At 34.4% G+C, this 72,089-nt stretch overlaps 4 protein-coding genes across 4 annotated transcripts in view; all 4 read right to left on the minus strand.

The window, feature by feature from the left end:
• The window catches only part of LOC128546411 (glucose dehydrogenase [FAD, quinone]-like), a 1,788-nt gene extending 1,391 nt beyond the window's left edge, over positions 1 to 397 (minus strand). The window contains exon 1 of the mRNA XM_053516928.1: positions 1 to 397. This exon is cut by the window's left edge and continues 1,391 nt beyond it. Coding sequence (XP_053372903.1) covers positions 1 to 397 — 397 coding nt within the window.
• Positions 398 to 34,044: 33,647 nt separating this feature from the next.
• Positions 34,045 to 34,671, minus strand: LOC128546451 (glucose dehydrogenase [FAD, quinone]-like). Its single transcript, XM_053516992.1, has one exon. It carries the CDS (start codon positions 34,669 to 34,671, stop codon positions 34,045 to 34,047), a length of 627 nt encoding a protein of 208 aa, XP_053372967.1.
• A 26-nt stretch (positions 34,672 to 34,697) lies between these two features.
• Positions 34,698 to 35,828, minus strand: LOC128546486 (oxygen-dependent choline dehydrogenase-like). The gene has a single exon (XM_053517055.1). The coding sequence runs from the start codon at positions 35,826 to 35,828 to the stop codon at positions 34,698 to 34,700; it is 1,131 nt and encodes a 376-aa protein (XP_053373030.1).
• A 19,162-nt stretch (positions 35,829 to 54,990) lies between these two features.
• On the minus strand, positions 54,991 to 56,778 carry LOC123565403 (L-sorbose 1-dehydrogenase-like). Its single transcript, XM_045359274.2, has one exon. The coding sequence runs from the start codon at positions 56,776 to 56,778 to the stop codon at positions 54,991 to 54,993; it is 1,788 nt and encodes a 595-aa protein (XP_045215209.2).
• Positions 56,779 to 72,089: the final 15,311 nt, after the last annotated feature.

The following is a 72,089-nucleotide window of genomic DNA, read 5'->3' on the forward strand; positions in this document are numbered from 1 at the left end:
TTGTACTTGATCCTCCGAGAATTTTCCCTTTATTCAGCAAAGATCTTTTTTCTTTCAATCCTAGAAATATTCCTTTTTCTGTTTCGCTTTTATAATTCCATGCAAAATTTGACTGTAAAAAGTTTAAAGCCATCCAGGGTATATGAATATTTTGGTCATAATCAAAGTGGTCCCCAGCTTCTAGAAGAAGAACACTTTTGTTAGCGTCCTCCGCTAATCTTGACGCGAGAATGGAACCAGCAGATCCGGCACCGACTATGACGTAATCGTATTCGTCACTAATTTTATCCGATACAATAGATTCACCGAGACTTGGTTTGTTCTTATATCTGAAGAATACCGCATATCCTACAGCGAAAACAACAACAACAAGGGCAGTCAGTCTTGTAAATTCCATTTTCTGTTATATGAATGTAAAACATAAATATCAACTTAAACCAATTACGAAGCAAAATACTTTAAGTCGATCATTCAACAGCCATGAAACTATCTTTAGACCTCAAAATAAAAGGTACGTCTGTTCACTGTTTTGCATAAATTATCACCAAAAAAGTAACGAATGTAAAATCACTATATAATCTGTTTGATATTATCTTATTGAAGTTAGCTAGCGCGGAACGCATGCTTATGTCATTACATTTCAATATTATGATAATGTAGGGTGTACTAATTGCGGACTGATCACATAGCGGTTGTAGATCTAAAACACACTTTTTCAGAAAATCACTTCTTTACATTTTTAAGTTCACTTTAACAAGTTACATAAGACCCAGAAATATTAAGAACATATTATGAAAATTATTGCTGAGTTCGATCCCCGGGCGGGGTGTATGTTCTCCGTGACGATTTAATAAAAGACATTGTGTCTGAAATCATTCGTCCTCCACCTCTGATAATTCATGTGGGAAAGTTGGCAGTTACTTGCGGAGAACAGGTTTGTACTGGTACAGAATCCAGGAACACTGGTTAGGTTAATTGCCCGCCGTTACATGACTGAAATACTGTTAAAAAACGGCGTTAAACCCAAAACAAACAAACGAAAAAAGATATTTGTCAAAAGGTTGTCAGGCGCGTAGCTGGAGTGATTTGATCATTACGCAGATCGATGCTGTAAGGTATTGATACTCGGCGTAAGCCGAGGTGGGATTGGGTGCAGCCCTCTCCCGCAAATGGGGTTTCGGAGGCTTCCCCCGAGTTTTTTGTTTTATTTTACTCGTTAACATAGAGCCTGTTAAACGCATTTTGAGACAAAAGTTTCCGTGATGACAATTTTAAACATTTTCTTTTTTTCTCAATCTTCTAATTTTAATGTGATTAGATGTGTGTATTAGACATGTATTAAATTTCTTCCCAGTAGGTTACTTTCGTTTAAAATATCAATAATAACTGATCACTGAGATGTTTACAACCGTTCAAACTCCACATACTACAAGTAGTACTACTTGCTGATAAAAATATGACAGTTCTTACGTTCTTTGACGATTATTATGTAATATATTGGAACACAATTTTTTTTACATTTCTGTGGAGTTTAACATTGTTTTCAAAGTTAATTCTTGTTTATTTGTTTTATAGCAAGCAGTGTATGTTATGAACTACGCAACATGCTGTCAAGCAATTAAACTAAGTTAAGTAACTCGATCGGAACGTCGAAAACTGTGCCCCAAAGTACGTATAACATATAATACAACTACGGTCAAAGTATACAATGAATTCCACAGACACTTGTTGACATAGAAATCTCACTCACAACTGTCAGTAGATCAACATGGTCTTATTGTACTTCTTGCCAAAGTTATTATCAAATCAGGAATAAATACATGTGACAAATGCCATTTGAGGTCGGAATACACAATAATGGAGTTAAAATTCAGCATTTTTAAAATACCCCATTTTCTATAAAATACCTATATAGGCTTGATAGAACATGGGGTATTTTAAAATTTGAATTTTGACCCCGTAATAGTGTAGCCCGACCTCAAATGGCATTTGTCACATGAACGTATGGCTGTTTTGATGATATCTTGGGCAAGGAGTACACTGGGGCCATGTTTAACTACTGTAGTACTGAAAGATGGAAGGGGTGGGTCTATGTTAACAAGTGTCTGTGATGAAATCTGATTAGAAAATTTCAGAAATCATAGTCAATTACATGTTCGTAGGCAGAGTTTAAACTGTGAACAAGAAAGTTAATCACCGGTCTTTCTTTGGAGCAAACTCGTCAAATACTTGTCCGAGATCAATTATATCCATCAAAACCAAGCCAGACATACGTTCAGTTGTCATTGTGGCTCGTAAATATATCTTGATGCGGTGCCTTGTTCGAATTTTGTCGCCATGTTTAGGCCAATATATATACGTTGTATGTACACTGATGAGCCGATAGGCGAAACTAGTTTGTATTTTTATTGTTAAATACTGTTGGAAAGGCATGTAAAGTCATTTTATTTATTTGATATATATATCTTTTTTTTTAGAAAACCCTTGTATACCAATACATACCACTTGCAGGATAGATGAAACAATGGTTTTGTAGTGTTAAGGGACATTCTAAGTAGTCCAGACCTTTAAGAAAACAGTGTGGGCTCTGATCAGACAGCACAATAGGACAGGTTTATCAGGGCCCATATTGGTCGCAAAATCCCAAAGGTACCTATTTTCATGTTAATGCTTAAAACTGGCAAATGAATATAGTACATGTACATGTACAGAAATAATTATTTAGTATTTTAATGAATGCCTAAGTCTAATGAATATAACCATAACCAACACATGGCTATCATATACATGTAAATATATAAAATATGTTGGTGGATAAGACATTTTCTTTGATAAAGGTCTAACTGGCAGAAAAAGTAGAAGCAAGTGACCTTGTTTTGCTTTTTGTATAAAATTCCCTGCAGAATGTTTAATATCAATACATACATTGTTTGTTAAATTCTAAATTTTTAAACCACCTGTTACATTTCTATGTTTAATGAATCTACATGGCAAGTGCCTGGTATTTAAACTTAGGAAGTGTTCAGGGGTACAATGCTACAAACAATAAAACTTCAATGTTTCATTGAAATATTATAAGGATTTTTAAGATACTTAGATTTTAGTTTTAAGTTTCAGACTTTACACAAAGAGTCTACGATAAAGTCAGAGTAAAATGCAATCAACACATGTTTTACTGAAGTGAAATAAGTATCATTCCGCAATTTGTCAGACAGGTTAAAATTATGAATAGGTGCATATGTCTTGTCATGCTGTAATTTTTTTTTCAATTGATTTTTTTTTCTGCCTATTTTCAAATCTAATTCATTCAAAGGTTCGATACGCTAGTTAATCGTTTAACAACAGTTTCTTTTATAGAGTTAATTGGCATGGAACATTGTCCCTCAATCATTTAGGTTTCAGAAGAAAATGTTAACAATCGGATAAACTCTGGTATCTGTAAATCTTAATAGACCCAAGGTGTAGGTGAATAATGATTAAGGCTTGTGTGATATTTCATTTTCAACAAGATCTCAGCTAAATTTAACCTTAGATCTCGAGAAAAAGGAGGTCCGTACCCCAAGGCAACCCCTAACAATCATGTCCAGAGGTATGGACCTGTACTTCTAGAATCAGATTCTAGAGGTACAAGTTAAGGATAGGTTTAACACCTCCAGACCACACTGCAATCTGAATCACTGCACTTGCTGTTCCCTTTATTTCAAACAATCCAAGAAATAGCTTCAACGTAGGATTTAACTACTTTCACATAAAATAACAGAATCACAGACACACGTTTGAACAACAGTAAATCAGGAAAAAGTTAATTGTTATCATTTTTACCTCTCCCCCTGTTCCTACGGGGCTGTCGTATAAAACATTGAAATGCTATGAAATAAAATAAAGTTAACTGTGAGGACTACAGTACAGTGCACCTTAAAAATGTACATATAGGTAAAATCAATTAGTCTGGTTGTATTACGACTGAAATTGATTGCATATCACTTCTTTTATTAGGCTTTTGTAGCTTGAAATTTTAAAACAATCTTGATTATGCTGTAATAAATCAATTCCTACATCCCAACTCCGAAATTGTTTTTGAGTTACATCTACTTTTTAATGCCCAAAGTCTGACGAAGCACAATTGAAGCTGAAATATTTTTCATTGATTTTATAGTTCGGTTTTAATGATCTTTACACTCGAAGTTAATTTTTATATTTATAAGTAATTTTTATATTTTACTTTTGTCTCATGCTACCATAGAGATTCGGTAAAAGACCCTATTGAGCGCTGTCGAATGAAACGTGAGTCAATGGTTTTGTACAAGTGCAACTGTCGAATGAAGCGTTCTCTGTATATGCCTCGGCAACCTTCGAAATAAGAAATAAAAACGTGCGTCCTGTATTTGTACAGCTGCAGCTGCTGAGTGCTGTGTGAAACGAGCGGCCTTTGTTTGCTTGCAGCTGCCGAAGGAAACGTGTGCCCTCTGGTTTGTGTAACTTCACATTTAGCTGTAGGAAAAAACGTTTGCCCTCTGGCTGGTTGGTATAGCTGCACCTGCATCTGTCGAAAGAAACATGCATCATCTGGTTTATGCAACTACACCTGCAGCTGTCGAAAGAAGCGTATGTCCTCTAGTTGTTGCAGCTACACTGCAGCTTTAGAAAAACACATGCTTCCTCTAGTTTGTGCTAAAGCTGCTTTAGGAACAGGCGTCCTTTGTATTTGCTGCGGAGCTGTCGAAAGATACGAGCGTCCTTTTGTTCCTGAGTTTCTCCTCAATCCACGAGTCACCCATCCCCGAAGAAAGATTACACATAATAGTTACTTTCCCAGTCCTCGTTCAGTTTACTGTGTTTCTTTTACCCTCCCCCCCCCCGCGACACCGCGGACACCGCCTCCGTTCTCATATAAGTTTTACACGCTTCTTTCTTATTAGCTCACCTGTCACGTAGTGACAAGGTAAGCTTTTGTGATCGCTCTTCATCCATCCAACAATTTCTTGTGAACATGATAGAGACCACATTTTGATATTTTAATCAAACAAGCACACAGCTTGTGTTGGTATAATATCTTAGTTTCTTTCGAAAACTGGCCAGATCCCGTCATGGGTTCTAGAGTTATGGCCCCTTAAATGGCCAAATTTTGCTATTTTGGCTTTTTAGAGACTTCATTTATGGCGTGATTTGATATAAAATGGCAAAATAAATTAACAACAATAGATCTTGGATTAGATGATAAATCGTGGGTTACTGAGTTACGGCACCTGATTGACCCACCAAAGAGCTAATATTTGTTAATTTATTCCTTGTGAACACGATAGAAGTGACATTTTATATTTGCTTTTAACCACACTTACAACATACAATTTAAGTCACAATAATATCTCGGTTCCTGTCGAAAACCGGCTAGAGTCCATCATGGGTTCTAGAGTTACTGAAACGTTTCTATTTTTGCCCTTTCAGCCATATTAACGTTTCATTTATGCCTTGATTTGATACAAACTTGCATAAAATGTTTGTCTTGGCCAGGTTCAAAACTTGGTTATGTGGGGTCAAAAACTAGGTCACCAGGTCAAATCAAAGGAAAGGCTTGTTAACACCCTAGGATAACATTTATGACAATATCTTCTTGAAACATGGTCAGAATGTTTATCTTGATTATTCCTATGCCAGGTTCAAAACTGGGTCATGTATGGGTCATTCAAATTAAAGGAAAAACTTGTTAACACTGTAGAGGCCAAATTTCTCACCCTATCTGCATGAAACTTGGTTAGAATGTTGATCTTGATGATTCCTAGGCCAAGTTGTAAACTGGGTCATGTGGGGTCAATAGAAAAGTCAAGCGCTCAAATCAAAGGAAAAGCTTGTTAACACTCTAGAGGCCATATTTTTACCTATCTTCACGAAACTTGGTAAAAATGTGTTCTTGATGATTCCTAAGTCAAGTTCTAAAGTAGATCATGCGGGATGAAAAACTAGGCTACCACTCAAATCAAAGGAAATGCTTGTTACAACTGTAGAGGCCATATTTATGACCCTATCTTCATGAAACTTGGTCAGAATGTTTATCTTGATTATTTCAAGGCCAAGTTAAACAAGTGAGTGATATAGGGTCATCACGACTTGTTTCTTGTTTTTCTTGTGTTCCACCATATTGATTTTAGTATTCATCCTTCCCATCCCTGTTCTGATTGCATCCGAACCCACCTATTTTGTGTAAATGTTTCTTCTTCTTTCACAGTCTTGTGTTTCCAAGAAGTAGCACCCCTCCTTCTCTGCCCCGCTCACATATAATTTTAATATTGTAAAAATGCTGGTTGATATTGATCTAAAAGGGAATAGGATGGGTGTCTATGCCTATGTGCTGTCCTTCAACTTTTAACATTTAGAGAAAAGCTTTATTTTCTGCTGACAACTTTATTTTGGAAACACGCCGTTAAGTGGATGAGCTGTCAACGAATCGATGCAGTTCGCTTTTATATTTTTTTAAGATTATTGGTTTAAAAGAGATTCACACTAACGTCTTATTGTGCTGAAGCCCAAACTGGTTTGCAAATACAATAGAGAATAAAAGTGTGCTATGTGACGGCTTGGGAGTTTGTAATGGTTTCAGATGTAAGTAATTGTTTCGCTTGAATATCATGCTTATTGTTAGTAAGACTCACTTGTCATCTGTATATGTTGTCTCACAAATAACTTCATATATTGTCTCTTACCCAAACACTTCTATAAAGCTTAATTTGAATTTGTTTTTAACAAAGTTTTTTTTACGAGTTGACATATGAATTAATACTGGCAAGTAAATACATCATGCATAATATGATGTGGAAGCATAGTATGAAACCAAGTAAAATAATTAGTCGGTTTGAATCTGTGTTTATAATTAGAGATAACGAAATGTGGAAACGTGATACATCTCTCACGCCCACTAGTACCGGATACTGGATCAGTCGGGCACTGTTATACATAATAGAGGGCCTCCGTGGCCGAGTGCTTAAGATCGCTGACTTCGAATAACTTTCCCTTTACCAAACTTTTGATATAGAAATCTTACAAGGAAACCATTCAGCTGGCTAATGGATGATTGGTGTGTCCACAAAGTGCACGTCCATACTGAAACAATGCCCAAAGGTGTACCTGCGTCTTCCTGCACCACAAAAAGCTGGAAAGTCACCTTATCACATAAGTGGTGCCGATGTGACTCTAAACCAAAAATTGTTGTACATGCGGACTCTATCGAGAAAATATAACAACACTTCGGGTCTAAAACATCATTCAAAAACTATAATAGTAACTGTCTAAAGGAATAACCTAAATAAAGTTACAGAGGCTAGTATTGCGTGCAGCTACCTTGAAAACGCGAAAGTTTGCAGTTTTTATTGGTATTTAGCGGCAAAGCTTCTCCCAGATATACGCATGTGTGTATAATTACTTCATTTAGATGTAACAGTTACATACTTGTTAAATAAATCTCATAAGGTTTTGATAAATAAATAACAGTAGCAGTAGTTAATTTTGATTGACAGGTGAAAACGACGACATATGTTCAAGTAGCTATCGGAAAGTCGGTCTGGTTTTGAATTTCTTGCCCGAAGGGAATATACAACATTTGAAAAACAAATCTATTTAGACAGAGCTTGATAAAACAATAAAACTGGTTAAAAAGAAATATAATAGAAAAACAAAGAAAATCAGATTAGAAGCAAACTGTATGGCGATCGTAATGTTCTGTAGTAGGATCATGGTGTTTTGTGCAATGTCAACACATAATGTTCTGTGCTGTGTCGAGACATGATGTTCTGTGCTGTTTCTAGATTTGATACTCTGTGCTGTATCCGGAAATAAAATGTTGTGCTGTCCAGAGATGATGTTTCGTGCAATGTCTAGACAGATTGCTCTGTGTTGTGTCCAGACATGATGTTCTATGATATGTGCATACATCATGTTCTCTGTGCTATGTCCAGATGTTATGTTCTGTGTTATCACCAGACATGCTGTTCTTTGCTGTGTCCAGACATTTTGTTTTGGCATCAGTGTTATCCGCTGTTTCAAAGTCTGACGAAATTGAGGACCTTCGTTCCTATGTATCTTGTCATGGACGAGATAGTCTCAATTGGCGACCATCTGATTGGGAAAACAAAGAATTATTTCCAATGTTTTACCTGATGTGCATGACATGATGCATATCTTTAATCAATAGGATGCTTGAAATTAGAAGCATTTTTTCATGAGTGAAGACTACATATGTAACCACGAGTGAAATTATATAACCTTTACAGGTAAATCAAGTATAGTTTCGTTTTTTTTTTCAGTTGAAGATTCTTTTCAATATAATGAACAAAATTTTACCCACCGTACAAGCGCAATCCAACATTAAAACTTCACAGCGGGGTCTCCTTAACCGGGTGGTTAAGGTCGTTGACTTCATATCACTTACTCCTGACTTACGTGGGTTCGAGCCTCGCCTGGAACGTAGAATTCGTCATTTAAGGAAGCCCTGCAGCTGGCTTACGAAAGGTCGATGTTTCTTCCCAGATACGCGTCGGTGATAACAAGAAATGCTCGGCGGGGCACCTGGGGTCTTCCTTCACCAGGAAAAGCTGAAAAGCCACCATACGACCTAATTGTGACAGTTAACGTTAAACCAAAAAACAAAGAGTTCACAATCTAAGTGTGTGAAATTCGTTCATGGTCATAGCTATTATTCAAATGGAAACATTTTATCTCTGTTAGAGATCTTCTATAAAGATGTAATCTTGCCGAGTTTTGAAACATGTCCAGTTCAAGAAAATGTTATCTTGTAAGTTGTTCGTAGCACATGACCATTATGTCATAAATATGTTTTGTTTATCTATTTATGTTCATACATCATTCCGGAGAAGACATAATCAGACAATTATCTGCCTTAAACATATTCAAACGGTATTTAGGAAAAATACAATTATAAAAAAATCAAAAGTATTTGAAAATATTTACCTTTTTGTTGATGAATCGTCATATATTACGTGAAATGAATGTAATATCCTAAAAGAAAACAGGTGCGACTGTCCGTAGATAGATAGATTTATTTCGGCAAAGGATAACATTTACATAATTAACAAACACAATATAGAATAAAACAATTAACATCATTAAATACTATATTATGCTAAAGAAAACCATGGCATGCTCCCAATACCAAGGATAACACAAAGCAAGCTCTTATTTCCATTGTGGTCCTTAGCATTAGTGGCATGTCATAAAGAGGTAATTATTAAAACATATTATTTAAATGAAAAATTACATCTTTATCACAAATTGAAATTATCACAGTCAGACTATCACAAATTTTATCACACTGTTACTAATAGTATAAAAATACCTGATCATATATCTTTGATAATCCATCAAACGAAACGAAACTGTTAAAACGTTTCTGATAAATGTGTAAAAGAAAGAGCATGTCATGGCAAAATAAATGACTATATAAGATGAAAAAATGAAAAAAAATCCTGAGCCGAAACTTATACATTAAACAATAAAAATGCATTAAAACACATTTGACAATCACTGAATATTTTGTATTAAATGACTTTTTATAGCTACCTTAAATGAGCAAAAGTAGCAGTAAAGTTATAATTTCCGACTTTTGTTAAGCATTAAAACACGTTAAAAAGAAAACATTTGACAATCATTGAATGCTTTGCATTAAATGACTTTTGATAGCTACCTTAAATGAGCAGAAGCAGAAGTAAAATTATAATTTTGTTAAGGTTTAACAGTTGCAAACTGCACGTCAATATAATTGTCTGAAATCCTTAATGATTCAAATACTAGTAGTCCGCTAGAAACAAACAAATACCATACATTTAATATTCTACAGGGGACTGAGTAATTTTGAAAATTTCAAAAATCTTGAGTAGTATTAACGAAACTCTGACCCTAAGGGTCTAATTTCATTATAAATGTTGGTGTAAAATCCATTGTTTGCTGCATTGAATTTGAATGCATTTGAATTATTTACAGTAATTGTGTTTGCATACAAGTTATTAACTTGGCAAACCAATTTTTGGACAAAGTTTTAAATAGGAATACTCCGATGAAGACTGGTTTTAAACCATTAAGTTTAACTAAGATTACAGTGACATATTCAAAACTGTGTTTAGGCTTTACTTGATTATAACATAATCAAGAACTTGTAATAAAACCCTGTTACAGTGTTGAAAACTGTAAGACTCGTTTCAATTTAATGAGCGATTTTTATTTCTGCAATTCTTTGTTTGTTTGTTTTGGTTTTAACGCCGTTTTTCAACAGTATTTCAGTCATGTAACGGCGGGCAGTTAACCTAACCAGTGTTCCTGGATCCTGTACCAGTACAAACCTGTTCTCCGCAAGTAACTGCCAACTTCCCCACATGAATCAGAGGTGGAGGACTAATGATTTCAGACACAATGTCGTTTATCAAATAGTAACGTAACTTGTAATTTATTCAAATGATTGCTTTCTGTCCTTGAAGAATTTAGTGAAGACACAATAATAAATTTTAGTGACTTCATTAATATTTCACTCCATACTATCATTTCTGATATTGAATATCTTTTTGATCGTCTGTTTGATTAATTACTTCTGTGTTTGTACTTTTTCGAAAAATTCAAAACCATGTTATGAAAATTGATAACAACACCAGCATTTTCTCAGACAACCCTTTAAATTTTATAGACGTCAAAACTTAAAATGAACTTGTTCTTATGCAGAGGAAAAAGAATCCTTCAAGCATCAGTAGAAAAAAGAATGTTTCAGTGCTCAATTAACCCTTAGCCTGCTGGCGGCAAGTGATTCGAATCTGCCATTGCGACCAGAACAGACTAAGATCAGCCTGCACATCCGTGCAGTCTGATCATGGTCTGCACTGTTCGCCATTCAGTCAGTATCTTTTTATAGTTAATGGTAATGTCCAAATTGAAAGATGGACAAGTTCATTATAGAAATTTAGCAGGGTAAGGGTAATTTGGCCGGTCTCTAAACTTCAGCATACAACTGTTTGTATCCGAGCAGAAATTTGAAATATACCAAAGCTGCATTCTGAGAATGGTGAGGCTATAGGGTAACTGCATGTGTATGGAAACAATGTCCGTCGTAATTTCCACCCGTTATCACAAATATACCGGCATATCTTAATAAAATGTTAATATATCGGTATACTAGAATACATAAGAAAAGACAACAATGTTAGAAGAGTGAATGTAACGGCTGTGCCAGAAAAAAATGAACTGAAATTTTTATTAATAATCTTGACTGCAACAGAATTATGGTCATCGTATACGTTTCTTAACTAATACTTTGTCTGATACGTATAACTTAATGTAGGGGAAATGACACAATATTTTTGAATGTCTTTGTTACTACAGGCGGGTTGCCTGGAGACTTTTGTCAAAAGTTTTATGTTTGCTAATAACATGGATAAGCAGAACAACGCGCAGAAATGTCAGACAGATAAATGAGTCTTTATAAGTTCATTCACTAGTTAAATAAAGTAATTTCGTGTTCAATTTTCTTGAAGCTCATAGACAGATTAAAAGAAATGTACTATCAAAAGTCTTGTAGCGGTGGTGCTCGCAATTTCGATTTTAAAGTGCAATGTCCTTTCTTTTAATTTCACAGAGGTTAGTAAACTAAACTAACTTTAAAAAAAATGAGAAAAAGAAAGTAAATAAATAAAACTAAAATTTATTTATTTTATTTTATTGGGTTTAAAGTCGCACCGACACAATTATAGGTCATATGGCGACTTTCCAGCATTGATTGTGGAGGAAGAATCCAGGTGCCCCTCCGTGCATTATTTCATCGCGAGCGGACACCTGGGTAAAACCAACGACCTTTCGTAAGCCAGCTGGATGGCTTCCTCACATGAAGAATTCAACGCCCCGAGTGCGGCTCGAACCCACATCGATGAGGGAAAACTAAAAAGGAAATAAAATAAAGAGGACAACGTATTTGTGTATTCGAGTATATTGTTAGTCAAGTTTGTCTGGTGTGATACGTGGAAGCATACATATCAATATTTAAAGCTAAAATTGTCAGTAACTATATTATCTGCTCTAAGTATAGTTATATAGTTGTGCGTATTTATCAAAATTGATAAAATTGCAACGAAGGAAGGAGTCCGTCGAGTTTACATTCCTATGCTGAGAATAAAATTAAAGATAAAGTCCAGACTGAAAATTGAAAACAATACAAAAAAAAAAATCAACTTTTTACGACTTCTTCTCATATATTGCTTGACAGATATTCAAAAACGCGTGTTTGGTTTGCGAAAATAAAAAACTCTCCGAAAAATAAAAAGTGAACGTCCCACTTGGAATCAGTGTAATTATATTGTCTTGTCCTTTTAAATCATGGACTACTTTCAATATATCTCTATGATAGAGGCTCACTTAAGACAGGGGGTGTTGTACATTTCATTACTTCTCGTGAACAAATTCAATCAAAATATGTTGTTCTTTTACTTGATGCATTTTGTGCATCCAAAGGATCTTTCTGTAGATTTTATTGCATGTAAGCTATTTTAAATGATCTTTCTGTAGATTTTATTGCATGTAAGCTATTTTAAGGGATCTTTCTGTAGATTTTATTGCATGTAAGCTATTTTAAATGATCTTTCTGTAGATATTGCATATAAGCTATTTTAAATGATCTTTCTGTAGATATTGCATATAAGCTATTTTAAAGGATCTATCTATAGATGCTATTGCATATAAGCTATTTAAATGAAGAATTGTTTCCTTACAAACTTTTGTAAATCAGTTCCATGACACCAAATTTGGACCTCCACAGGGGCCAGTGTTTTGACATAGGTTTTAATATGGTACACTTTATATGAAACAGTTTCTTATGTTCCACTGCCAATATTGTCCTTGGCGGGTTGATCTAAGTATTGGACCGCTATAGGGGTTCATGGCTTTACAAAGAGTACCATTTTTAGATTTTTAAAAGTCATTAAATTTAAAGTGCAAGATAAATTGAATTGTTTTAATGATAAGGAGATTAAATACGCATGTTAGGCACTGAGGAACAAAGTTTAGTTAATTAAAATGATATAAATATACAGATGTTTCCTAATTAAGCCATTATACTAAAAACGCTGCTTTATTTTGATTTTATGTCAGAATATCTGAATGAAACGCGATGCTTCTGATAGAAATGTAACTTGGATTACCTGGTTGAAAATCAATGTGATAATATTCTTTGATGATAGAGAAGAGAAATGTTTGTACAATCCTTTTTTGATGGAACATTGTGCTTGTCATATAGAACTATCACATAGTTAATGACCGAAATTTTCTCCGAACAAGAAGTGTCATGATACTTAAAGATAAAAAGAAAGTCATGGTTTTCATATCAAGTGAAAACATATGAAACATCTTAATGAATATAAACAGGAATTCTCAAAATTGCTGTAAATGTTTAAAAAGTATTCAAAATAAGCAATCTAAATAAATAGTTATCGACTAATGAAATCACATTTTAGATCAACTGTCCACTTTTATTGAATGACGATTTTGAAGAATTTCTTTCCAGGTATTAAACTTATTTTAGACAAATTTGATACGCTTGAAAACATTTTTCCAAACACAGCTTGCAAGCAAAAGATATGTCGCAAATTAATTCCCTCCAAAGAATACATTTTCTGTATACAAGATTCTTTCAGACAGTACGGAAAGTAAGTTGTTCAACCATAGCTGTCAGTAAATATTGCAAAACTTTTCAAGCCGATCATTTATTCCAAATACATGAACAAAATAACAAACAAATCTAATGTAAAATCGCTATCAATCATAGTTCTTTTTCAAATGAAATATTTTATCTGAATAAATAATCCCCTCTCATGACGTAATCTTGCAAAGTTGTGATATATGTCCTCTTCAAAAAATAGTGTTATCTTGTAATATGTTTTTCATGTAGCCGTTCTGTTGTCAATAGCTGGCACTTATCTGCTGGGTTCCATAGATCATTCCATTGATGATATATCCAGACAATTATCAGTCTGACAAATATCCAAAAGTATAAAGGAAAGAAGCACCATAAGACTTAAATATATTTTCTAACCTAAGAAAAAGTAATGCTTCACTTTCCATAGTCAAAACAATATTGCATTACTTCAGTTTAGAGAGAATCTGATTCTGATGTCAAATTTTTATTTTCGCTCTTTTTTTGTTTTCAAATGTAACGATCAATGTACGAAACATATTTGTCATAATATAATTATTCAGATCAAGCATTGTAAAATGATTATCATATCGCAAAAAAATTGAAGTAAACTTAATCTAACTGTGCAGATCTTTGAAGCAAAAATGGTTGGAACTGAAGTGTGCTGTGCGACCGTGAGAGTAGTTTTAGTGAACTGCGAGTGAAAGAAGATAGTAATTCGACAAAATAATTTCTTTGTTTTAAAAATATGAACGTTCTACATGTCAGCTAGTTATTGTTTAACAGAGCTCTGTGTAACAGTTATAGCTTTCATGTCTTGTTTACTACTAAACGCCTTTGTTAGTTTCAGATTCACTCGAAGCAAGTGGCCAAAGACCACTGTTAATTTTGCTTTTGTACGTAATATTCCACATAGACACTGTGCAATATTGCAAAGTTCCTTGCATTACACCCACACGCACACCCCCTCCCCCCGTCCAAAAGAAAAGAAAGAAAAAGAAAAACTGCACCAATCAGCCACATTAAACATCGGGTTGGCCGGCTCTGTTTTCCAAATCACATAACGAAGGGTCTCTTATCGGCCGTAAACAGGCAAAACTGGCCCATGAACATTTCAGGTCATACATATTCTGACAAACTGTACATGTAACAACTAGTCCATATCTCCTCTATTAAATTATGCTGTTTGTTTGCAAGTTTTTCATTCAAAACTTTATCAATGTTTATAATCAAACAGAGGAACTATTTTCCGCGTAACCGTTTCCTTATTTTAGTCAACCAAGGGCAAGTAAATGTGGTTTTGTGCCTATTTATTTTGCGTAAATCAAGGTTCAATGATTCACTTAAACGCAGTTTGACATAATAATTTATCAGTTATATTTGACCGGTAATATCGTCAAGTTTATTATACATTAAAACCTTATCATACACAGTGTTAATTATTTGTTTGTCATAAAATAACCTTAATAAAGTTGCAATAACTCGTTTCATATTGCTGCCAATCTCTAACTGACATCTGCTTACGTAGATCCGTCTTATCAAAGCGGAACTATTGTGACCATATTACTTTTATTAGCTGTTCTAAGAGCCCCCGTGTACTTGATATTAACCAGAAATGTACGATTGTCATTAGACAAACAAGTTGACTGGAGTAAGGGTGATCGACGATAATAGAATTACTTCGTATAATAATATTTAGCTACTTTATAAAAATAAAGCAATAACATTATCGGTCATTTGTAAGGTGTAACAGTGCAAAGCTTTTAACTGACTCCACGCATGGTTTTGAGGTTATTTCAAGAATTTTAAAAATATCACATTTCCGAGAAAACACCGTGAATCTCTAGATTTTAATAAAATATTCGCCATGTGAATTGCGAACAGCAACATGTTAAAACAAAATGTGCTCTGGAAGAGACTGAATTCGGGACTAGTGTATATAGCCAATTTGATTGGTTTCTTGTGGTAATTCAAAATATGGAAAAAAAGACTGCAAACAAAGTATAAAATAAGAAATCTTATAAAAACTAAGGGGAAGGGGGATTTATTTTGCTATAATGATGAAATCTAACTTTTCATTTTACCGGTAACCAGCTGTTCATTTTATGCAGGATATTTCAAGAAAATGGGGAAACCAATCTTGTATTACAAATATAACATTCGATAATTTTATATACATTCGTATTGTTTTCTTTCCGGAAGGGAAAGTATCTATGGTGCTAGCTTTCTTAGGAAAGATGAGAAAGTTTTAAACAACGATTCATACAACTGATAATATCTTTTTTTATGTATTATACATAAGATATTTTTATGTAAAACTGATCCAGAATCTATATTTATATGAGGTCAAACTTACGAACTGATAGTCTTATTAACCTTTTACAATGCACGTACTCGTGCTTCGTTAAAACGGCTTCACATTCGGCTGCATGACATCAAATTTTGATATGCCGCTCCAAATCACACAACACGGTTTCAGTATGCATAAGACGGCGCCAAACTTTAATGAATCCTTTCATTTTATACTGCACGAACTCATGTTGCGCTAAACGTCTTCACATTGGACTGCATGGTATCAAGTTTTTATACACCGCTCTTAATTACACAAACAGTTTCAATGTGCATTAGACGGCGTCAAGTTGTAATAAACCATTTCATTTTACACTGCATGTACTTATGTTGTGTTAAACGGCTTCACATTGAGCTGCATGGTATCATGTTTTGTTGGATGATTGCATGCATTACGGTGAATCGCAACAAGTTTTTCAATGCATCGTTCCATGTTTAAATGGATGGAATTAAGTTTTGTATTAAATGGTTTCAAAATACAATGCGTTGACTGCAAATATATTGGACAGGGTAGTGTTTTAGACTAGACGACGTTGAAATGCACTGCACTTACTGACTTGTTTATGAATGGATTGTATATTTACTAATTTTGGCGGTTACCGCCGCCCATAGAGATTTTAAAAAGGTCCTTTTTCATGTTGACTTAAAGTGTAAGTAGCTGCCCCAGATGTAAGATTTTTCAGTACTTGATAGCTGTGGACCTAGACATTTCAGAAATATTTCATGGAATATTTTCAAAATGAATCTCGTGAAATAAATGTTGATTCTATGGAAGCGTGAAAGGCCATCAGACGTTAATACGTTTTATTACGCTACAGTCTCTGTGGAAAGGATATACAGATTTCCTAAAATGCATTTTTATAGCTATTTTGTCTCAAACATCTGTTTCAGTTGAAAAAAAGTATCATTTTTAGAAAAAAAACAATGATTTTCCTAATATACAGATTTCCAAAAAATGCAGTTTTTATAGCTATTCTGTTTTCCTACAAACGTGAATCTTGAAAAAGCATCTGATTCAGTTTTAGAAAAAAGACGATTTTCTTAATATTCTTAGGACGGTCGACACATTTTTATACAATCTTGCCAGGCATACGTATGCTTTGACCAGTGATGCTTGAACTGCGCGATAAGCAGCCATGAACTTAGGGAGTTTGAGTGTCTCACGAACGTCATTTTAAGCAGATTCATTCTAATTATTTGGTTATTCTTAGAATCTGAGCCAAATAAAAAAAGATAATAATATTCTAAAAAGGAATTAACGACATCTTTTTAGAAGGATACAAGTTATAACCTATGAAATAAACATGTTTCAAGTTCATACTTAGGAGAGAACTTAGTATGAAACGTACTCTAACTTTTGTAAAACGGGGCCTTGTGTATAGATATAACATAAATATTTAACATACAGAAATGTTACTCCTGTATTTTAAATAATTTAGATAAAATGTATTTTGATAATATTCTTTCAAAAGGGCGTACGTATGTGTTAAATCACTCCATATTTTTTTATTATAAGCACCTTGAGCACATAATGTTTACCCATCCATAGCCTCCGGTCATGGCATTAATCCATGGTGTAAGAACTCCTTGGCCAATCACTCTATTATAATATCTAAAAACAACAACAACACAACTGAATGTAACTTTTATGACAAAATGAATTGTTTAAAAGAATTAATATTCTCTCGTATAACATAATCTTCCTATGTTTCTATATATAGACCTCCATTACCTCTTCAAAAATGTGTTATCATCCATTAATGTGCTAGTATTACACGACCACCCTATTAACCCGTTAACACACAACATGTTTTTTTTCCAAACAATACGGTCTTTTAAATGACTGTGCAGAAGCCAAAACATGGTTGGAAACTAAGAGTGAGAACTGAAGTTCACTGCATGACGATGAGAGAAGGTTATGTCGTGGCACCAGATAACAATTGACAAAGATGTTTCTTTGTTTTAAAATAATTGCTTTTTATCTTCAAATGTTTTGGCACAGAAATCGAATTCATTGTCATCTCCATTAACAATTTTCTCTGTAGCTTAAATGTGAATGAAAATCCTCTCTAAAGAAAAACAGATTAACAAGGTTATCAGTTATCCTCGATCTTTGCTTGGTAAGGAAACGAACATTAAAATTGTATTATAAATAAGCGGGATGTTTATAGTAACTGACTACAGCACATAACCATAATTAGATTATAGACGTTCTGGCATTGTTTCTGGCAATCTCTAATTTCAATCCGTCTCCCGATATTAACTGTCAGAAAGCTGAACAATCTTGATGATAAAAACAATGTAAATCTGGTTTAACAGTTTAGCCGAAATACATCCCGTCTATTTCATACGACATTTTATATTTTGACAAACATAATTACAATTTGACAAAGTGTAAATCTATACGTGAGATTTGTAGAAAATAACTATGTAACTAAAACAATTATGTCAATTGTAGCTGTTATGTAATGCCAAATTATAAATTATTATCAAATTTCCAAGGAAACGGCAAACACCTTTGTCTTTGTCCTATAAATGGCAGATAAAACGTATTAGTACACATAGGTCTTCGTTCTTTGATGACGAGTAAGTAGGAAACCCATTTTTCAAAGCTGAAAAAGAAAGTGAACAAGTCTGATACTCGCATCTGACTGTTCAGCACTGCGCATGCGCTTCATTCAGTTATTTGATATAATAGAAATAAACGAAGATGAGTACAAAGACATTGTTTATGAAGACATTATTATAATACAAAGCAAATATATTTTGTTGTAGTACCAGAGCAACTGTTATAAAACCTGACTCTTGTTTCACATTTGTTTTAGGACTAATCTGAAAATCATAAAAAGTGATAATATGCATATTTTTGGAAGGAAAAATGTTATTCCGCAATAGAAAAATCATTCTATTTTGAACTTTAATTTGTGTAACGGAGGATCTGTTCTGGTTGTAATATCGAATTATCAAACATTTCCCCTGAAACAGAGAATGGTCTGGAATGAAACAAATCAGAAAAAATGAGCGCCTTTTTTCGTAATGTTTCATCTGAAATAAATTGCCAACAAAAAATCATTCCCCTTGCGGCTTCCATGCAACATGAGGACTTCTATGTCTGTCTTGTTAAATAGAATCTTATATTGAAGAGTGATGAGAATACTGTCAACATCCACTCGTAAAATACGGAAAACTATTACTGTAATGATAAATTAGCTCTAATATAAATGAGAACAGAACAAATGCCACGTGCACAATTAGGAGTCTTATTACGTCCACTACCGTCCATGAACAGGCTCAATCAAACCGAGCCTGCAACATTTTCGTTTATGTCGTGTTGAGCGACCTGTCGAGTTTCCACTTTTTCTATTTTATTATCACAGCAGCGTTGTTTGTGCCGTGTGGCTGCTGTAAAAAGTCTCCCCGTACATTCAATCAGGGCTGTTATATTTCAATCTTCTCAGATCGTTCAGCACGACTTTTATGTCGTGTTATTGGTACTGTTTAGTTTCTCAGCTTGAACATTTCGGCCTGGGTGGTTCCAATACTCCCGCTTTCATAGCTTTGAGTATTGTATAAACACCCCTTGGATATGGTGCCTGCTTTTTAATTTTGTATTTTGGCAGTTCCTGTGATACGCAGGCTCCATAACCTCGTATCTCCTTTCTAAATTCCAGTTTGTTTAGTTCTGCTCATTGTTTTCTCGTTAAGGGCAAACCCATTATTTTAACTAGGGACCATACGCCGCTTTTCATGGAATTAAATGCAAGTGTATCATTGAAGGTTCCATGTGCACCGCCGTATGAACACATCTGCGGATGTCTCTTAAATTATTTTCGTACTTTTAGCATGTGTAAATGTTGAGTTCTGCTAGAGGGCGTGGACGGCAGCATGCATTTCCACTGTCGTCCATGAACAGGCTCAATCAAACCCAGCCTGCAACATTTGCATTTTTGTCGTGTTGAGCGACCTGTGGAGTTCCCACTTTTTCTATTGAGTTATTTTCTTTCCGATAAACCTATTCTTGAAAACTATTTAAGTTTGTTTTCAAAAGTTGACAATTATTAGAACTTAATCCAGGGATTATTTCAGATCTACGTCCAGAAAAGTGAAACCGTTTATTTTATAGGCTTGTGCATTGTTTTCGTGTACTAAACATTTAGGGACACCACATTGCAACGGTCAGTATTATATGTAAATTTGATGAACATCAGATAGAAAAACGGAAATAACGTTATATTGTCTCAATCTAATTGCCATTAATTGAGCTCCCATTAATGTGGCGTACTTCTTCTTGTTCAAACATAAGGTCGAAAGGTTTGCTAGACTATTCTAAAAGTAAAAATATTGCTGGAGAGCCATGATATGTGAACTACTCAAACGTAACTCACATTCGGAATATTATGAAAATTACGGAAATGTACCTCACGTATTTGACATATTTTAGACATTAAAATGTTTGGATGAAATTCTTCCTTGAGTAGCTAGCTATCTTTTGGGTTTTTTTTTAAGTAATTAAGTTATTCCATTCTAAAATTTTTATAAAGTATAGGCATGTTGCAGGCATAATAAATTATTAAGCCACTACTGCCAGACATGCTGTTACGATCAATCATTTCAAATATATGAAAATCGAATGCAATATCGTTAATAATGATAACTCTAGTTAAGATAAAATGTAGCCGTATTATTCATTCCTTTTGATGTCACAACGACATTATCTTGCAAAGTTTTGATATATTTCCTCTCCAGAAATATGTTATCTAGAAATATGTTCGTAACACATGACCATTCTGTCATCAATATACGCCAGTTATCTGTTCATTGTCGTACATCATTCCGTAGAAGACATAATCGGACATCAATCTGTCTGCAAACATATTTGAAAGTATTGCAAAAATAAAGAACTTGATAGATACGGTACGGGTTTTGCTTCCAAAGCGTAAAAAGAATGACAAGCAATTAATAGACAAACAAGTGAACACTTTTGAAGGAAATCGATTGAGTGTACCTGATTTACGTGTAACGGTTTTCAAAAGCATAATAAATTAAAGGCAAACGGGTGCATTTATTTACATATATAACTTAACTGCGTAGTTATTTTATTCCCTTGACCTTTTATATTATAAATGTTGTAAGTCAGCATGAAAATAACAATGTATTTTAACTTTAGTCGAATAATTGTTGAATAATTAAACAATATAGGAAGGCTTCTTTATTATCTTTAATTCTCTATAACTTCGTCAAATTTCATCGTCGGACCGGTTAGTTAATGACCTTTTTTTCAGAAGTGGAACCATAGCACTAGTTAAGGTAAAGGTTTCTTTCATACTGAACCTGTGTTGAAGAGTGTTATTAAATGTAACTTGGACGGTGTATATTAGTGCAATATATCAAGGTCAGACGCAGTCTTTGGCTCGCAAATGTCGAGTGTGGTTCCCGAGGATATTAAATTTTAAACACAACTTGGTCTTAATTTGAGACTAAAAAGTTCTTTAGATATCAGTTAATTCATCTTTCATTATGTGTTCTCTGTTTTGAATATCATACACGGTGAGTTAACACATAGGACATAAGGTGAGATCACAATTAGGACAAATGCTGCGATATCTATTTCGTAAATTTGCATCACAGTTACCGGTTGATCGCATCGTTTGTTTTGGACTCTACACATGCTTATATAGCCTTTAGTTCGCAGAAAAGATGGTACGAAATCATATTGTACGGTGAGAAAAACGACGGACATGAAAAGCCCTAGTATCGTTCTCGCGCGCCTCCGCCTCGCCGTTGTATCTCGTTTAATATTAGGCATTTGTGATTTCACCATTATTAGTCTGCATGCCAAGGTGGCAAAGAAGATTGGGCTAACGGAATGCAGCGGTTATAGTTAATAATACCGAAATGGATTGAGTGTGCAGTAAATTAAAACCCTTCATCGTATTTTTATTGATTTGTTTGGGGTATCGGCGTATGAATAAAAATACTGCTTTATCAAAATTCAAAATTAAACTAAATGTGTAATAGAGTTCCGCTTAAGCCGGTGCTAGAGGGCGTGAGAGGTGTTGCACATTTCATTACCTCTCATGAACAGACTCAATCAAACTGAGTCTGCTATTTTTGTTCTTGGTTGCATTCTATGTCTCTAAAGGATCCTTTTACAGATTTTATTATTTAACATAGTCTACTGATATTTCTGCAACTTATGTTAAAACGCTTTAGGAAGTAATGTAAAAGTCATATACAATGACTCACAGAGCAGTTGCGCATGTAATGTTACCCCGGTTGACAGGTAGATGTATTATTTGCTACAGTCATTATTACTGGAGTGACATCCATCATTTCCATCATTTTATTCGTCTAATATACTTTATGGAAGATTACGATAAACGTTGAACAATGTAGTAATTGCAAAGTAAAATTACATTAATTTAGTCAAGCATTAAAATCTTCAAAGGCTGTGTAGTGGACAATATTTGAACCTATTAACTCATTATATTTCCTTATTCTTCCATGATTATTGTCATAAACGTTATTCAATTTAGAGCGTGTATGTGCAGAAGCTGAATAGCTTGACGGAGGGAAAAGATTAATTAGTGGCAAAAATGGAAGTTTGACTATTCAGTAATTTCTTAATTTAAAAATTCCAGACTTGTTCCTTTGTGTTTAAAAACTTTTTGTTTTCAACGGTGTTTGTTCATGTTGATTTAACGTCACGTCGCCGTAATTATAGGTCATATGGTGACTTTCCTTCTAGCTTTTGTTGGTAGATGAAGACCCTAGTTGCCACCTTTCATGCATATTTTCTTCACGGAAGGGTAACTGGATTCCCTTAGTCAGCTGAAATGCTTCTTCACATGATAGAATTCTACACCTCAGTTGATATTTCGAACTCACGGCGGGTGAGGGAAAGTAATTTGAAATCAGCGGCCTTATCCATTCTGCCACGGCGGTTCCCTGTCTACATTAGTGTGTCATGGCGGTTATAGCTTTAAACGTCTACCAAAAGGCTTTTGTCAGTTTTGCAACAGCTCCAGATGCACTTCATGCAAGCTGCATTAATCTAAATAGAAATATACTGATTTCGAAAAAGTTTCTGACGAGATGAAACATGTTTAAGAAATGTGGGTTAACAAGGTTAAAGCGGAAAAACATATGAAGCAATATCATACAATAAGATACACTGTTAGTTACTGTCTACAGAATAACTTTAATGATAATGTAATTGCTCATACTTTCCGATTAATGTAGCAAACGTTGGCCTGTCTCCTGGAATTTCCTGTCAGCAAAGCAGAACTATCCGATTGATAAAAACGATATTAATTTAGTATAATATTGTAGCAGAAAGAACTCCCGTCTGTTTTCATCTTTCTTATTGACCGTGAATTTCCTGTCAGCAAAGCAGAACTGTCCATTTGATAAAGACAATATTAACTCAGTTTAATGTGTATCCGAAAGACTTCCCCTCTATTTTTATCTTTCTTATTGACATAGACGTTTACTAATACAAATGTTTTGCTCAGGTGGAATAAATATCTAGCAAAGTAGATGATCAATAAATAATAAAATCATCTGAATTAAAATATTCCTTTGGAACATTTGATTCAACACATCACACTATTTAACTCTCAATGAACGTATAAAAAATGTGCACCTACCAATGAAACCACATATAACTTTTAAATTATGTTAAGAACATAAATAATAATTATCACATATCCGAAGAATTTGTAAACATTTATCCCCATGTACATTACAAAGAAAACTTACTGCTTTCGTGATACGTTTTATAAGCGTGATAAATATACAGGCATATCCAAACCCGATGGGAATGTTATTAACAAACTGCATTCTTGGTATTGGTAGGTTTCTAATTTTTATTAGAAAAAGTCTAAAGTTTAATATATAGAAGTTATGACCAGAGATTTTCGAGTCAGAACAGGGTAAAAGACAATGACGAACAGATATATCACTTTAAATAATCTGCTTTGATATTTGTTTTCTGTCCTGCTTCACCTAATTCATAATGTCGTTTCAAGTGGGCAGGGATTATTTTTAACTTGTACCGTATGTTATCTTCATGCGCCAGTTTCACAGTTAGAATATATAGCTGTTCTTATCCAAATCTGTTAAAAAGACTAAAATATCACTGCTTATGGGACATCATCATAGAGAAGATTGACTATAAACGTAAATGTTGAACGTGTAGTTTGGGCATGTATATAAACAGCATCTGAAAGGAACTTGATTTGTATACTGGTACTGATGATAAACCCGAACAGAAAATGAGGTTTTTTACCTGTAACTTTTTTATTTCTGCAATTAGTAATCAATGGTTGGTATCAAAATAAAGCTTAACATTTGCTGAAAACTTTGCATAATTCAAATTTATATTTAGTTAGCAAACTCACACGAAGTGAGGCCCTGAAAGGGGTTAGTAAAATGGGGACTGTATGAACGTTGACTGATGATAAATTCGAACACTTTGTCGTTTACAAAATTTTCTTGGTATTATTATATTGAAACTTTCCCCAAAAAGCTGCAACACTCATTCCTGATCAAGTAATGAAAAGTTACCCAATGTCAGGCCTTCAAGTGGCGACAGAGAGCATGCGCAAAAAAAACACCCTCTTCCCCAGTAATTTTGGGTAAATATTTTTTATACAGATAAATGTAAGTCATTTATTTATACAGAATATTTACCAATTTTGTTTTTATTTACACTAGTTGGTGTTGTAAATGGAAACTATTAGATGGTGTGTTCAATTTTTTAAATAACTGATTGCAATCAAATATTTCAAAGGTGGTCGACTTTATCATCTGTCCGGGTTTATCATCAGTACCAGTATTGGATGTGTTGTGGACTGTGCATGTTTGGCTATACCACTCTCTAATTGGCCTGTTATCTTGTTATGGCGTAGGTTTGTCTTTATAGATACTTTGAATATCTATCTAGTTTAATAATGTTTTATTTGCCATTTCAAACATATACAATACAAATAAACACAACAGACGAAGAGGGAAAAACGCAGAAAAGCGTAGAAAATGTGATAATATGTAAGCTTGTTGTCGTGGAAGATTATAGTTCACATTTCGCTCCATTCTGATTAGTCTTTGTGTCGTGCATGAAGTGTTTTGCTTGTCGTGTTTAATTATTGCAAATCTGATGAAAATGATATATAGTTTCTCCGAATTACAGGATGGTTTGAAGTAAATTTAATCAGAAATGGGAGCGGCGTCACTACGTTTCATATGCAGTAGGAAAAAATCGACATACGAAACAAATTTCTCTTGGAGGTTTCCACTCAAGCAGCAGACCTCTACGTCATTATTGATAATTAAAGTGAAGTGTTATGCAGGACTTTTGAGGAATGATGTGAAATCTGCCAAGCACAACGGTTATAACAAGGTATTATAGTATTTTGCTTAAAAATTTCAAGGATATAAACGGAAATAGAACAAATGTCGCATTTGGGGTAAAAGGGTTTTGAGAATTATCTTTCTGGTTCATTTATTCAAGAAACATGCCTCTTAAATAATTAGATATGCTCTTAATGAAAGCGCGCACTCATTCACAATTGTGGCTCGCCAACAGTAAAGATTTTCTGTTTCTTACAAAAACCCGACTTCTCGAATCGAAGGCAGCAATTGTAACTTTGGTTCTAGAAGTTTCGAAAGCCTGTGCAGATGGTATTTGTATCCATTCCTCATTTACGATGTGAAAATGTTCAATGTTCATATGATATAAAACTAACAGCTTCACCAGTATATTAAAAAGTCTTGAGATATCTTACTTTCGTAGGAAAAGACTTTGACTCGTATCTAAACTGTGTGGTTTCTTTGGACATTTTTTTACACATGGGTGGTTGCCTGGGTATAGCCATGAACAGAAACCAAGCCATACATCTGAGCCAGCACAGTACTCAAAATAATGTTAATAGTTAAATACATGACAATCTTTAAAATGCCATTACTTTATTCTATCAACATAAACCTAAAATGTAGAAACAATTTTTGTGTTTTTCCAAACTGATTCCAAAGAAATGAAATTCTCAATATTTTGGTGTTACTGTTTGAAATGTCAACGAAGTATTGGTCCAAGTCAAAAATGTAACCATCATCTGAAAACGGAGCTGACCTTGATACGAAGTAAAGGAGAAATATGTCAGATATTGCAATGTTCATCGCGCATAATATTTGCACATTTTAGAAACCAATACCGTAACATTCCTCTAAAGGACAGCCTGCAAGCTATAGCTCTATGCATCCAAGAATGTTTTAGAAGAACTCCTTTCGAGAAAATTTTATGTTTTTTGTATTAATGGCATATTTCACATAAAGGGATTTTAACACAACGTCTCGTATGTATCAGGTTGTAGGACATCTAAGCCTATCACTCATTTCAAATGAATTAAACCAGAAACGAAAATAAAATAATCTCACTTTATCTTGTATAAATGAACTGCAATCATGCAATTCAAGATTAATTCCTCTGATACTAGTAACTAACAACTGTTTGTTTTTTCTACCGTTCAGGAATGTGTTATCTTGTAATTTGTTTGTAACATATGATGATCATGTCATTTATCTGTTGATTTCAATACATCATTCCGTGGAAGACATAATCTTACTAATATCTATCTAAAACAATATCTGAAAGTGTGTAAATCTTATTTAAAAATATAAAGAAATCCTGTTAGTTTAATAATCAAATCTGTAAGAAGATCATTCCGGAATCTTAGTGCGCAACCAAGCAGACTCACAAGAAACCATGAAAAATCTATTTTGCATGTTGCCGTTGCTGGATAGCATTATATCAAACTTTAATCATAGTTAAATTTTGAAATATCATCTATAGCCTTATTTGTATGAAATGATGGCAAGGTAATTCTATTACAGACAGGTGATATACCTCGAAAATGTTATAGATCACTGCCAATCTACATTTGATAACAAGAAACATTTACATATCTTTTAGCAACTATATATGCCTGCTTTGTTTGCTTATGTAAGGTCACTTCAGTTTACTACATTCCATTTTATTCGGTGTTGAGATGGGGTTGAAGAAGGCCAAGAGGCAAATTCCATTTCCTCCCTGAAACCATTTTTTAAAACTGAAAGAATGACCATACTGCTTGGCTGCATTTTACATTTCCAACGAATGTAATCAAAAATTCATTCTAACACTTTTAAGGTTTTCTTTTGTACAAACAAAGAAGGATTTTACCGTGTATTGTCTTGTCGATTAAAACGCGTTTCGAAAAATGACCTACTTTTGCCTGTTCCCCCTAAAATGATTCCAGATTAGTATCCCTCCCTGGTGTAATTCGATCAGGTGCGTCTTAATTAGGCCTTCAGCCTTCGTGATCATATTACTACGCATCTGAAATCTAAACCGTGTATTATTTACCAACAAAGCACGCGCAACTAAAATTGATTTCCCAAATTTAGAGACGACATAAGGTCAAGACCTTACAAATGCATCTTTTGAAATAATTTGCTACTAGAAGTATAACAGTGATTCTAAACGAAGCCTAAAATAGCTCGAGACAAATTGGTTGTGTCATTTCCATATATAGCCACTGTCTATTTTCTCTTTCTTTGCATATTACAATAATTACATTTCTATGCTTTGGAGAGAATTTGCAATGAAAATGTCAGTCCTAAATAGAATTTCATTCCGGCGTTTCTATTCTGATATCCAGAAGCTGTCACTAGCCAAGTACTTCAAACTAGTAGAGGGCCATTGCTATAATCATATTGGGCGATATGCTTCACAATAGGGCCAAGTTTATTGTCATCTTCCTGTGTAGCACTCAGTTCAGACTTATTTTAATATTTAAATTAACGAGATTTGATGCTTAACTGGACTACTGAAATGTGGTTTGACATTATTTACGTCATGACGTTTTTATGATATTTTATACGCCTTGGATTCAACACAGATAGTTCATGTGTGCGGATCTTTAGTAAGTACATACAACCGGGGTATTCATATTTACGTGATATATTTGACAAATGTTTACCAAGAGTAAATATGTGCGGGTGCTTTTTCAGAAATTGTGCATCTCAGTAACACTAATAGATATTGCTTGAAAATACATTCAACGTTTGCATATATATTAGTAAATTATTTCGATTCTAATATGTCTTTTTTTGTTAGATTTTGATCAAATATGATAGAACTGTTTCTTTGCGCAAATATGGTGCCAATGGCAGTTCGTTACGCTTCTTGTTTATACACGCCAGGACAGGAAATCGTAAGACGTCTTGCAGGTGAGTTTCATTAGGGCGTAAATGATGGCGAATTATTTCTGCAAAGCGAATAACCCACTCAATGTGTGGTAAATTAATCAAGACAGTTGTGCTACTTTACATTTCGTTTTAAACATGCTATTAAGTAAAATACTTGATCAAATTTGAAAGCGCTATTTCTAGATGCATACCTTGCGCTAAATATCACGTCAACAAAATATCGTTGTTATGATTTAAGCATTGCTAGTAATGTTTGAATAAATGATAACTTATGTTGTTCTAGAAGAAGCAAAAAGGTACGAAAATGTTTTGCGTTAAGATATCGAGATTTTCGACAAGGTAGCTCGAAATGTTAAGGTCGTTTTGTATAACAAAACTTATTGAAATTCTGACAATTTTCTGCTTTAAATTCAACAAATTTATAAATAAATGCAAATATTCTTAAATTTGTATGAAGTTATTCCACTAATGATAGTATTTTGTACAGAAATAAATATTTCATCTGATTTTAAGATTCATTATAATGACATAATCTTTCTCCAAATGGTGATTAATTTCTTGTTCAAGACGTGTATATCTGACATATTACACTTTCATCAATATAGTTAACGTTAGAAAATTGTGCGATGTTCGCCTATTTTATGCAGTAGATAACATAAGCTTTTAAAAATAATTAAATGATAGTGTGTAAATTGGTATACATCTGAGTAAGTCCTGACAGTACAAATTATTTAATCAGCACTCAGTGAAACATGTATTTATGCTATATGCAAGCAAAAAGCTTCCTTACATAGTCTCCATTTACATTTGATAATGCTAATGCAGGTATCTATAAATGATAGACAGGAATTTATATTCCCACATATTGAAAGAAAAAAGGCACGTTACTTTTTACGTCATAAGCAATACCACACTAAATAGTCTTTTGTCTCTGGCAAATAACAAAATACTTCGTAGGTTTATTTTTGAAATGATTTTGTAATGATTTGCAAAGACCCAAAACAATATATAACAAACATAACCACATTACCCTACCCCAAATTGTGGTAACAGCTTTAAGCTTATTTGAACCACTCTCGAATCGACTTTGGAAACCTAGAAAAACCAGTACTTGTGTAATATTCGAATGTGTGGTCGTGGCCCCGATGGGGCCGTCTCCCTTAACCACCGTTGAACGCTCCCTATTTTTAAAAATTCACAAAATCAGAAAAAGTACTCTTATTGTTAACAAAGAAATATTTTCCTTATAACACGGAAGTCATAAAGCGTACAAAACATCATTCTTTCACAGTCAAAAAGAAATGTCTTTTATGTATATTTTTGACAGTAGTAAGTATCTAAATGTTTGTGTCCATTCCCTATAACAGAATTATGCTCATTTCAATCTTCCCTTATACAGTTTTTAGTTACTGTTGTCACAATCTTCATACACATATGTAGTATCATAGTCTGTTGTAGACTACATAGAAATAAAAATAAAACAACAACTAAACAAACAAATTCTCATAAAATGTACTTGTTATACACGTGCATATATTCATTTTATTAGTCCTTTCAAAAGTGTATTAATGTGAGTCCCCCCCACCCTTTTTCAAAATACTTTGACCTTAACGGGGTCAGATTGCAGAAAACATTTCTCACAAATCACTTTGAAAAAATTTAATTACAGTTTCAAACTAAATAAAATAACTCAGATTGACAATTATAATGTCAGTGGGTTACTTTAATATATGCAACATATTTACTGATGCGTACTGTACAACTTTTTGTACCCCCCCCGACAACAAAGTTGTAAGGGGGTGTGTGAATACTGGTTTCAGGTTGTCTGTCTGTCCGTCCGTCCGTCTGTCTGTCTGTCTGTCCGTAGACACAATCTTGTGCGCACCATCTCTCCTCATCCACTTGACAAAATTTAATGAAACTTCACACAAGTGATCAGTAACAAAAGTAGTTGTGCATGGGTCATGTTAGGTTCTTTCAGAAAAAAACTTGCAAAGTTATGGGACCTTGTTTTTTGTTACTATACTATATACATAGACACCACCTTGTGCGCGCCATCTCTCCTCATCCACTTGACACAATTTAATGAAACTTCACACAAGTGATCAGTAACAACAGTAATTGTGCATGGGGCATGTTAGGTTCTTTCAGATAAAAAAATTGCAGAGTTATGGGACTTTGTATTTTGTTACTATACAATATACATAGACACAATCTTGTGCGCACCATCTCTCCTCATCCACTTGACACAATTTAATGAAACTTCACACAAGTGATCAGTAACAAAAATAGTTGTGCATGGGGCATGTTAGGTTCTTTCAACGACAAAAATTGCAGAGTTATGGGACTTTGTTTCTTGTTAACATACTATGAACATACAGTCTGCATATGCAGTCTTGTGCGCGCCTAATCTTCCGAACTATTGCACACAATTTAATGAAACTTCACACAAGTGATCAGTACCAACCCTAGTTGTGCATGGTGCATGTTACGTCCTTTTAGATAAATATTCTGCATAGTTATGGGACTTTGTTTTTTGTTACTATACTGTATACATACAGTCTATATACATACAATCCACATAATTATGCAATCCTGTGTGCGTCAAATTGCAATGTAATGTGTCAGTGCATGCGGGGGGGGGGGGGGGGGGTACATTCATCACCGTTAGTGATAGCTCTAGTTCAAAATGGATTAAAATGTTAATTAAGATAAATCAAATAATTGCATAATCCGGTTATGTTGTAATATATACATTTTATTAACGATGGACTTTCTAAACGTATTGTTAATTGAAAGATATCAACAAACACCTTGGTGTATCCATTTACAAAATGTCGTCAGCCAAGCTTTTATCACATGCAATACAATAATGTAATTCTGCAGTAAACGACCAAGTCAGGTAATAAAGAAAACCTAAGAAGACTAAACAGGCTAAGGTATACATTTCAAATCAAAAGGTAGCATTACAACATCCGAGACACAAGGACATAGTACATGTAAATTGATATAACATTTATCATTTGATCGTGTCTACGGAGCAAGTTATTTTGTTAGAAAGGCAGACAAGATCAAATGATACTGTCACAAAATAACATTTTTAATTAATAGTACATTTTGCAGACAAGATCACACGATCGTTTACCAAGACTATATTACAATTAGACATTGCTAGGCTAGTTAACATAGCGAGACATTAAATTGCCATGACACTTAGACAACTTTGACATGATAGCATAGCTTCCTAAAATACTGAGGCACCGTGTTGACAAGTTAACACCACACTTTGAGTAACTAGCTTAAAATGACACTGTTTTGAGGAGTTTAAACCATAATTCGAAATGATAACATAGCTAGCATCTTAGCATGATCAAGGTAACACCAAACAGTGTCAAGATAAACATAAAATGTCTCAATATTAGCCCTTGTTTTACCTTTTTCCTTATAATAACACGTTTCTGTTTCGTCGTGTCGAAGTGACTATTATTTTATTTTAGGTCAAAGAAAGAACAATGTCTTGTTCCGTACAATGTTGCTGCCATAGAGTGTATATAAAATCCTTCAGCACATGTACATTTTGCTTGCAAGGGGTAAGTTACTGAATTGATCTACATGCACGAGAATGCTTTGTCAACTGATTGCTCCTTTTGAAATGTTTCAAAATATTGAGCACACAAGACCATAACTGACTGACTGAACCAACGGAAAGTATTGCAAGAAGTAACTCTTTATTATGTGTTCTGTATTTGACTGAATTACGCCTTAATTGTACCGCTTTCTATATGGTTACTCACGTTACAAACGTTTCCCCTTTTCTCTCAGGAGGAACACTTTGATTCGGTAAGTCACACTTGACTAAGCAACTGACTTCGAAAGCTGTTGTCATTTACAAGCTGGTCAATCAAACTCCATGGCCTTAGAAATAACCTCAGGCGTTAAAATTATTCTCCTAATTTCTCCTAAATTCTAAATTCTCCTAATTACATATTACTAAACCCGAGGACGGTTGATTGATTCTTTTATTTTCCCCATTTTTGAAGAGCATAACATATGTACAAACACATGTAAACAACTAAGTATTGCATTCGAATGCATGGTTAATATGCGAAAACAAACCCAATTGTGACCCTCTAATTATGCGCAACAAATTTACGTATCGAATCGTACACTACATGTGGAAATGGATTGACCGGGACATTGTCTTATCGCCGTTTTTACCCAACTTGATGTGGATTTGACAATTTATGTTAAATAACCGCGTTAATACTTAGATTTCTACTTGACATTTTTTGGCAGTATATGGTGCAAAATGTAACGCCCCAGGGGCGCTATTTAACATGGGTTGTCGGCGAAAATCCCCACTTGGAATGGTAGATGAAACAACTTATTTTCAGCTGAGCCACGGCAGGCGTCATATTTACCTCCCCGGCATAAAGTCTAGACCGATACTGCTGGAAACAGTACAAAGTATAGTAAGTCGGGATATCAGCAGCAACCGGTAATCGAACCCGGATCGCTGTCGTTGTAGTCCAAACTGCTAACCACTGCGCCACTGTCTCCCTGATTAAACAGGGGGATACAGAATGTCAATAAGGTAGAATGATGACCAATATTTAAAACAGACACTGCAACCAAAATTTTAGAAGATGATTTATATACATGTGCGATAGAAAGAACTTGTGCTTTACTTTAACTTGTTTGATATGAAAATTAAGATTTTATTGGTTGGGTCAAGAATACCTTCGACATTATCTAGGACCCACCAAGGTCCCTCGATATCTATATGTTTTACTTTATCTGTGTATATGTATACATTTATAAATAAATACAGCTATGAGACTGCCACATTCCTTGAAGCTCGATTTCCAAGTGGATACGTGTATTCATCATTTTTAACAGAAAAATGTTGTCTGCTGCAAAAATATGCACCCAAAGTTAAACTTATAGTTAATGAGCATTGATCGTAATTTCGCGATGAAAGCCCCGAAGAAGTTTTCTGTTGTATAAATAAAAAATACGAGAAATGAGAAAAAAATTTATTACGTAGACATTTCCGATTTTAAATTCAAGAAGTACTAAATTGTCAACCACAAAATGTGGCAATGTACGGTAAAAATATATAGCTTTAGGATGAAAAACAACATGTCTATAATGTAATGTTAGACTACGCCCTTTGTTTATCATAACGATTATTCCTACGGTCATAGGGATGTGTATATATATACATGTATTACTGTTATTTATTCATAGTTATAAATATGCTAAAATAACACTAATCTGCCGTGCCACTAATACCTGATACATGTACCCCGGCTGTCATGAAATTTGCATTTAATCTACAAGACACTGGACATCAAACAAATATAACATGTACAATTTTAAGTCATGCATAATGATATGGTGAATTGTTATCACTTTTAAAGTATAATATTTAAGGCACATTATTAATACTTTTGAAACAGGATATATTAAACTGCAAATCAAATCAGCAATAACGAATTTACCTTGACACAGTTTCAAAACTATAATTATATTTAAAATAATTTTTGTTCTGCGTCTTGATGAAATCAGTTATCTGATGAAACCAAATTTGATTTAGTATATCTACGATTACATTTGAATAGGAACATGATCGAAACATATCTATATTGATATGAAACTGGTTCGTGTTCAGACTTGTTGAAACCATCTACTTTGAATATTCAGGCAGTGGTCATGGTCTTCTTCTTCTGTCGCAACTGAACATTTTAAATATGTACATGTTTCATCCAGTACTTGTGTCATGTAAATGTCTTTCTTTCTTTCTTAAGCATATCCGCAAATTTTTCTGCGATTGCCATAACTGGTGCGTTCGTGTTTGCTGACGTCACAGAAGGAAATACAGAGGCATCACAGACGCGAAGATTCTTGATTCCTTGAACTCTGAGATCTAAATCTACAACTGCAGTTGGATCACCTTTTATGCCCATTTTACACGTACTTGTTGAATGATAGAAATTATGAGCAATGTGACGTATCATGCATCTCCAGAAATCATCAGATCTAAATTGATGATGAGAGCAAAAGGACGCTTCATTGATGCTTAGATCAGCACCAAGGCTTTTCATTACTTCTGTGGAAATTAGTTCCTCAAACATTCGGATACCAGCTAACAGGTCATCTTCATCTTGCTTGTTTGTCAGATGATTTGTATCCAATATCGGGCTATCAAATGGGTCGGTATTCCGTAACCGTACGGTTCCTGTGCCCCTTGGATGCAATAAAAAAATCAATACAGCAAATCCAGGTGTTTTCATATAAGGGTTAATTAGCTCGTTCGAAACTGATTCATTGTAATTAAACATAATACTTTCACCAAGAGTAGTGGGTATTAAAAACATCATAATATCTGGTCTCTCTTTTCCCATTTTTGACTTGTCTATATGCAGAAACGCTACAGAGTCAGCCAACGAAGATAAAGGGCCAGTCCCAAGCAATGTGTACTCAACCAGAGACCATATTCCCTGTGCTTTATCTTTGTCGAGATGGATTGATTGATTGGAATGATAATATTAATATGGTCATCGAATTTGTCTCCAACAGGTAAGTCTTGTACCAAAGGTATGTCTAAATCTTGAAGGTGACTTTTAGGTCCTATGCCTGACAACATTAATAACTGTGGTGAATTGAATGCACCTGCTGATACTATAACGTCCCTTTTAGCCTTTACAAATTGTTTTCTTCCCTGCTTGATGAAGTAAACACCTGTCGCGACCTTTTCTTTTATCTGTATTTTTGTAACAAAACTGTTAGTAGCAATGTCAAAATTTTGTCTTTTACCTGGTTTACCAAGGTATTCAAGCCCTGTACTACTACGCACTCCATTTCGGACAGTATTCTGTACACGACTAAATCCTGTTTGACTTTTACCATTATAATCTGTCTCCATGTATCCCATTTCCTTTCCTGCATCTATAAAATATTTAGACAATTGCGAAAAAGGTGATGCCGATACAGCAATTGGTCCACCTGTGCCATGATAATCTGATGTTTTCAGACTGGGGATTTGAATATCCTCGGCCTTCTTGAAATAAGGAAGTAGGTCATTATAACCCCAACCGTTACATCTATATTTCATTTCCCATTCCTCAAAGTCAAACGGACTGCCTCTCGCGTATATACAAGCATTTATCGAACTTGACCCTCCGAGAACTCTCCCTCTATTCAATAATGATGTTTGGTTTTTCAGTCCAAGAAACATTTCTTTTTCTGTTTCGCTTTGATAGTGCCATGCTAAATTTGAATTTACAAATTGAGAAGTTAACACTGGTATATGCATATTCTGGTCATAATCAAAGTGTTCCCCAGCTTCTAGAAGAAGAACACTATAGTTTGCACCCTCCGATAATCTTGACGCGAGAATGGAACCAGCAGATCCAGCTCCGACTATGACGTAATCATATTCGTCTCTAATTTTATCCAATACAATAGATTCGCCAAGACTTGGTTTGTTCTTATTGACGAATACCGTATATCCTACTGCCAAAACAACAACAATAAGGGCAGTCAGGCTTTTACATTCCATTTTATTTTATATGAATATAAAACATAGATGTGAATATTTACTTAAACCAATTATGAAGCGAAGCACTATAAGTCGATCATTTAACAGCTGTTTAGACCTCTAAATGAAGGTACATCTGTTTAATATTTTGTATAATTTATCATCCAAAAATGTAACGTATGTAGAAAAACTATAGTATTTGTTTCATATTCTCCTACTGAAGTTAGCTGGTGCGGAACGCACGATTATATCAAATACTTTTGTCCATAGAAATTTTCTATTTTGTATTCATTCTTTTTACGTAGCAATGTTAATTCTATCAGATATTTATAACTAACTTTCTTTTTTCCTTTCGTTGGTGCAACAGCAGGCGTCGAAGGAAACGTGCGTCCTCTGGTTTGTACAGCTGCAGCTGTCGAAAGGTATATGCGTCCTGTGTTTGGTGCAGCTGCACCTACAGCTATCGAAAGGATCATGCATCCTCTGGTTGGTGTAGCTGCTCCAGGAGCTGTCGAAAGAAACGTGCGTCCTCTGGCTGGTGCAGCTGCAGCTGTCGAAAGGAACATGCGTCCGTTTGTTGGTGCAGCTTCAGCTGTCGAAAGGAACATGCGTTCTCTGCTTGATGCAGCTGCAGCTTCCGAAAGGAACATGAGTCCTCTGTTGTTTTCTTTGGTACAGTTGCACCTGCAGCTGACGAAAAATACGTGAATCCTCTGGATGGTGCAGCTGCAGCTGTTGAAAGAAACATGCCCCCACCCTGGTTGGCGCATGAGCAACTGAAGCTTTCGGAAGAAAGGAGCGTACTTTGGTTGCTGCATTTCCAGTGAACCTACATCTCTGGAAAGGAACATAGGTCTTCTGGTGTGGTCAACTGCACCTGTAGCTTTCGAAAGAAGCGTGCAACCTCTGTTTCTTGCAGCAGCACCCGCAGCAGTCGAAAAGAACATTCGTTCTCTGGTTGGTGCAGCTGTATCTGCAGATTTCGAAAGTAGCGTGCATCCCCTAGTTAATGCAGCTACACTTGCAGCTGGCGAAAGAAGCGTGCGTCCTCTGAATGTTGCAGCTGTACCTGCAACTGTCGAAAGAAGCATGCATTCTCCGGTTGGTTCTACACCTGCAGCTGGCAAAAGAAGCATGCGTCCTCTGGTTTGTGCTGCTGTATCTGCAACTGCCGAATGAAGCGTGCATGCTCTGATTGTTGCAGCTGCACCTGCAGCTTTTATACAACGCGTGTGTCATTTAGTTTGTGTAACTGCAGCTTTCAAAAGGAAACTGCGTCTTTTGTATTTGCTGAGACGGCTGTCGAAAGAAGCATTCTTCTTTTGTTGGTTTAGTGTGGAAAGAAGCGTGCTTTCTGTTATTGATACACCTCCACCTGCTGCTGCCGGAAGAAACGTGCATCGTCTGGTTTGTATAATTGCAGCTGCAAGGTATATGCGTCCTCTGGTTTGTGTAGTCACATCTGCGGCTGTCGGAGGAAACGTGCGTCCTGGTTGTGCTGCGGCAGATGTCGAAAGCAATGTGCCCCATGTGCTGCTTTGTGTAAAATCAACTTTCAAAAAAAACGTCTCTGTTTGTGCTGCTGTGGCTGTCGAAAGAAAAGTGCATTCTTTGGTTTGTACGGCTGCAGCTGCCGAAAGAGACGTTCGTCCTTGGTTGTGCTGCTGCAGTTAAAACGTGTGCCCTTTGCTATATAGAGTTGTATTAAGTCACGTGCGTCCATCGGTTTGTGCAGCTACTTACGGTGAAGCCAGTTCAGTGTTTTAATGACATATTATTAAAACAGTATGTAGAATTTCAAAACTGACCTCTCAATAATTTCATTGAAAATTTATTGAGTGTTGTGTTAGAATATTTATTACACGTATGTAATAGTGTATATATTTCACAGTTGGAAGAGTAAGTTACCTATTTATTAATGGCATTTTTTCAAGGAATTTGGTATCGAGCATTACTTTATTTAGAGTTTACTATCATTTCATACATACTCTACAATGAGAAGTTACAATGAAAGCAAAAACAACTCTAAGAAAACTATTTAAGGTCAAAATACCCATTAAGATGTTGGATTGTCAGTTGGTTAAAAACACAATATATTTCTACAACTTACCCGTTCCTTTTACGAACACAAACTCCTATAAAGCTTATTTAAACGGTCAACGTAATAATATAGAAATACTAAATGCTGTTCCCGACTTTAATATTTTTCTATCTAATGAGGCTCAACCATATTTGTTGAATACACTCAAAAATTAGAACTATTCTGTGTATACTGTACGGTCTTAAAATTCACGATTGCTAGACTTTTTTGAAATATTTATTTAGCCTTCGTAAAATACTTACTTAAAATTCAGATTGAATTTTTTATATCTGCAAACTTGATTTCAATGCCTTTCATTCGCCTGTTCTTGTCGCGCTTTGAATTAAAATTTATTGGAAGATCCTTTGGAAGGATAGAACGCAACCTAGTAACATCAATATCAGACTCGCTGTTCATAAGAGTAAATGCAATGTGCAACACCCCTCACGCTTCCTAGCAAATCTATTATCTTTTATCCATAAACATAGAATGGACTACTTGATCCCAAAGGACACGAAAACAAAAAAGACACTGCATACAAGTACAGGGAATTTGTTAAAGCACTTAAAGTCTGATGTTGTGGTAGTTGTATAAGAATATCCTTTGGAAGCATAGAACACAACCTAGCAAAAATGATACCAGACTCGGTTGGATTGAGGCTGTTCACGAGAAGTAATTAAATGTACTTAACCGGAACTCTATTATACAAAACAATTGAGTGACCGCCATGTTCCCAAAGGTCCATAATATACAGGGAGTTATTTTACAGCCACCACTCGTCACTTTAAGGGTACTCTTGTTATAAGTAATAGAATCTTTGCCGTCTTCAGAGTACAAAATATAAATATAAATCTCATTCTATTGGCCTATCTGCTTACTTGTCATTTCTATTTCCGGTCAAGGCAAAGGAATCAAATTATTGCGTGCTACGTTGCTATAAATTGCAAAAATTAAAATAATAAATATTTTTTTTAGTATTTAGCTTGCAAACAGACAGTTAATTAAATACAGTTGAAAAATCAATGTTCTTGCCGAATGATAATTGCTTTTGAACTAAGAAGATTAATACAGAAAGAAAGGAATGACTCAAGCTTTATATTCTAATTTTGAGTTAAAAAAATGTATTAGAAATTGTGACTTTTAATACTATGTTATGCATATGACTAGAACGTATTCTACACAATGCGTTTGTCACGAAGTTCCTCGCAAAAGTTTTTTTCTAATATAGATTTAATTGCTTTAATCACCCTTTGTAAAATTTGAGGTATTGAGTCTAGATTTCAATTATAGGACTTATGTTTTGTTTATTGCACGAAACGTCTTTAAATTTCGTGTAAATGTTACAAAATGCGATTTCAGCTTAAGGACAATAATATTTTCATACGAGAGGGTTTCAGCTTGCACGTGTGAAATCCGTTATAGTAATAAATCACTCGGCATCTTGTTGTTGGTCAAGTTTCATCAACTTGCCCTTTAAATCCACTTAATAATTTAAGGACTTTATAGAGCATTCTGTAGTTGTCTCTTTTTGATTTGTCATTCTTTAGATCGTTTGGCATTAAAGGGCAATCTCACTAAGTATTCAGCACTTTATTACATTTCACAGTTTTCGTTAACTGAGAATAGAATAGAACGAAAACTAGGTGAAGAGAAAAGTGTGTCACTAGTCTATGCCATTGTTTACTTCATATGCAATACAGACCGATTATAAACTGGTAACATGTAAATAATTTAGATAATGCAAAATATTGTTACTGTTTTACATATACATGTGAGAAACACTTTTGCTGATTTTTTTTCTGAACACTGATATCTCTGCCAAATTTTAATATTAGATAGCATGTTAAATGATCAAATTAGTTAAATAAATTAACAGTTACAATGAAACAACCTAAAAATCGAAATTAACTTAAATGTCACTTCATGGTGAAATTCGAATGTGTTAGAACAGGACACATTAATATGGTGGCATTTATGTATTTCAAATTATTTCAGACTCATTTTTCAATTCCATTTTTCAAGTACATTTACATTTGTATTAATAATGGAACATCTGTTAGGTTTGGACCCTTAAAAATCATCATTTCTCTCCGGGTCGGGACCTGTGAAAAATTCGAGTTTTGGTTTGATGTTTTGGACCCGGATATTTTGCATGTAGTTCATGCTAGGATGGTCCTAGCTCATCAAGCACTGACCGACATTAGAAGAGGAAACGTTGCCAAAAATACAACGTGATATATACGAGCTATATGCTTATAACTAAGTTTAAATCGTTACCGTTTTCAATAAGTTACCAATAATCGTCCATGTCAAAACAAAATCTGAAGGCTATGTTCTTAACCCTTATCATGCCTGGCAAGACTGATTATGCCTTTGCGACCAATGTAGATCATGATCAGCCTGCATATCCGTGCAGTTTGATTATGTTCTGCACTGTTCGCCATCCAGTTTATATCGTTTTGATAAGCACTCCTTTTAACAATTGATGGTACTATCCAAATTGAAAGATGAACAATTTCATTATAGAAATTTAGCAGGGTATGGGTTAATCATTAACACATAACACAGACACACAACAGTTTATAATTGAATTTTACGTTGCCCTTGGTTGAATGGCACTAAGCTACTTCGTCATGGTACCTTTTATTGAAACGTCTTAATTGTCCCTATATCATTGTAATTCTCGGCCTTCAAGTGTTACTTTGTAAAATTACAATTATCGTATTGTTATAAGTAAAGATATTTGTTAGAGTAGAATAAACTCTTCAGGAGATTTATAAAAACTGTGCTGCACGTTTCTGCTAATCAAAGCTGTCGTATTAAAGTTATGTTTATAAACGCTTTTAGAGTCTGTGCATTCTGGATAATATGTATTATCAGCATGCTTCATCTTGAACTGGCAGAGGAACATGTATGCACATAACGATTTGATTATGATCAAAAAGTCGTTGAAAAATTTAATGAAATGGATCAGAAAATCAAAAGGGCTGAAGAAGAATTACGAAGGCAACGGCAGCTTACTGACAGATTTTTCACTGAAGATGAAGTATTAACATTTACGTAATTATAATTACGTATTTTATTATACATTTTTGAATCCTTAAATCTGCTTAACATTATATCGGCTTAGTTTATATGTGTACACGCGAAAATCTTCCAATAGTTTGGTTATGGATTGTATGTTGAAAAAAAAAAACAACAACATGTCTCTCTAAGAGTGGATAAAGATCTGTGTACAAAAAGAATTATCATAGTAATTTAAAAAGAGTTTGCTTTGAAATGTGCTCATATGTTCGTTTAGAACGTTAGACATTTATTGAGTACAATGAAAAATGTGCCATTTGATTTATAAAAGTAAGACGTAATTATTTCTTGCAGAGATATATGGAACATTGTTGAAACAATATACACTCCACACAAATTTACAAAAGAATCCTTCAAATGAATAAAGGCTATGTGCATGTATGTACAATGAGCGAGGATAACATCAATATCAGTAAAATTGACACTGTAAAGTTCAATATAAAACTTAAAGCTATTTTTCTGCATAATAAAAACGGTACTCCTAACCTCGTACAGTTGTATTGTTGTAATTCATATAGGTTTCTATCTTAATAGGAAGTGGTTAAGTGTATGTTAGATGGGACCGGAACATATGTCCAGAACACGCTGCAGCTATATACAACGATATATAATATATCATATTTACTGACCCTTTTGTCTGTCCAGATTGAGAATCAGGAAGTTATTGTTTCGGGTGTTGTGTGTGGTATCCAAAAATTACTGATCCTCTGACCTGTATTCATGTTTGAAACTATCAGACACCTGCAAAACCATGTTGATATTGCTAAAAAAACCTGATCATTGATTTAAGTAACTGACTGATATACTTGTATATAACTAAATTGCTCTTTGTCTGAGAAACTATGTTAAATCCAACTGATTAAGTAAAATATTATACTTTTTGGCTTCTTGGTCATTTTTGTTATACTCAACTGTCTAACATTTAGCAAAACAGTGTTTGTAAGATTAAAATCCACAACTTTATTTTTCAATACACCTATGTGCATCTTAAAGATATGCAACAATACTTATATTCTGGGAAAAAGAAAGACTACACACCACTGCAATTACCTAAGACTGATAACTTCATAACGAGAAAAAGTAAACGTTAACAGTGGATTATTACTGCAAAAGTTTCTACATAAAAAAGTATTCATCATCTTTTTCTAACAATATACTATACAAATACAAATACATGGCATTTATATAGCGCAAAAATTATAAAATATTTTATTGCGCTTTACAATTACATAATATACATTTAAAATATCTACACACAAAATATGAACAGAATTCTAGAACTTAGATTTAGCGATTTGGACATGTATAAATACTATTTTACACCACTTCTGATATTTTGTATCCCAACAAGACTACATTCATTGTTCATGAAACTGACTAAATAAATGTGTTTCAGTTTTGATCTAAAGCTGGCTTCAGACTGAATGTTTTTCAGATAGGTAGGTAGATCGTTCCACCATTTGGGACCAACGACTGCCATAGATCTGTCTGCTAATTTTGTTCGCCGTCTAGGGATGTTAAAGTTAGTGTCACTTTGTGAGCGAAGTCTGTATCGTTGTCGAATAGGTACAAACATTTCCCTCAGATATACTGAAACTGTACCATTGATGACACGGAAGACTATTACTAAGACTTTGAACATGACTCTAGCCTTAACTGGAAGCCAGTGTAATTCTTTTAGAAGTTCGGCACTTAGTTTTTCATAGGAAGCATTCTTGACTACTCTAGATTACTCATGATTTTGGACCGCTGTAGTTTATTGATTTGGTAGGCTGGAATTTCTGTAAATAAACTGTTGCAGAAGTCAATGGGAGAATGAATCAATCCATGCACTAATGATTCAGTTGACTTCTGTGTGAGATGTTTCCGTATAGCCCTAAAGTTTCGTAACTGCACATGAGCTATCTGACACTTTTTCTGAATGTGATGGTAAAAGTTGAGTGTATTGGTCATAGTTACACCCAGGTCTCTGACATGATCGACGCATTTTACGTCACACCCACCAACGTTTACACTTGTGATGTTCAATTTCGCTAACTGTTGTCTGGTTCCATACATAATTATTTCAGGTTTAGACTGATTCATTTTCAGTTTGAAGGTTGTCATCCATTTTATGATTTCATTGAGACAACTGTCGAGTTGTTTAAGAACAGTTGTCTCATTTTGAGAATTTTCTGCTTGAATTTTGTATACCAAATTCATCTTGAAGGATTTGAATCAGTATCAGGATATCGATGGTATCGAACGCTCCACTCAAGTCGACAATGACCACGATTGTTATTTGATTTTCATCTATGGTTTCAAAAAGATCATTATACATTTTGACCATTGATGTTTCAACCCCATGCTATTTTCTAAAGGCACTTTGGTAGGCTCGTAGGAGATTGTTAGCTTCAATATGCTAATTGATTTGATTTAGAGCAGTCTTTGACGACAAGGTGAGTTTAAACCATTTTAATTTCGTTGAAACAATATCGAGAGGAGCTGAAGCTAATGTCAGGTATGTTTATTAAATAACCTGTGGTGAGATCAAGGCGTACCGTACATGACATTATAAACATGTGGTGTATCTCGATGTAGTCGGGTCGTAACCTCTTAGTAAACATTTTGAAATATCATCTAGTACTCCTAATTATATAATATGGTGGCAAAGATCTTCTTTTATAAACAGGCGAAAGACCTCGAAAATGTTATAGATCACTGCCAAACTACATTTAATAACATGAAACATTTATATATCTTTAACAGCTATATATGCCTGCTTTGTTTGCTTTATTAATGTCACATTGGTTTACTACATTACATTTTATTCGGTGTTGAGATGGGGTTGAAGAAGGCCGTAAGGCGAATTCCATTTCCTCCCTCAAACCGCTTTTTTTTTCAAACTGAAATAACGATCATACTGCTTGGCTGTGTTTTACGTTTCCAACGAATGTATTCAAAGATTTAATTTACATACGGGCAAGACCTAACAAGTGCATCTTTTGAAATAATTTGCAACTAGAAGTATAACAATGATTCTAAACGAAGCCTAAAATAGCTGGAGACAAATTGGTCATTTCCATATATAGCTGCTGTCTATTTTCTCTTTCTGTGCATATCGCAATAATTAGATTTCTACGCTTTGGGGGTGTATTTGCATGATAAATGCCAGTCCTAAATAGAACTTCATTTCAGCGTTCCTATTCTGATCTTCAGAAACTGTCACCTGCTAAATACTTCAAACTGGTAGATGGTCATTGTTATAATCATATTGGGCGAAATGCTTCACAATAAGGACAATTTTATTTTAATCTTCCTGTGTACCACTCAGTTCAGACTTATTTTAATACTTTAATTAACAAGATTTGATGATAAACTGGACAACTGCAATATGGTTTGGCAGAATTTATCATATTTTACACGCCTTGGATTCAACACAGACAACTCATGTGTGCGGAACTTTAGTAAGTATATCCAACCGCGGTATTTATATTTACTTGTTAAATTCTGTTATATTTGACAAATGTTTACCAAGACGAAGAGTAAAAATATTGGTGGGTGCTTTTTCGGAAATGGTGCATCTTGATCACGCTCATAGATATTGTTTGAAAATACATTCAACGTTTGCATATATCTACGAATACAGAATTTATTGTTGGCTATAGGTGTACATCCAAGATGAAATTGACCACCGGAAGCTAAAGTTCCTTGGTCAACAATGGCTTCCGTCCTTTGCACGTTTTATAAACGACAACAACATGCAAGGATTCATATCGGATATCATACCGAGTTATATCATACCAAAGCAGGATTTTACAGATGTCATAACCGTGTATTTGTTTTCCATGATGTTTCTAAATAAGTATTGGTAAAAAGGTATTATTAAACATGCTTCAATGGAAATACCATGAATGAACTTAAGTGATGGAACATGGCAGCTTTGAAAGTTAAGTAAAAATACCTCGTTATTAGACCAAGGCTGTATATTTGTAATAACAGCGATTGAGATTTTCGCGGACATGTACTGCTATAAAGCAACCGTTTATGACAGTTTGCTGTGCACTCTGTTACAGTTCCCGAGAGAAATTGTGATAGATATAATCGAATTTTCTCAAGCAGACGTATGGTGTCCATGGATTACGTTAAATCCTGAAGATCAAATTCAAACACTGTTATTCCAACCCACAAAGTTAAACGATGATTGTCCCAATGATAAGTATAATGGAAAATACATTAAAACGTTTGCATGCTTTCTTTAAAACTTATTGATATACGGTTATAATTTAAACAGGACTGGTTTAGTGTACTCAGATAATATTGCAGCATTATAACATGTAATATCTGATATACAATTTAAGGAATGCTTTGTACATGTTAATAATTTTTAAAGTGTTCCTCTGTATATGTTACACTTCGCTTCTGTAAAATAAATTGGCGGATACGAATACTGCTTTAATATAAGAATGAATATATGTGTATTATTTTTTTTTAATATTTAGGCGAATCAGCACCCTGGTTTTGCAATTAAGCCCAATTAAGTATAGGTACACGTTTTGATAAAAGACATATTTGATTTATGTGTTATTATTGAAAGAATACACACTAAAAATGTTTCACTTCGGGAATTTGGGATCGTAGAGCTCATCCATTGTTATCTTGTAATGATATGTTATATGTTGTGCCAGAGGAAGAAAATAAAATACAAAATAGAAGTATAATTGATGACTTGTGATGTACTAAAAGGAAGAAAATAAGATTCGGAATAGAAGTATAGATAATTGCTTGTGTTGTGCTGGAGTAGGAAAATAAGATTCAATGTATAAAATAAAAGTATTAATGACGATTTGTATTAAAGAAAGAAAATAAAGATACATTAATGATTATAGAATAATAAATGTCCTAGAGGAAAAACAAAACGTACGAAAATGTTTTCCGTTAAGATATCGAGGATTTCGATAACGTATATTCAAAACTGTAGCTCGAAATGTTGAAATCGTTTTGTATTGAAATTCGGACAACTTCCCGCTTCAAATTCAGGAACAAAAATAAAAATGAATGCAAATATTCTGAATTTTGTAAGAAGCTATTCCACAAGTGATGTTATCTCGTACAGAAATAGATATTTTATCTGATTCTAAGATTCATTATAATGACATAATCTATCTCTAGGTGGTGATAAATTTCTTGTTCAAGGCGTGTTATCTGGTGTTATGTTTGTATCATGTGACACTTTCATCAAGATAGTTACCGTTATAAATTTTGTGATGTTCGCGTATCTCAAGCAGTAGATAATATACTAGCTTTTGAAAATAATTAAATGGTAGTGTGTAAATTGGTATACATCTGAATATGCCTTGACAGTACCAATTAACTAATTAGCAATCAGTAAAACATGTATTTATGCTATAGGCAAGCAAAACGCTTCCTTACATATCACAGTTTCCATTTCCATTTGATAATGCTCATGCAGATATCTGAAAATAATAGACAGGAATTCATATTCCTGCATCTTGAAAGAAAAAATGTCACGTTATTATTACGTCATAAGCAATATCACACTGGGTGGTCTTTGTCTCGGGCAAATCACAAAACATTTCGTAGGTTTAGATTTGTAATGAGTTTGTAAAACATGTAATTTGCAAAGACCCAAAACAATATATAACAAACACTATAACCAATTCTCATTACATATAATACTGAACAACTCGTATTTCAATACATTTCATGTATTTCGATGTGCAATGCATGCACTTGATGCAAAGTGCAAAGACATATTTACATACAATATTCAAATCTGCTTAGGAGACCACCTATATTAAGCAAAAACCTGTGTTGTAAGACCATTAGTCCCTCTACAGAGCATTTCATATAGATTGAACCTGTATTAAAAGACCACCTGAAGTATGAGAAAACGTATTTGCTCTCCCTTAAGTGGGCTCTTAAAGCAGGTTTCACTGTACATAAACTTGTACAAAAATGTCCGTATCCTCTGACAGGTCATTAAGACTGGCAAGATATAGATAGTTTTTACTCGCTCGCATACTTGGAACAATTTCAGGAAATTCTTACATGCAAGCCCTGTCAAAAGCACATTTAAAACCTCCCAGTTGTGCTTCAAGCTTATTTGAACCACTCTCAAATCCGCTTCCTGGAAAATCCAGTACTTGTGTCATAGAATGAGAATGCGTGGTCGTGACCCTAATGGGGCTGGAACCCACAACTCCCAGATTAAGCGGTCGACACCCTTAACCATTAGACCACCGTTCCCCTTAGAAAAATGATTTAAGCTGTTTATGATTTTTTTTATTTATTTTTGACCGCATCCAATTTTTTTAATTTCACAGAGTCATTAAAGACTTACTGTAAACATAGAAATTTCATTTTAACATTGTTCTTTCTCAGTCAAAAAAAAATGTCTTTGTGTACCGGTATATTTTTGACAGTAGTAAGTATCTAAATGTTTGTGTCCGTGTTATACCACAGTCACACATACGGCGCAGATAGCTACGTTTAGCTACGTATAGAAACGTAGTAATTCGTACCGATCCGTACCTGAGCCGTACGAATTGGTACGGATTGATACGTGTTACTACTTTAAGGTACGGCTCAGGTACGAATCAATACGGATCAGTACGGATGACTACGTTTCTATCCGTGGCTAGACGTAGCTATCCGCGCCGTATGTGTGACTGGGGTATAACAGAAGTGTGCTCATTTCAGTCTTCTCTCATACAGTTTTAAGTTACTATTGTCACAATCTTCATACTACATTGAAATAACAAGTGCTGGACAATATGTATGAGTTATAGTTCAGATTTTCTAAGTATATAAAGGGCCATAATTCCGACAAAATGCAGGTTAGAGTTATGGTTCTTGACCTACATTGTCCCCTAATGATGATAAACAAGTGTGCAATGATTCAAAGCTGTAGCTCTTATAGTTTTTGACAAAAAAGGTGACCTAAACAAAAGTTGTAAACAATAAACTTAAAATTTCTAAGTGTTTAAAGTTTCAAAGCTGTAGCGCGTATAGTTTTTGAGAAAAGGCGGACCTAAACAAAAACATTTTAACGAAGAAACTCAAATTTTCTAAGTACAAAAAGGGCCATAATTCTACCAAAATGCATAGCAAAGTTATGGTTCTTGGTCTAAATAATGGCAAAGTTTCAGATCTTTAGCCCTTACAGTATTTGAAAATAATTGGACGCCGACGCCGACGATCAAGTGAAGACAATACCTCGTAGATTTTTTTTAAAATGTCAGACGAGCTAAAAATAAAACAACAACAAAACAACAAACCTCCCGTAAAATGTACTTGTTATACACATACACATATTCATTTTATATATCCTTACAAAAGTGTCTTAATGTGTGCCCCTACCGCTTTTCAAAATACTTTGACCTTAACGGGGTCAGATTGCAGAAAACATTTCTCACAAACCACTTTGAAAAAGTTCTGATACAGTTTCAAACTAAATAAAATAACTCGGATTGACAATTATTATGTTAGCGGGTTACTTTAATATATGCAACATATTTACTGATACGTACTTTACATACAACTTTTTTAAAATGGATTAGAGTATTAATTAAGATTAAGTACGTGATTGCATAATTCGGTTTTGATGTAAAATATACATTTTATTAACGATAGACTTTCTAAACGTATTGTTAATTGAAAGATTTCAACAAACACGTAGATGTATCCATTTACAAAAATGTCCACCACTTATACTGTAACTAATAGTTTGCAATGATTAGGAGTCATGCTTTTATCACATTGACATCAAACAAATATAATATGTACAATTTTAAGTCATGCAAAATGAAATGGTGTATTGTTAATACTTTAGAAGTATTATATTTAAGGTGGAATGCGCCTAATTTGAAGTTGTTGGGTTCCGTTTCGAAATTTTGTTTAATATAAAATTCAGCATATCCCTCATAGAATGCGTATTTTCCTTTTTTGATATTTCTGTAACTTTTTCTCTACAAACCTTCAAACACGACTATTGACGTCCATTTTTTTATGAACCGTTATTTCACGTCCGTCAGACTGTTTTCTTAAATCGTTCTGTTCAGTCAACAAGTATCGATTTGCTTGTTTCTCATCATATTTTCATTTAAAAATGTCTTTGAAATGGTGTATAATTTGTGGAGATTATTTTAACGTTGAAGTCGATATTTACGTTCAAGTGACGTCAGAGCGACAAATATGACGTTTAGTTATGAATAAAAAGTTTGCGTTAATCTTGTCTCATGTAAAACCCAAACGATAGAATTTGACAAAAAACTAACATGATCATGAAAACTTTCTTTTCTGTCGATTGAAGGAAAAAATTATGGGGTCACCGAATTCATTTTCGCGTAAAATTACGTTACGCTACCCCTACCCCCAAATAACAACATAGCTTAGTTTGGCTGTTTTTCTGATATATCTCTTTTCAAATCTTAGTATTTTACATTCTGATTCATCAGTTGTTCACTACAGGCGTGAAACGAATCAAGGAACGTGAGAAAGAGAGCTTTCCTTTCAAAAGAGGTCCTTATAACTGTAAAATTGGCGACTTCATTGAGAAATGGTTTGAATGCAGAATGTATAACATACGCCAATACGACAACGTTGCTTAAAATACTGATCATGTTATTTTTGAAAGTCGCTTTAAATATACTTTCTATATGATAAAGCTTATTTTTTTCAAATTTTTCTTACTCAAAGTACCAATAAACACGTTTTCCGTTGTAAAACACTGCTAACATGAAGAATATTTGCATATGCAATTGTGTTTATTGTTCGGAGTTTTCACACTTGAAACACAAACAGAAAGCATCATTATTGTACAATATCATTGATCAATACTATACAACAGATTCAAATATTCTAAAGGTTGTAATTCCAGAGGTATGACCCTTGACTCAACCGCCCCTCCAAGGGAGTAAAGGTTGTTTGTATCTTGTTTTTCTTAATATTATCCCTAACCCTCCCTAAGTACGCACACACGCACGCACGCACATCCCAAGGTCTTACATTTTTACTATTTCGTTTCTTACTTCACCACCCTAGTAACATCTGACCATAAGATAAGTTGCCATGGGCTTGCCCGGTTAATTACCCGCTCCACGCATACGTCCGCATAATTTGATGGCGGAATTTGGTTTTACGGGTCAGAGTTAATTTTTCATTATTTTGAAATTTTATACCACAGACGCTATTTGAAATAAATCATAACTTCTACAAGTTCAGTATTCATGATATAAGAGAGGTTTCGTTGAGTTACAGCGAGTGTCAGTCACAACCGCTGCTTTCTTTCTTTCTTTCTTTTACCCCATCCGCTTAGCTCAGTAGGAGCGCAGATCTATGGATCGCGAGTTCGGTCCCCGGGTAGGGCATGCCGATTTGATAGAAGGCACGTGTCCGAAATCATTCGTCCTCCACCTCTGATTTATGTGGTGAAGATAGAAGTTATTTGTTGAGAATACAGAATCCAGGAACACTGCTTAGGTTAACTGTCCGCAGTAACGTAGAAAAACAGAGCTTAACCAAAAAACAACAACCCCCCAACCCCCTCCCCAAAAAAAAAACAAAAAAAAAAACAAACAACAACAACAAAACATCTTTCTTTTTTATGTCATGGAATGTTTTCTTTACTCGTATTTCTTATGTTTCTAATATTAGGAAACAGTATTATGTATGGAATATGTTTCTATTATGTGTCTATGAATACAAGGATAACATTTGTACACACATCTCCGGAGAGCTAAAACCTCTTTGCAAAGGATGGGGTTTCTATCTAGCTAAGTTGCTAAATAAATTAACCTTTTCAGAGCAACAGCCTCCGTAGCTGTTTTCCCGCGGTTATTCAGGAGGATTCACTTTATTCGAAATCGGGGTGTCCGACTACTCTCCAAACAATCGAAATATTTCCAAAAACGTAAAATTTGTAATAAAGTTAGATAAAATAATGTTTACTCGAACATGATGTTATAATTACCTAAAGGCTTTCTAAATTTTAAAAAGTTGTATTAGCACTTTTTTCCGAGTTATGTGTTATGTTAAAATGAATATTTCTCATTTTCACCTACGTTTTACTTTTTTCGTACTGTGCCGAGGTTGGCCAGGTTCTGTTTACCCCAGTATTATTTTCTGAAGACTGGTTGTTGTTCGAATCGGCTTCATTAAGAATGCACCTATATTAACTAATAAGATATTTATGGCATATATTTATAATGTAGGCCTATATTTGTTTGCCTCAGTTCTATTAGCTGCATGTGATGGAATTATATACTGGTACTTGTTAAAATTAAAAGGCTGTGATAATTCAAATAAAGGATTTTCACTATATTCTGTCGTTTTTTTTTTAAATTTATTTTTGTAAATGTTAACAATGTAATGTGCATCGACACATGAGTTTTCATGTATTATTATTAACTTGCGAGATGAATTATTTCACTTGTAACGTTGAATGAAATCATTAATAGTTGTAAAGGCCTCTTTTGATTAAATTCTACTTAAATAGGTTAACCTTTACCCTGCTAAATTTCTATAATGAACTTGCCCATCTTCCAATTCGGCCAGAACCATTAACTGTTAAAAGGGGTGAATACCAAAAAAGTACTGACTGAATGGCAAATAGTGCAGATCATGATCAGACTGCACGGATATGCATGCTGATCATGATCTACACTGGTCGCAAAGGCAGAATCAATCATGTTCAGCATGATAAGGGTTAAAGATGAGTTTGTCTTGATCACGAGAATCAGAAAATCCATTGAATTACGCATGTTTTTTATCTGAGGTAGAAGTAGAGTAATGTAATTCAGCGCAAAGGGTAACGGGGTGTTGATTTTGTCGCATTCTCATATATCAAATATAATCTAAACATTAAAATCTGAGTTCTACACAGATATTATTTCGCTATTGTAACAGAGTTTTAAAGGCTATTTTGATTTAATTTTACCAGGAAAAATAAAATAGTAGAGTTTATCCTAAAAGGAGGAGATACATGAAAAAATACTCAATTGCGCTATCTTGTGATTTGGGGGTAGGGGTAGCGTAACGTAATATTACGCGAGAACGAATTCGGTGACCCCATAATTTTATTCCTTCAATCGACAGAAAGGAAAGTTTTCATGATCATGTTAGTTTTTTGTCAAATTCTATCGTTTGGGTTTTACATAAGACAAGATTAACGCAAACTTTTTATTCAAAACTAAACGTCATATTTGTCGCTCTGACGTCACTTGAACGTAAATATCGACTTCAACGTTAAAATGATTTCCACAAATTATACACCATTTCAAGACATTTTTAAATGAAAATATGATGAGAAACAAGCAAATCGATACTTGTTGACTGAACAGAACGATTTAAGAAAACAGTCTGACGGACGTGAAATAATGGTTCATCAAAAATGGACGTCAATAGTCGTGTTTGAAGGTTTGTAGAGAAAAAGTTACAGAAATATCAAAAAAGCAAAATACGCATTCTATGAGGAATATGCTGAATTTTATATTAAACAAAATTTCGAAACGGAACCCAACAACTTCAAATTAGGCGCATTCCACCTTAAGGCACATAGTCAATACTTTGAAACAGGATATATTAAATTACAGTCAAACCAAATCAACAATAACAAATTTACCTTGACACATTTTCGAAACTATAATTCTATTTAAACTAATTTTGTTCTGCGTCATGATGAAATCATTTATCTGATGAAGCCAAATTTGATATCAACTGAAGAAGACTGTATTTTTTCATCGATGTATTTTCCAGATTTGCTGATTATATGGTATATTACTTTTAAAGTGTATAAGTAAAACTCGAAACGTCTACAAGCTTCAAATACAATATACATTTAAAATAAATTAAGATTTTTATATTGCCAATAACATGTACTTATTGTAAGATGTCAATTTTGTATGTTCACATTTGTTACCAGCAGTGCATCCATTCACACTGATTTGCGGATTTTGTCAGACCGGATCACACTCGGCGTAAGATCCAGACCTAGCAAATTCCACTATAGCGGTATATAGCATTACATATCAAGGTGCTGTTATAATAACGTAGTATATGATTTCTGCCGCTGTTAAAAAGCATAAAAGACAATTGATAATCCTGTCACTATTATCCTTTTACATTTGAATAAGATTTAGCTGGTTAGGTCAGGAATCTCTTCGACACTGTCTAGGGCCCTCCTCAGTCCCTCGATAGCTATATGGTTTATTTTATCTGTGTACATGTATACATTTATATATAAATACAGCTGTGAGACTGTCGCATTTCTTGAACGTAGATTTCCTAATGAATACTTATCCTTTTAACCAGAAAGTGTTGTATGCTGCTAAAATAAGTATCCAAAGTTAAACTTATAGCTAATGAGCGTTGATTGTCATTCCGCGATGACAGCCCCGAATAAGTTTTCAGTTGTATAAATAAAAATTACGAAAGATGAGAATAAATTTTACAATGTAGACATTTCCGATTATAAACTCAAGCAGTATTAAACTGGCAACATCATGACAACCACAGAATGTGGCAATTTACGGAATAAATGTAGCTTTATTGATAAGGCTATCAAAATATGAAAAACAACAGACTACGCTCTTTGTTTATCATAATGATTATTCCTACAGTCGTAGGGATGTGAGTATATGTATAGATCACTGTTATTTATTCATACAAAAATGTTTATTAATATGCTAAAAGAACACTATACCTTTTGCAATTATCCCCCTTACTTGTACAATTCTGTTAATCTTTCATTAAAATTTCATAAAGTTTTCTCAACGGAAAGCGTGGTTCTCCTGAATGCATCATTTTTCACCATGTCCCCGGCTGGCTGTCATGAAATTTGCATTCAATCTACGATACACTGGACATCAAACAAATATAGTATGTCCAATTTAAAATCAGTGTTTTGTTAATAGTTTTAAAGTATTATATTTAAGGCACATTGTTAAGGACATATCAAATTACAGTGAACCCAAATCAACAATAAAATATTTATCTTGATACAGTTTCGAAACTATAATTATATTTAAACTAATTTTTGTTCTGCGTCTATCTAATTAATCCGAATTGTCATCAACTGAAGAAGACTGTATTTTTTCATCACTGTATTTTCCAGATTTGCTGATTATATGGTACGTTACTTATAAGTGTATAAGTAAAACTCGAAACGTCTACCAGCTTCAAATACAATATACATTTAAACTAAATTAAGATTTCAATATTGTCAGTAACATATAAGTATTGTAAGATGGCTAATTCTATTAGGACCAACTAGCTTAAACAAATGGTTTAAAACATCCTTGAGACCAAACTTGCCGGTCTGAAAATTAAAATAATACACGTTATATATAAAGACAAAATGAAACAAGTTTAAAAAGTACGTTAGTAAAAGAAAATGAAAAATTGAAATAAACATACATGCAAATTTCTCAGCAATAACCATACTTATATCAATAAATATCCAGTTAGTGTGCATAATTAATGAGAAAATGCTATTTACAACAGTGAATTATCTGAAGTCAGAATATTGTTTTAAAAGTTTAAATATTTTTTCTGTAATGTCATGTATATACTTTTGGTATACCTACCTCTGTCTTGCGGAGATATTCTCCTCACACAGTATGTTCACATTTGTTACCTTGATCCACACTGATTTGCGGATTTTGTGAGACCGGATCACACTCGGCGTAAGCGCCTCGGGGGATCCAGGCCTGGCAAATTCCACTGGAGCGGAATACAACATTACATATCAAGGTACTGTTATAATAGTGTAGACGATATTTGCCACTGTTAAAAAGCATACAAGACAATTGATCATCCTATCACTACCATTTTAGTGCTACTACGATTACATTTGAATAGGAAGAAATTGTATTGAACATTATCGAAACATATTCATATCGTGTTCAGACTTGTTGCAACTATCTAGTTTGCATACTCAGGCAGTGGTCATAGTCTTCTTGTTCTGTCGCAATTGAACATTGAAAATATGTAAATGTTTCATATAATACTTGTTTAATGTCAATTTCTTTCTTTCTTCAGCATATCCGCAAATTTTTCTGCGACTGCCATAACTGGGGCGTTCGTGTTTGCTGACGTCACAGATGGCAATACAGAGGCATCACAGACACGAAGATTCTTGATTCCTTGAACTCTGAGATCTAAATCTACAACTGCAGTTGGATCACCTTTTATGCCCATTTTACACGTGCTTGTTGAATGATAGAAATTATGCGCAATGTGATGTATCATGCATCTCCAGAAATCATCAGATCTAAACTGATGGTGAGAACAAAATGAAGCTTGATTGATGCTTATATCCGCACCAATGCTTTTCATTGCTTCTGTAGAAACTAGTTCCTCAAACAGTCGGATACCAGCTAAGAGGTCATCTTCATCTTGCTTGTCAGTCAGATGATTTGTATCCAATATCGGGCTATCAAATGGGTCGATACTCCGTAACCGTACGGTTCCTGTGCCTCTTGGATGCAATAAAGAAATCATTACAACAAATCCAGGTGTGTTTTTGTAAGGATAAATAAGCTCTTTTGCAACTGATTCATTGTAATTAAACATACTACTATCACCAAAAGTACTGGGTACTAAAAACATCATAACATCTGGTCTCTCCTTTCCCATTTTTGACTTGTCTATGTGAAGAAACGCTACGGAGTCAGCTACAGAAGATAAAGGTCCAGTCCCAAACAATGTATACTCAACCAGAGTCCATAGTCCCTGTGCTTTTTCTTTGTCGAGATGGATAGATTGGTTAATCTTAACAGAAATGGCAATATTTATTTGATCATCAAATTTGTCTCCAACGGGTAAGTCTTGTATCAAAGGTATGTCTAAATCTTGAATGTGACTTTTAGGTCCTATGCCTGACAGCATTAATAACTGTGGTGAATTGAATGCACCAGCTGATACTATAACGTTCCTTCTAGCCTTTACAAATTGTTTTCTTTCTTGCTTGATGAAGTAAACACCTGTCGCGACCTTTTCTTCTATCTGTATTTTTGTAACAAAACTGTTGGTAGAAATGTCAAGATTTTGTCTTTTACCTGGTTTACCAAGGTACTCAAGTCCTGTACTACTACGCACTCCATTTCGGATAGTATTCTGTACACGACTAAATCCTGTCTGACTTTTACCATTATAATCTGTCTCCATGTATCCCATTTCCTTTCCTGCATCTATAAAATATTTAGACAGTTTCGAAGAAGGTGATGCAGATACAGCAATTGGTCCACCTGTGCCATGATAATCTGATGTTTTCAGGTTGGGAATTTGAATATCCTCGGCCTTCTTAAAATAAGGAAGTAGGTCATTATAGCCCCAACCTTTACACCTATACTTCTTTTCCCATTCCCCAAAGTCAAACGGACTGCCTCTCGCGTATATACAAGCATTTATCGAACTTGACCCTCCGAGGACTCTCCCTCTATTCAACAAAGATGTTTTGTCTTTCAGTCCAAGAAACATCCCCTTTTCTGTTTCGCTTTGATAGTGCCATGCTAAATTTGATTGTAGAAATTGGAAAGTTAACACTGGTATATGAATATTCTGGTCATAATCAAAGTGTTCACCAGCTTCTAGAAGAAGAACGGTATAGTTTGCGTCCTCCGATAATCTTGCCGCGAGAATCGAACCAGCAGATCCTCCACCGACTATAACGTAATCATATTCGTTACTAATTTTATCCGAAACAATAGATTCGCCGACACTTGGTTTGTTCTTATTCCTGAAGAATACCGCATATCCTACAGCAAAAATAACTACAATTAGGGCAGTCAGCCTTATTAATTCCATTTTCTAAAATATGAATGTAAAAATGAATATTAACCTAAAGCAATTACGAAACGAAACACTATCAGTCGATCATTTAACAGCCACGAAATCTTATGAACGTAAATCTGTCTAATGTTTTGTATACTCTATCATGTATAAAGTTACGCATGCAAAATAATGCATTATTTGTTACATAATATCCTATTGATGTGCACTAGTACGGAACGCATGGTTAAGGATGTACGAGCGTTTTTTTTCAGGATATCCGCCACTTTGAAAAATGTTTTTCCGAGTATTGCTTTCTAACAAAAGTGTTGTCAAATATTAATGATAGATAATTAAAATATCGCTGATAATGTACCATTTAACCAAATAGATTTAACTTTTTGCGAAAAATATTTTTTCACCTTTATTTTTGGCTTGTATTTGCCTGAAATTGACGTAAGATTTACAATGGGGTAGGGGTAGGCAATTTCAATATCTATTAAAGTAGACCAGGTCTGGTTTTGAAATTTTCCTGACTGATACATATGATGATAAGCTATAATCGAAATAAAAGTTTTCGAGATAGCACATCACATTATATTATCCAGAAAACATATATTAAAACAAAAAGAACAAAAAATATCAAAATTCACCAATTTTTAACAGTTTTTTCTTAATAAATCTCTTAGATGCATGGTGACCCCAACTTTTTTCTTTCCATTTTGAAGTATTTTTTGTGGGTCGTTAAAGCTGCAAAATATTTTGAAAATCTTAACGTCAGAAGTTTTTTGTAGATCTAAATACGTTTTGTCCATTGAAAATAAAGTGGGTGGGGTAATTATGTCAATATGTAAAAATGAAAGAGAATTGTTAGTGATATTTATGCTTATATAATACTGGCATCACCTTAATCTGTAACAACTGAAATCCCTGTAACATTAAGTGGGATATTATATGTTTTATACAGTACTACCATTTTTTTTAATTTTACAAAATTTCAGATATGCTTAAACAGTGGATGAAGAAAATGCCCTATGAAATTAAAACGAGTTCGGTGACTTATGTTTTCCCTTCTCTTTTTTGTCTTGGAAACAAATGTTCTTCAAGCTCACAGAGTATGAAAAAATTCTTAAGTTAATACATTTCAATAGTATTATGCTTTTGTCCGTACAGATATGTGCATTTTATTTTTATTCTTTTTGTCTTAGCAAAGTTTATACTGTAACCGAATTTACTTTAAATATTTGTGACTAACTTTCTGTTGACTGGACAACTTATTTTAACGAGTAATAGTCCTCGTGACTGTTGAAATATGCTTTAATTCATCTCATTTCGAGTTACACTGTTTATGCAAAATGCATCTTTAATTCACAAAGAAATAAAAGAAGCACAACTGAATAATTGAAGCTGAAATATTTTTATTGATTTTATAGTTCGATATTAAAATTCTTTACACTCGAAGTTATTTTGATATTTATAAGCAGTTATTATATTTTACTTTTGTCTCATGCTACCAAAGAGATTTGGTAAAAGACCCTATTGAGCGCTGTCAAATGAAACGTAAGTCAATTGTTTTGTACAAGTGCAACTGTCGAATGAAACGTTCTCTGTATGTGCTTCGGCAACATTCGAAAAAAGAAATAAAACCGTACGTGCATCCTCTATTTGTGCAGCCGCGGCTGCTGACTGCTGGGGTAACGTGTGATCTTTGTTTACATGCAGTTTGCAGCTACCGATACCAACGTGTGTCCTCTGGTTTGTGTAACTTGGCATTTAGCTGTCGGGCAAAGCTTCCTCTAGTCTGTGCAGTTGCAGATGTCGGAACGAAAATACATCCTCTGGCCGGTGCAACTGCACCTGCAGCTGTCGAAAGAAGCGTGTGTCCTATTGTTGTTGCAGCTGCACATGAATTTTTCGAAAAGCTCGTGCGTCCTCTAGTATGTATAACTGAAGCTTTCAAAAGGAACAGCGGTCCTTTGTATTTACTGCGGTAGCTGTCGAAAGAATCGAGCGTCTTTTTGCTGGTACAGCTGCACCAGCAGCTGTCGAAAGAAAAGTGCGTCTCTAACTGGTGCAGCTCCACATGCATCTGCCCAAAGACACGTACATTCCCTGCTTTGAACATTTACAGCTGTCGAAAGGATCATGCGTCTTCTGGTTGGTGTAGCCTGGTCTGTGGCTGCCGAAATAAACATGCGCCGTCTATTTGTGCAGCGGCTGTGTGCTGTGTTAAACAAGCGACCTATGTTTGCCTGCCGCTGTCAAAGGTAACGTGTGCCCTCTGCTTTGTGTAACTTCACATTTAGCTGTCGGAAGAAACGTTTGCCCTCTGGTTAGTATAGCCGCACCTGCATCTGTCGAAAGAAACATGCATCCTCTGGTTTGTGCAGCTGTACCTGCCGAAATAAAAAGTCCGTCTTTCGTTTGTGCTACTGCAGCTGTCGAATGAAACGTGCGTCCTTTGCTTTGTACAACTGTTTCCTGTCCCGTGCGTCCTTCGGTTCGTGCAGCTAGAGCTGCCGATGGAAACGTGCGTCCTCTTGTTATGAGCAGCTGCATATTTTAAGTGAAACCATTGAAATTTTGTCTTTTTTTGTTTTTAATGACATATTAGAACAGTATGTAAAATTCCAAAAATGACCTCCTATTAATTTTACAGGTTATGCAAATTATTGAGTATTGCATTAGAACATTTATTACGTGTATATAATAGTATGTTTATTAACCAGGTTTTCAACTAAAACCTGAGTTATTAGATTGGGGTATGTCGTTGGTCGGGCGGGCGGGCGGATGGGCGGGCGGCGGCGTCAAACTGGTGTTTCCGGTCAATAACTTTTGTTTCGGTAAAGATATTTGAATAAAACTTGGTATGTATATAGCTTATATCAAGACAAAGGCTGGGATTGATTTGGGGGTTTCTGGAGTCAAGGTCAAGGTCACTGTTACTTAAAATAGAAAAAGGGTTTCCGGTCAATAACTTTTGTTTCGGTAAAGATATTTGAATACAACTTGGTATGTATGTAGCTTATATCAAGGCAAAGGCTGGATTTGATTTTGGGGTTTCTTGGGTCAAGGTCAAGGTCACTGTTACTTAAAATAGAAAAAGGGTTTCCGGTCAATAACTTAACTTAGGAATGAGCTATCATGATGAAACTTGGTGTATAGAAAACTTATATAAAGTTGTAGCTTGGGATTGATTTTGGGGTTTCTGGGATCAAGGTCAAGGTCACTGTTACTAAAAATAGGGTTAGGGTTAGGGTTAGGGTTAGGTTAGGGTTAGTGTTACTTTGTTTGCGCCTGCTATTCATTTGAAGTTGACTATCGTTACAGATATAGTCTACCATAAGGTTACAACAATGAAAGTAAAAACAACTGTGAGGAAACTAATTTAGTTCAAAATACCCATTGAGAAGTTCGATTGCCAGTTGGTTAAAAAACGCAATGTATTTCTACGACATATTCTTTCCTTTTACGAACGGTAAATATAGCCCACAGACTCTTACAGAACTATGTTCCCGACTTTAATTTGCTTGTACCTAATGAGATTCAACCATATTTTGTTGAGTACACTTAAAAAACACTTCAGAACCATTGAGTTGTTTTCTTTCCGATAAACTTATTTTTAAAAATATTTAAGTTTGTTTTCAAAAGTTGACAATTGTAGCTATAATACATAATGTATAAAGGAATTATTTCAGATCTACGTCTAGAAAGTGAAATCGTTTATTTATACGCTTTGTGCATTGTTTTCGTGTACTAAACATTTAGGCGGTCAGTACCATATGTGAATTTGATGAACATCTGATAATAATCGGAAATAACTATATATTGTCTCAATCAAATGACCATGAATTGAGCTTTCTTTATTGTCGTGTACTTTTTCTTGTTCAAACATAAGGTCCAATGGTTTGGTATAGACTGCTGAATAACAATATTGCTAGAAAGGCATAATAATCATGTGTATAATACTAGCGTAAAGCAACAACAAACAGCTCACATTTCGAACTATGTTTTCATTATTCAGTTTTACTGACTGAAATATTAATGGCGGAACATTATGAAAATTACGGAAATGTATCTCACGTATTTGACATAATGTAGACATTAAACTATTAAGATAAAAAGTCTTCCTTGAGCAGCCAGCAATTTAGCAATCTTCTGATTGATTTCTTTTAAAGTAATTAAATTATTTTGTATTTCGTATTTTATGTTTTACTTTATATGATCTGGTATTTTTTACCTTAATTTTATGTTTTACTTAATATGATCTGGTATTTGTTTGCTAATGTTAGAGCCTTTCTCAGCGGGGATTTTCTTTACATTGTGTTGTCTAACTTGTTGAAAATAGGGAAAGTGCAAAGTTGGCATGCCCTAAACGCGTTTAAACCCCCAGTTTCCTTTATATAGATTACTCACCGTTCCAAAGCGGTGCCCCTATTTTCAACTTGTTTTCTGTCTGTCTTGTATTTTGTGTTGCGTATATTGTCTTGTTTATTGTTAGCGTGTTTCTTTCCTCAATCCCCCTATCGCCCCCACCATTTCCCCTTAAAACTGCGCTCCCTTGTATTGGCATCCCCTTCCCCCTTTACTATGAGTAAGTTATCGTGCCCACCTTAATTTTGGCTGCCGGAATCCTAAGGCGGTGGCCAGTTGTGGTTTTTTCCTGCTTATATGTGTGCGTTTATGTGCTCAGTGTGTCTTGAGCGGTGCCATACAGTGTTGTTATATATTACTTGTCTGTTTGTCTATGATAGTTAGTTGTGTGCGGGTGTCTTTGATATATGAATGTCTGCGCTACTGTGATTTACGTTGTAGTGTAACTGTGATTAAGTGTGTAACTGTGATTAAGGAACGTAGCATTCCCTTTGTATATTCATCCTTGTTCTACTTTCCTCTTCAGTCCCCTCCCCCTTTCTATTCCTTACCCCTTCCCCCTCTATCTATATTTAGCATAAAATTAAAATGTACTTGTTGGATGTTTGAAGCAACCGTCTGTAATATTTTTCAATTACAGCTTTTTCTTTGTTGGGGGCCTACTTTTCAAATGCGTGGCTCTGAGGCTGTGTTTGTGCTGCTCTGTTATTTTTTGTCATAAAGTAAAGGTATGTTTCAGGCAAATAAATTATTAAGCCACTTCTGCCAGGCGTGTTGTGAAGGAATATGTATGGTGATCATTCATTTCAAATATATGAAAATCGAATGCAACTTCGTTAATCATAATAGAAGTAGAGCGTCCGCTTCGATTGTGGAAGGTCGTGGGTTCGATCCCCGGCCGTGTCATACCATAGACGTGGAAAATAGTACTTCTCTCATACCCTCTTGGTGATGGATTCCATCAGGAATGAGGTGTCGACAGTTATTAATATAAGTTGTAGAAATTGCTTTACAACCGACCTAAAATAAATAAGTATAAACTAATTATAATAACTTTAGTACACATTGGGTGTTTTAGCTGTATTATTGATTCCTTTTGATGACATAACGACATTATCTTGCAAAGTTTTGATATTTTTCCTCTCCAGAAATATGTTATCTAGGAATATGTTCGTAACACATGACCATTCTGTCATCAATATACGCCAGTTATCTGTTCATTGTGGTACATCATTCCATGGAAGACATAATCGGACATCAATCAGTCTGCAAACATTTCTGAAAGTATTGCAAAAATAAAGTAGTTGATAGATACGGTATTTTTGCTTCCAAAGCGTACAAAGAGCGTTTCGGCAGGACAAGCAATAATAATTATTAATGAACAGACTCAATCAAACCGAATTTGCAATTTCCACTGTTGCCTTGTTCTCGATGCTTCCGAGGGATCTACTTTTCAGATTATATTACGTAAAACGGTTTTATTCCTTACCTTTCTAAAGCGTGATCAAATGGGTGCATTTATTAACATATATAACTTAGCTCCGTAATTATTTTATTCCCTTGACATTTTTCAATATTTTTGTTTTCGCACAGGAAACACATTTATTATAAATGTTGTTAGTCATCATGAAAATAACAACATACTTTAACTTTAGTCGAATAATTGTTGAATAATTGAATAATACATATAGGATTGACTTCTTTAATTATCATTAATTTTCAAAAATGTCGTCAGATTTCATCGTCGGACCGGGAAATGTTTTCCAGACTGGAACCATAGCACTAGTTACAGGTAAGTAGATAGAAAGATAAAATCTATTAACAACAGCAACACAAAAATGAATGGTCCCTTTAGCAAATTCTAGAATTCGTTTGGTTGAACAAAACTTATGAAAACAGTTTATTTCGACAGACATTACTGAAGTTCGCAATGATCTGTTAAAATTTTTATTATTAAATTCAAATTTGAAAGTGTGTTTTAGTGGGAAATATCAATAACGGACGAAGTTAAAGATGGGCCTTGGCTCGTTTACGGAGCATTTTAACACTCGAGTTGTTTAAACAGAAACTGGTTTTATTTTTAGTAAAAATGACCAAACGCGACAATACGGTGCAAAAGCTGTAAATAGAAGCCATAGTCATCGTCATTGCATCGTGTTCTGTCAAGCAGTTGTGATTTCACCGTTATTAATCCAAATGCCGAGCTGGCGAAAATATTGCGCTAACGGAATACATCAGTTATAGTCAATCATATGCGATGGAGTATTCAGTAAATCAAAAATGTCCATGTACAACCCTAGATGATATTTTCTATATATATTTGTATAGGGTATCAGCCTATGAATAGAAATATTGCTTTATCGATCACAATTCAAAACTCCTTTAAAATGCTGCTATTTCTTTTGTATATATATTATTAAACGTATATTATTACTTTACAGACAAAAATACAATTATCATACATAATGTTCCTAAATGCAGTTGTGCAAGTCAATACAAAATCATAGTGTTCCCCTCGTTGGTAGATATATTATTTCAACGGGATCAAATTCTAAGATCATTGTTACTCGAGTGATTTCCACATTCTCCATTATCATTCTTCGATTGGATTCATCAAGTCATCTGGATGACTTCCTCACATTTGGGTTCTACGCATCACCTTCAGCTCACAGGGGAGATGGTACGATAATATATTGCGCATTGTAGTAATCACAGAGTTAAAATCTAATTTATTAAGTCAAGCATTTAAAAAGCAGTAGACAATATCTGAACCAATCAACCCATTATACTTCCGTATTCCGTCAAGAATATTAATATTATTATGGTCATTAAAGTTATTCAGATAAGCGCGTATGTGTACACGCTAAAATCAGTTCGTTTGACTTAGCAAATAGAATAGCTAGCAAATTAGTGTTTGAACTTGTAGTACTTTCTTTGTTTCAAAAACTTCAGACTTGTTTCCTTGTGTTTAGATGTTTTTTTTAATTGAATGGTGTTTGTTTATGTTGATTTAACGTCATATTGCCATATTATACATACAGGACATATGGCGACTTTTCAGCTTTTGGTGGTAGAGGAAGCTATCGTACATAATTTCTTCACGGGTGGGCAACTTCGTTCCGCCAGCTGGATATCTTCCTCACATGAAATAATTCTACACTAAACCTCAGTTGAAATTTCTACCGCACGGCGGGTGAGGAGCAAGTTATTTGAAATCAGTGACCTTATCCTCGTCTACAATAATATGTCACGGCGGTTATAGGTTAAAACGTCTAGCAGAATGCTTTAATCAGTTTTACAATAACTCCAGATGACATCATGCGAGCTGCGTTTATCTTACTAGAAATGTACTGATTTTGAAGAAGTTTCCGACGAGATGAAACACGCTTAAGAAATGTGGATTAACAAAGTTACAGCGGCAAAACATATAAAACAATACCATACAATAAGAATACAGAATAACGTTAATGATAATGTAAATGCTCAGCCTTCATTGCTGGTAATCTCCGATTAATGTAGCATACGTCGGTCTGTCTCCTGGAATTTCCTGTCAGCAAAGCAGAACTATCCATCTGATAAAGACAATATTTACTCAGTTTAATGGGTTTTTCCCCGAAGACTTCCAAATATCTATTTTCAATAACAAAAATGTTTTGCTCAGGTTGAATAAATAACTAGTAAAGTAGATGATCAATAAATAATAAAATCATCCAAATTAAAATATTCCTTAGGATCATTTAATTCAACATATCACACTATCTAACACTCACTGAACGTATAAAAATATGCACCTACCAATGAAGCCAAAAGAAAATAACAATAATTATCACATATCCAAGGAATTTGTAAACTTCCTTTTCCTCCATGTATATTACAAAGAACACTTACTGATTTTATGTTGTATAAACGTGATAAATATACAGGCATAAAGGTGTATCCAAACCCGATGGGAACGTTTTTAACAAACTACAAAAAATTCTTGGTATTGGTAAGTTTCTAATTATATTTTTTAGAAAATGTCTGAGGTAAAATTTATAGAGTTTATGACCCAGAATTTTCGAGATATATAGCATGGTCAGAACAGTGAAAAAAATACAATGACAGACAGATAGATCACTTTGATCAATCTGCTTTGATATTTGTCTTCTGTTCTGCTTCATTGGACTCCTAGTGTTGTTTCATGTGAAAGGAATTCACCTGGAAGGGATTATTTTTACATTGTACGGTATGTGATCTTCATGAGCCATTTTCATAGTTAGAACATAAAGCTGTTCTGGTCCAAATATGTTTAAAAGACTAAATGTTACTGCTGGTGTGTGAAATATGATCATATAGCAGAATTACTATAAACGTAAATGTTGACCCTAATGAAAAATGTAGTTTGGGCATGTATATAAACGGCATTTGAAAGGAACTTGATTTGTTTATCGGATGTGCTGTGGACTGTGCATGTTTGGCTATTTCACACTGTAATTGCCCTGCTATCTTGTTATGGCGTAGGTTTGTCTTTATAGATGCTTTGAATATCTATCTACATGTATCTACCTGTCTATATTTTAATAACGTTTTATTTGCCATTTCAAACACAAATAATACAAATAAACACAACAGACGGAGTGGAAAAAAACGCAGAACAGCGTAGAGCATGTGATAATATGTATGCATGCTGAAGTGAAAGATTATATTTCACATTCTAATTAGACTTTGTGTCGTGCATGAAGTGTTTTGCTTGTCATTTTAATTACCGCAAAAGTGATGAAAATGATTAAATGTTTCACCGAATTACAGGATGGTTTGAAGTAAATTCAATCAGAAAAGGGAGCGGTGCCACTACAATTCATCTGCAGTCTACATGCAAAACAAATTTCCCTTGGAAGTTTCCACCTAAGGAGCGGACCTCTACGTCAGTATTGATAATTAAAGTGAAGTGCTATGATGACTTTTGCGGAATGCTGTGAAATCTGCCAAGCACAACTGTTATACTGTTTTTGTTTAAAATATTTCAAGGCTATAAATGGAAACAGAAAAAATGTCGCATTTGGGAGAAAAAGGGGTTTTAGAAATGTCTTTTTGGTTCATTTATTCAAGAAACATGCCTCTTAAATATATTAGATATGCTCTTAATGAAAGCGCGCACTAATTCACAATTGTAGCATGCCAACAATTAAGATTTCCTGTTTCTTACAAACACCCGACTTCTGGAATCGAAGGCAGCAATTGTAACTTTGGTTCCAGAAGTCGGTTTTGAGAGCTTTTGCATATGGTATTGGTATCCATTCTTCACTTCCGATGTGAAAATGTTCAGTGTTCATATGATATAAACCTAACTGCTTCACCAGTGTATTTAGAAATTACGCAGACATCTTACTTTCATAGATAGAAGGAAGAGACTTCGACTCGTGTCTAAAATGTGTGATTTCTTTTGACAATATTTCAAGCAAGTGTGGTTGCCTGGGTATAGCGATGGACAGAAACAAAGCCATACATCTGAGCCTGCACAATAATTAAAATAATGTTTATGGTTAAATACAGCACAGCCTTAAACGCCATTACAGTATTCTATCAACATCAAGCTAAAATATAGAAACAAGTTTTGTGTTATCCCAAACTGATTCCAGTAAAATGAAATTCTCAATATTTGGTGTAACTGTTTCAAATGATAGCAAAGTAAGGGTCCAAGTAAAAAATGTAACCATCGTCTGACAACCGAGCTGACCTTGATACGAGGTAAAGAAGAAATATGTCAGACATTGCAATGTTCATCGCGTATAGTATTTACACATTTGAGAAACAAAAAGATAATAGGTAAGGGTAGATTTCTCGGAAGCACAGAGCACCACAAAAGAAAAAATATCCTCAGAGCCACGCATTTGCTAAGTAGGCCCACAACAAAAAGAAGATGTAACGGAAAAATATTATAGACGGCCTCCGTCAAAAATCCAGTCACACACACATAACTAATTCACAAAGATAATCAGGCAAGTAAGATATAACAACATTAAAGGGCACCGCCCTAGACCCACAGACGAACAAGCTCACAAACGCACACAAATAATGAGGAAATAACAACAATCGGACACCGCCTAAGGATTCCGGCAGCCAAAACCAAGGTGGGCCCAATAAATTACTCATAGTAAAAGGGAAGGGGATGCCAAGGCAAGGGAGCGCAAATGCAAGGGGAAAGGGTGGCGGCGATATGGGGAGTGAGGAGAAAGAGGAAAGAAACGCTAACAACAAACAGGTAAACATACTTAACACAAAATACAAGACAGACAGAAAAGTTGAAAATAAGAGTACCGCCTTGGAACGGTCAGTAACCTATATAAAGGAAACTGGGGGTTTAAACACGTTTCGGGCATGCCAACCTCGCACTTACTCTATTTTCAACAAGTTAGACAACACAATGTAAATAAAATCATTCCCCGCTGAGAAAGGCTCTTAACTTTAGTGAAAACATACCAGATCATATTAAGCAAACATAAATTATGGTAAATCTAAATATAATTACACCCATGTACTCAACAACTTGTCTGAAGTCAGAGCACTAAGAGCCTAACTTTCAGGGCACGACTAAGAAAGCTGGAAGACAAAATTCCACACCTTCCGTCCGTTGTAGGATTTAGGAGAAAAACATCAAGGAGTCATACACTTTATTTGTCATCGTACCATCAAATAGAAAAGCGTAGCGATTAACTGTAGAGGGGTCAATCACCAAACATACACTGTGCTTCACGATTTTCGCATCGTTTTCTCTTTTGATAAACTTTTTAACACATTTTACAAATATCTGATTAAAATAAGGACTGTGTTTAATTTTCCGAATTTTATAAACTACATCTCCATAGTATTCCGGGTGTGTAAGACCAAGTTTCAAAAGTGTAACGGTAACCCTGTTGTAATAATGTTTTAGTGATATGAAGATTTTTATCATTAAAATCATCTAACTTTAAGCAAGCTCTTGCAAAACGAATAAGTTGTGAAATATAGACGACGTATGATGTTGTTCGAGGGACATCTCCCTCAAGGTGGGGGAAGTTGACAATTTCAAAATTAAAATCGCCCCTTTTTTTCATATATTTTCGTCGCTAGATTATTATCACAATTGTTAAATTTAAGTCCAAAAATGACGCTTCTAAATCTGAAGTATTAGCCTTGTTAAGCTGTAACTCTTTGGGTAAATGTGTTTCACCATTTCTGAAAACTTATTATTATACCAGATTTACCAGATTTATATAGCGCCCTTTTTCATGGTAAACACGTTCAAATGCGCTTCAGTATAGGTTGTCCATATTTAAAATATCATCAAGATACCTCGAGGTTCCATTAAAAGCTTCAATAATTTCATATTGTGTCTCAGTGGACAAACTAATCATGCAATCTTGTTCATAACTGTATAAGAATAAATCAGCAATGAGTTGGGCGCAGTTAGTTCCGATCGGGATACCAATTACTTGTCTGTAAGTTTTATTGCCAAATTTGATAAATATGTTATCTAATAGAAACCTTAGAGCTTTACAAACCTGATCACAACTATGTAGTGTGTATCTCTTAAATTTACTGTTAGAAAAGAATGTTCTTGTTTCATTACATGCCAGATAGTTAACGTTTTCTCTTGCAAATGTTTTCTCAATTAAAGCTACCAGTTAATAAGCATAAAGAGTAAAAAAGTTATAAGTACTTATAGTCGAACATTTGAAGTGCTTGTTTATTTGCTGTTTGATAACATCTTCAGGGTTCTTGATTAACCCCCGAGTTCTCATATACCTTGGAGCAATACTTTTGTACGTGGTCTTCTATTGCAGTAAGACAGGAAGTCAAAAGTAAAGAAATATTTTTTGTAGTGCATAATGTTGAATTTGCAATAAATTTGTATGGACTTTTGTTTAGTTTAGGGATCCAATAAAGAGTCAGGAGCTTCAAGTCGTCAAGTGCGACATTACAATTTATATATTGATCTACATGACTTTTACAATATTATTCTCATCTTGTAGCGATAACTGTTATGTTTTCGTATGTTTTAGTTCATTTTTCATAATCTTTCTGTGTAGTAAATGCGTCATATAATAATATTATTATTTGAAGCTTTGTCTGCAGGAGTTTTAACAAAATTCGTGTAAAGATAAAGCTTTCTTTAAATTTCGAAGCGAAAACTTGTGTTTAGGAGGTAATACGGAAGGGTTTGATTCATAAAATTTTACTCGAGTGTTTATGGTTTTAAAAATATACTTTCTCCATTCAGTAAGAGCGTTCGGGTCTGCATTTTCTTTAAGGCACCAGTTTTCAGCATAGTCATCAATAGACTGAGTTACTAAATCTGTTTGATTTTTCTACCTTTCAGGAATGTGTTATCTTGTAATTTGTTTGTAACATATGACACTTATGTCACCAGTATATGTCGTTTATCTCTGGATTTCCATACATCATTCCGTAGAAGACATAACCAGACTATTATCTATCTGCAACAATATCTGTGTGTAAATCTTATTATAACGCATTATAAAGAATAAACAAAATCCTCTTTATTGTATCCAAATCAGCGACTACGATTGTAAAAGAAATGAAATAACGTTAAAGAAAGTACCTTAATAATTAAATCTATAAGGAGATAATTTCTAAATCATAGCGCGCAGCCAAGCAGACTGAAGAAAACCCTGTTAACTGAGCTTATAATAAATGAATTTTGTACAAGTCCCGAACAATCTGCAAAAGCGGAACTCAGTGTATCACAAATAACAATCCAATTTAAAGTACGGGGAAATATAGAACATTCTTTATAAACTGCTGTGGATATTAAACAAATCACTCTCTATTTACAGGTATTTCGAACTATTTCTTTTTCGTTTTGATGGCGCCTGTTCATAAAAATTAAAAATGTATGGGTAGATTGCCCTCAACCCCTAACACAGCCATAGAGCCATGCATTCATAAGACATAATAAAATACGCAACACCCTTTAAGCCCCATTGCACATATTTAAGCGAAAAAGCATTAACGCAGTGGCATTGAACAATCATTATGATCCTAAAGGACCAGGTTATAATGACCATAGAGTCTTTTTGTAACGGTAATAATTTCATAAAAGGTAATTGTCGGAGTAAAGATATAATTATCGATAGACAACTTTATATTTCCTCAGGTAGTGGAGTGAGATGAAACATATTCAACATCAAGTTGCCGGTTTTCCTTGATTTGTCTCAAAAATCAGAATGTTGTACTAGTAAGTGGATGCATTAACGGAGAAATTTTCTCCAGGTTAAGGTTAAAATGGTTGAGATCGAAACTGTGTGACTCATGAGGACATTATTTCATGCATGGGTGGATGCCTGGGTAAAACCATGGACAGAAACCTAGCCAAACATTAATCGATACCTGACCTGCAAATATTTCAAATAATGGTAATATAATGGTAATAGCTAAACACCTGCAATTATTTTATTCAATTTATTTTCAAATTTTGATATGTTATTGACATCATGTTGTTCTAACAGTACATTTTATACAATAAAACAAGAAAGTAGAAGTTTTTAAAATATGCGCAAATGACGGGTTTCTCTTTAGATCATTATAGTTTTAAAAGCTTCTGTTGACTGCCATCTATTTACTCCTGTGGAGAACATAAAGATTCTATATAATCGGTACTGTTAATTTTAAGTAAAAGATTAATTTGCTTTACTCTTTATAACTTTCTAATAACCGAGAAACACATTTGATGAATATCAAATCGTAAGAAAATCTATCTTTCATGTTGCCGTTGCTGGATACATGATATCAAGCCTTAATTGTAGTTACAGTTTCAAATAACATCAAATGTTCTTGATTATATGAAATGGTGACAAGCACCTTCTATTATAGACAGGCGATAGACCTCGAAAATGGTTTAGATCACTGCCAATCTACATTTAATAACATAAAACTTCTATATATCTTTAACAGCTATATATGCCTGCTTTGTTTGCTAAATTAATGCCAAATTTGTTACAAGTATTAAATTGAAAGTAAGAACACTTGAAATCTGTCTAATCATAAGTCTCTTAAGTATACATTCAATTTTATTCGGCGCTGGAATGGCGTTGAGGAAGGCCGAGAGGCAAATTCCATTTCCTCCCCCATACCGATTCTTTCAAACTGAAAGAAAGACCATACTGCTTGGCTGTGTTTTACGTTTCCAACGAATGTATTCATAGATTTAATTTAGAGACGACATACGGGCAAGACCTAACAAGTGCATCTTTTGAAATAATTTGGAACTAAAGTATAACAATGATTCTAAACGAAGCCTAAAATAGCTCGAGACAAATTGGTGTCATGTCTTTTCCATATATAGCTGTTGTCTATTTTCTCTTTCTGTGCATATCACAATAATTATATTTCTACGTTTTTGAGAGAATTAAACAGGCTGAAGTAGACATTTCAATTCAATAGGCAGCATTACAACATCCGAGACCCAAGGACATAGTACATGTAAATTGACATATAACATTTATCATTTGATCGTGTCTACGGAGCATGTTATTTTGTTAAAAAGGTAGATCAGATATCGCATGATACTGTCACAAAATAACATTTTTTACTTAACAGTACACTTTGCAGACAAGATCACACGATCTTTTACCAAGACAATATTACAATTAGACACGGCTAGTTAACACAGCGAGAAACTAAGCTACCATGACACTTTGACATGATAGCATAGCTTCCTAAAACAATGAGGCAGCGTGTTGACAAGTTCACACCACACTATGAGTAATTAGCTTAAAATCACACTGTTTTCAGAAGTTCAAACCATAATTTGAAATGATAACATAGCATTTCAGCATGATCAAGGTAACACCACAACATAAAATGTCCCGATATTAGCACTTGATTTTACATTTCTCCTTATAACAACAAGTTTCTGTTTCGTCGTATCCAAAGTGACTATTTTAATTTTAGGTCAAAGAAAGAACATTGTCTTATTCCGTACTATGTTGCTG

This window comes from Mercenaria mercenaria, chromosome 1 (assembly GCF_021730395.1).
Source record: "Mercenaria mercenaria strain notata chromosome 1, MADL_Memer_1, whole genome shotgun sequence".
Classification (NCBI taxonomy): Eukaryota; Metazoa; Mollusca; class Bivalvia; order Venerida; family Veneridae; genus Mercenaria; species Mercenaria mercenaria.

Coding starts and splice junctions, on each gene's coding strand:
- LOC128546486 (XM_053517055.1), bottom strand. CDS start 35,828: ATGGAATGTAAAAGCCTGACTGCCCTTATTGTTGTTGTTTTGGCAGTA.
- LOC128546451 (XM_053516992.1), bottom strand. CDS start 34,671: ATGGGAAAAGAGAGACCAGATATTATGATGTTTTTAATACCCACTACT.
- LOC123565403 (XM_045359274.2), bottom strand. CDS start 56,778: ATGGAATTAATAAGGCTGACTGCCCTAATTGTAGTTATTTTTGCTGTA.